Source organism: Mauremys mutica, chromosome 5 (assembly GCF_020497125.1).
Source record: "Mauremys mutica isolate MM-2020 ecotype Southern chromosome 5, ASM2049712v1, whole genome shotgun sequence".
NCBI lineage: Eukaryota > Metazoa > Chordata > Testudines > Geoemydidae > Mauremys > Mauremys mutica.
The window spans coordinates 97,109,532-97,181,620 of NC_059076.1; the positions used below are offsets into that span (position 1 = coordinate 97,109,532).

At 41.4% G+C, this 72,089-nt stretch overlaps 1 long non-coding RNA gene and 1 pseudogene across 1 annotated transcript; one reads left to right on the top strand and one right to left on the bottom strand.

Annotated features, from left to right (window-relative positions):
* Window positions 1-37,208: 37,208 nt before the first annotated feature.
* Window positions 37,209-41,882, bottom strand: LOC123371645. The gene is made up of 3 exons (XR_006579887.1): window positions 41,867-41,882; window positions 39,963-40,005; window positions 37,209-37,311 (listed from the first exon to the last, which is right to left on the bottom strand). It is a non-coding gene; the product is annotated as an uncharacterized LOC123371645 (long non-coding RNA).
* A 3,600-nt stretch (window positions 41,883-45,482) lies between these two features.
* LOC123371783 lies at window positions 45,483-53,132 on the top strand (annotated as a pseudogene).
* The last annotated feature ends 18,957 nt before the right edge of the window (window positions 53,133-72,089 follow it).

Below are 72,089 nucleotides of genomic sequence, written 5' to 3' on the forward strand. Positions count from 1 at the left end.
ACCTTAAAGTCTATGAGTCTATGATGCAAAGAGTTGTGTATAGAAATCCCTGCAGATTGCCTCCATCTCTATTTGATCGGTTACTGATTCTCCATCCTTGTTCTTCAAAGCCAATAATGATGACCTACACAACGCTAGTTCCCATTTGCATTTTTTGAGACTTTTATGATCTTCAGCAGCCTTTAGGAGCTTTTCGGTTCAAAATTTCTTGAAGTCTTCCTTCAGCTTCATTCGTATGAGCTTGCAGAGAAGGGAGTACTCAAGCTACTAAAAAAAACGTAATACATATATCATCTCTGTATATAAATTGAAAGAGCAAATAATCAAGCTATGATCATAATGTCCTTGGACTCTCATTTTGTTTTATCCAAATAAACCAACTGAAAGGTAACTTAGGTTGATGAGTTATTTAAACAATTCTAAAGTGGTCAGTTTTGACAGAGCCAAAACTATGTTAGGACCTGGTTAATCTGTGATCTTTTTTAAACTGAATTTAAATATGGTTCCCACACTCTGTTTGAAAGATGGTGTAGATGACTCAATAATCTATATGATCCTACTACTAAAGGCCATGAATACACTATGTTTCCCCCTAAAATTTCCCACCATTGCTAACACTGATGGAGCTGCACCAGTAATAGAAAGTGTGGAATTTAGGGTAAAAGTGTACACACAGCTTAAGCTTTATAAATTGTAGTTTACCTCTTTGTATTCTGTCCTAGCTAACTCAGAGGTACAAAATTTCACCCAAACATCCCTTAAAAGCAGGTCATAACAAAGCAAACATTTAGTTACATAAACATTTCAAATAAAACTATTAAAAAGCTGCTTAGTATTTGCCAATGTTGATAGTTTCTCTTGACAGATGATACATCAATATAGGATTCTGGCAATTATTACTTCAGCTACAAATGATTTGAAAATAAGGAAAAAACAAACTTTGGAGAGCTTGTTTGCCCCAAAGACAGAAGTGAACATGAAGTTCTTAAGCACTTGGACTCTCCTGGACGTAGCTGATACCAGAGTAACAAGAGGTGGAGTTTGCGGTGGAATTGGGACACTGTGGGCTCATCTCCTCCTTTATAGCATTCAACCTGTTGAGAATGCCTCTCGTAGAATGGCTGGGTTCCTTGATTTATGTGGGAGGGGTTATGACGATACCATGCTGAGGTGGTGGTCTAGAGCAGTGGTTCTCAAAGTTGGTCCGCCGCTTGTTCAGGGAAAGTCACTGGTGGTCCGGGATGGTTTGTTTACCTGCCATGTCCGCAGGTTTGGCCGATCGTGGCTCCCACTGGCCGCGGTTCGCCGCTCCAGGCCAATGAGGGCTGCAGGAAGTGGCGCGGGCTGAGGGATGTGCTGGCCACCCTTCCCGCAGCCCCCATTGGCATGGAGCAGCGAACCGTGGCCAGTGGGAGCCATGATCGGCCGAACCTGCGGACATGGCAGGTAAACAAACTGGCCCGGCCCGCCAGGGGCTTTCCCTAAACAAGCGGTGGACCGGCTTTGAGAACTACTGGTCTAGAGTAAGTGGGTCCAGAGAGGACTCCCAGGTTCCAATCACAGTCCTGGTCTGGTTGGACCAGGTTCAGGTGCTCTGCCTGTAAAGTTGTGTCTTCCCAGGCTACCTTATTAGTTACATTCTTTGGTGCCTTTTGCGTCAGCAAGTGATAGATCAGATAGGACTCTTGAGCTACAGATTCAGTGGGGCTGCGAATCCTTGATCCTCATGTTCATGTATTCAGACTGACCAGATCAGAAGGGGCTCACAAATAGTGCTAAGGGAAAGAAGTAACACTTCCCTACTCATTTTCTCCACACCATTCAAGATTGTATAGACCTCTGTCATATTTCCCTGTTAGTTGTCTGTTTTCTAAATTGAACGATCCCAGTCTTTTTAATCTCTCCTCATACGGAAGCTGTTCCATACCCCTAATCATTTTTGTTACCCTTCTCTGCACCTTTTCCAATTCTAATATGCTATTTTTGAGATGAGGTGACCAAAACTGCACACAGTATACAAGGTGTGAACGTGCCATGGATTTATATAGTGGAATTATGATATTTTCTGTTCTATTATCTCTTTCATAATGGTTCCCAACAGCATTTTTAACTACGACTGCACATTGAGGAGATATTTTCAGGGAACTATTCATGATGATTCTTGAGTGGTAACAACTAATTTAGATGTCATCATTTGGTATGTATAGTGGGACTAAATTTTTCAATGTGCATTACTTTGTGCTTATTAACATTGAATTTCATCTGCCATTTTGTCACCCATTCATCCAGTTTTGTGAGATCCTGTTGTCATTCTTAGCAGTCAACTTTGGACTTAACTATCTTGAGTAATTTCATATTGTTTGCAAATTTTGCCACCTGACTGTTCACTCCTTTTTCAAGATCATTTATGAATACTTTGAACAGCACAGGTCTCGGTAAAGATCCTTTGGGGATCCCACTGTTTACATCTACACTATGAAAACTGACCATTTATTCCTACCCAATGTTTCCTATCTTTTATCTAGTTATTGATCCATGAGAGGACTTTCCTTCTTATCCCATGACTGCTTTTTTAGCTTAAGAGCCTTTAATGTGGGACCTCATCAAAGGCTTTCTAAAAGTCCAAGTCCACTATATGTACTGGATTACCCTTGTTGACTCCATCAAATAATTCTAATAGATTAAATGAACAAATGATGTCTACTATAGTCTTTTGTTGATGCTAAGAATAATAATCATCACTAAACGTAATGGCCAACAACAGGAAATACTTCTTTATATGATATAATCAAACCTGTGAAATTCACTGGCATACGAGGCTACCAAGGCAATACTGTGGCTGGATTTTAAAAGGAACTCGATTTTAAGACTATTCAGTGTAACTGAAGATATCAAAATAAAATAAAAAATATCTTGGTCATCAACTGTTATCCTCCAGGATATAAACTTGATTTGTCAGCAAGGATTCCTCGCATACTTTCTTCCAACATATAGCACTGCCCAATTTACTAGTGGGTACATCCAGTCTCTTTCATTGCTTCCTAAAATTGGACCTGTCCAAACACCAATATGGAAATGGATGCAAAAGGTTAAATAAATATGTGCAATTGTTTTCAACTTAGCCAGTCCCAATATGTTGTAACATTCTGACCTTAGCGTCTAGCTGATGTGTGAGACATTCAGCATGTAAACAACATGACATCACTATGCTCCACCAATGAAATAAGAACAGCTGCAGACACAAAAAAGTACGAACCGAAAATAAGATCATAATTAAAGAAAAACTGTAAATCACAACGTTAATAGAAACTGCAGCACAGAGGCTCCTAGAACAAGATGCCCTTTCTGGACTGCAGTAGAAATACATCATTTACTATACTACAGAAATGAAGTGCTCATTTACCAAATTTTAATGTTCAGCTCCACCGTAACAAATCACCATGCATGAAGAGATAGGGTATATAATTTCAAATCGGAGGGTATGGAGCATATTAGCACATCAGTCCAAATTTAATTTAATGAGGAGCGTGACCACAAGCAGAGACATTTAAAATATTGCCATCTTGTCCCTGATTTTACAAAAAGATATAATTTACCATTAATAAGCCAAAATACAGGTATGGAGCTTTATTGGTCAGAAAAGTTGGTTCAATTAATGTAAAAATAATAATACTAAATAATAATTAGAATAATTTCTTAACAAAAGCATTATTTTAACAAATGCACTCTCATTATTAGCAATAACTCCTTAGTAATAACTGTGTTCCATATTTATATAATATAAATATGTTGTAAGTAATTTATGAATAAATATGATAAAATGTTAGATTCTTCTTGGTAACAAAATACAAAGGAGGCAATGTGTAAATGTATTACTAATCATGAAAACAGGTGATTATTTTGCAGGTGAACGCACTCCATCACCCAGATTGCATAAAAAAATCAGAGAGCGAGAGCAGTCACATACACATGATGGATCAGATAGGATTATTATAAGTAAAGAGTAAACATATTGTAATAATGAATACAACATATGTAACAGTCATGATTCATTAAGAAGGGCTATTTATATTTAGTGATGTATAACTAATGAAATATAAGATATCAATTTTTAAGTTAATGACAAATACAGAGGATATTTAAGCATAACTGAAGACAAAATTAGGCCTAGAAATGATAGTTTGTACGTCCAAACTATCACCCACCTTGGTTCTCTAAATTATTTTTGGCATGTACAAAAACTGAAATTAAGAGTCCACATAACACAAGCTGTAATCATAATTATCACATAGTATCTATTTTTTAAACCAGAAACTTCAGTTAAGGGGACATCAGAATGTTGTGAACAGAGCTCCATAGGGGAAATATTACAGCTGAGGAAGCTCCAAAAGCAAGAGTTCACACTACAAGAGAAGAACGTGCAGATGTGGAGCAGACTTGTCGGAGAATAATTTCAGAGAGAGAGGAAATGTTAAGTTTAATAAAACAGAAATGGAATCCTCTATTTCTCAATTGCTGGGATAATTCCATGACTTGGAAGATACATTTGGATCATTTAGACAAAGATGTTTATTGATTTTTCTGAAATTCTGAAAGAAACCCTAGAAATTTTGCATAAAAATGTAACTATTGAAAGTTTAAGAGCGGACGTATGGTAGAGAAAAATATTGGATATTAAAATTTTTCCCACTTCTCTCTATTTTTACATTTTTCATATTTATATGCATTATGTAATATGTTTGTATATTTGTAATTTCAGATATAAAAAAGAATACATCAGTTAAAGAAAAAAAGTTCTGTTATTTTAAGAAGTTGTTCTGGGTGCAGAACTACACTTCACTCTAAGCCATCCAGATTGCAAAACAACGTACAATATTTATATTATCTATTATGGTTCTCCGACTTACACAATTTGTCAGGCACTATTGAACACTCTGTAAAACTTACATCCCACACGCAAAACATAACTGCTGAACAACTCACAGAAAAACTGAAAGACAACCATAACATTTTAGAAACTACATAAGGAGTTATACTAGGCAGTATGAGGGGAAGCAAAGAACAGTGGTACAGATGGAACTGTGAATTACAATGTAGGCTCCATAATTATGGCCCACCAACTTGGTTCATCTCATTCTGTTGTGCAGAATGCCCATCCCCATTTCAGCAGGTACAGTCAGATATCTCTACTAGGATTTCCTGGGTAGCAGGGGTGGAGTTTGCCAGCATCCCTCTGCATAAGAAGAGGCCAGCAACATGCCTTCATGGGATAGCTGTGGATGTGCATTCTCCTGCTCACTGATAGGGTGGCAGATGGAAAGAACTGGATAAATCATTGGCAAAAGGCTCGGATCCTGCTCAGCAGAGAGTGGGCACAATGGGTGTAGAAACAGGTCACAGACTGACCCCAAAAGCCTTTGAGCAGGGCAGTTGGGCAGCTGAAAAAGAGGTGCAAAGGGAAGGAGACTCCTCTAATTGCAAGGGGCAACATACCTAAGCCACAGACATTTCTGCAGAAAAGAGGGGATGGTGACTCTGCCTCAAAGAGGAATCTGGCATCTCACTTTGCTCCCTCCCCCACACTGAGAAACCCACAGGGGGCACTTGTGCTTTGGCAAATCAGAATCATATGCAGGAAGAGACAGACACCTTGGTCCCCGTTTGTCAGAGGCTGCTAAAGAAAAAGGTTGAAAGATGAGTATGTGGCTGAGTTTACCCTTCTGTTTCATGAAAATAGGATGGAGGATGTGGGTGAAAAGGAAAGATGGAAGGGGACAAAATCAGCAAGGCCAAGGTAACTAGGACATTAGGAAACTGGACTGCCACCTTCATATATATACAATTGTATATGTGAAAGGGAACAGAGGCAAAGTGTCACCCTTTTCACATATTTGGGTATTCCAACTGTATTCTTCAAATCCTCTTCGATATACCATCATTTTTACAACCCTTCCTAGACACCCACTTCACTCAGCTTTTCATAGACTTCACAACATAATACAGTCAGATCCAATGACTGTAGACACTACAAGTGATATAAGATATATAGCAAATACCTGTTCTGATTTCCCTGTATAAAAATCAATGGTATGAATCCACGGTATGCCCATACCTTGAATACTGCATGCAGTTCTCATCACCCCATCTCAAAAAAGATATATTAGAATTGTAAAAGGTATAGAGAAGGGCTACAAAATGATTAAGGGTGCAGAACAGGAGACGCCTAAAGGAGGATATGATGGAGGTTAGGCCGATTCGCCCAATTCCCCGGAATCGGGCCCCACGCCAGCGCCTTTTTAAATTTTACTCACCCAGCAGCACTCCGGGTCTTCAGCGGCATTTTGGTGGCGGGTGACCCGGAGACCCAGAGCAAGTCAAGGACCCTCCGAAAACGCAGAGCGCCAGCGGGTGAGTACGAATCGGGCCCCGCACTTGCTAAAGCCGGCCCTGGATGGAGGTCTATAAAATCATGAATGGTGTGGAGAAAATGAATAAGGAAGTGTTATTTACCCTTTCACATAACACAAGAACCAGGGGTTACTCAATGAAATTAATAGGCAGCAGGTTAAAAAACTAAAGGAAGTACTTCTTCACACAAAACACAGGCAACCTGTGGAACTCATTGCTAGAAGATGTTGTGAAGGCCAATACTCTGACAGTGTTCAAAAAACAATTAGCTAAGTTCATGGAGCATGAACAATTAGTTAAGTTCATGGTGCTCCAGGGATTGAGCACCCACAAAAAAATTAGTGGGTGCTTAGCACCCACTGGCAGCCAGCTTACTCCTTTCCCCCCAGTGCCCCCCATCTGCTGGTGGCCCCGCTGATCAACTCCTCCCCCTCCCTCGCAGCGCTTCCCACCTGATTCGCTGTTTCGTGGTATGCAGGAGGCACTGGGGGGAGGGAGAGGAGCGGGGATGGGGCGCTCTCAAAGGAGGGGGCAGAACTGGGCAGGAAGAGGTGAGGAAGAGCAGGGCGGGGGTGGGGGCGGTGCCTGGTGTGGAACAGGGGCAGGAAGAGGCAGATTGGATTGTGGGCTTGGGGAAAGAGGATGGGTGGGGGCAGGAGCAGAGTGGGGGTTTGACCACCCCTGGGGCCCAGAGGAAGCCAGTGTCGGTGGACAGGTGCAGCAATGGCTATTAGCAATCAGGGTGGTATCAGAGATAGTTTTTGGAGATGGATGATGATGTTGGAGAGTCTAGGTGGCTGTGGCAGAGTCTAGGTTTCATAGGTTAGGTAAAGGCCTAGAGGAAACAGAAAGCTTCCTGATCCTCAGCCTCCTCAGTTAGTTCCACTATTGGTGAGCAGTACTACCATCATTTATGTTCCACACAAAGAAGTCTCTTACAAGTGGTGATTTTAGTGCTTTGGAGATCAGCTTCATCTTTGAGATTGTCAATCTGTAGTCAACATGCACAGCAATTACGGAAGGAAAACTTAGTGTCATTTGCAGTATAGGTTCTAGAGATGAGGGAGCAGGAAAACCACCTCCTTCAGTGGCCCAGAGCTGAGCACTTCCATTGTAGTCAGCATTTTCCTTGAACAGGTTTGAGGAACCAGCCATGTTTCCCTGATGGAGAGCATCAGTTACCAGACAGAATTTCAGATGATCATATAAAAGTGAATTAATCTGCACAGACCACAGGAACCTAACAAAGACATCTCTATTGCTGTTGCACAACAGAAATTGACCCTTGTTACTTTAGCACATTTCTGAGAATACATTTTCTAACTTGGATATCAAAGAAAAAATTGCAGCCATCTTTCAAGAAATGTAAGAAGTGGTTCTTACATATAATCTTCCATATAATTTCAATAAATCATACAATACTCTAATAGCAAAAAATAGCAGAACCATGTAATTTTCATCCTACACATAAGTCTTAAACTGAAAAAAAAATCTTCATAAAAGAACAGATTGGAAAACATGTAATAGAACAAATATTTCCCATGCTAAGAAATAATCAGTTTAACTTTTAACAATGGTAGCCTTAATACTTAAGAAAATTAGTCTCTGAACTGAGAATATAGGCTCCAAAACAGAAAGCAGCATAGCCTAATTATTTTCTTATTCATCTAGTGCCATAGCAACAGTGAGAGGAATACTACTTTTAACCTGAATTGGTGTATTTTATGTATTAGCATTTGCATTTTTGTAAGGAATGTCTGTTTTTTAGCCAAACCCACTCTTCTCTATTGTAATACATCCCTAACTGATGTGTAAGAAAGAGGTTAAGCCAAGTGTAAGTTGTGATGTTTTTTCAAATAAGAACCAGAAGTAAACAGTTTACACTCTGCATAAAAATCTGCTCAAACAGCACCCTGGAGTGCATGCCATGACCAATGGGGGAAGAGAGTCCAGTAGTTGAGGATCCCTCTTGGGGAACACCCTGAGAGACATTCTCTTTTACACCAAAGAGAACCTCCTTGAGCTCTTCTGAAAAACACAGCTGCTGCAGTATAAAATGGGGAGGGGGTATTTCTCAGATCAAGGCCCCAAATCATTTAGGGCTGCATCACACTATGTTTTTGGTCTAGGCTTGTAAAGGTTATTTTTTTTTATTTTATAATATTATTGTGAAAATGTCTCAAACCCCAAAATTGCTAGTTGAGCATAATTTTTCATAGTCTGTTTTTGCAATACTGTTTTATATAGAGAGTCTTCTCTATATATAATACATTGGATAATCAGCTGAGATTCATAGGATATTCATATTTAGGGCTCCTAAGATTCAGGGTCCTAAATGATCTCAAAGTAGACATGTCCTTGTTTTGATTGACTTTAATATTCTCTTTTGTTGGCCAAAAGGGTTTAGTAGAAACACCTCCCAAATGAAATACAACTTTTCTACACTCATTTCATATTTCAAGGATAACTGGCTAACTATTCATCTATAATGAGGTATTTTTGATTCCATAGTAAGCTTGCTGTACTTGATCTATTCCCTTGATCTATGTAAGAAAGCCTGCCAATCTCTAAAACTACTAATATACTACTTAAGTAGTATGAAATGTATGTAGGCCATTGGCTAAATGATTAAGTCTTTCAGAAAGATTATAAGGAGAGATGCAGCAGGTTTATAATTGTGTATTTATGTTCCTTCTGTAAATTAAAAGATTAGAACCTTGGGGCTCAGGGTGGGTTATTTTCTGGTTTCCTTTACTTTACTTCTAAACAACCTGTGCTGAGTTTGGAACAGTGATACAAACCATATACTTTTCAAGTCTTTCAGTACAGGTAGACATTCTGGGTGTGACACCCTGGCACCCCAGTATTCACCACTGTCATATAATTAGGATATGTTTTGTACAAAGTATGCCTTGTGAGGTATCATTCTAAAAGTCTTGATCTGCTAGACATTAATATCTCATTGGATTGTAGGTGCTATTGTTGTATGTGAAGTTATGAAGTTTGGCTATGCATGTGCTACTGAAACATATTGTGAGGCTGAAAACACTCACAAGCAGCCTTTCAGGTACAACAGTAAAAAGGCTAAACAATGTTAAGGGGCTACTGAGGAAATGTACCCAAGCACAAGGATTACCCCAGGAACTGTGTACAATAGAAACCTCTCAGAGATAGCACTACACAATGGGAACTGTTTGACCCAGCTCACAGCAAAAGAACTTTCCAGCAAGTGGGAAGACGATATAAAAGGGGGGAAATGACATCATGAGAGCACCTCACTCTCCCTACAACAACACACCTGGGACTACCTAAGGAATAAAGACTGAACAGGGGGGAAGTGATGATCCCAGGCTAAAGGGATTTCTATCCTGTATATGAAAACCTGGGAAACCCAAGTTGCAAAGCCAAGGCAGCTTGTGCCTTAAGAATCTGCCAGCCTGTTTATCACTCAGGATGAGAATTTGCTAATTCATATCCTACCTATCTAGTATGTTAAAACTCAGTTTGCAGTTTTATTTATTTACTAGGTAATCTGCTTTCATCTGGTTGCTATCACTTATAATCACTTAAAATCTATCTTTTGTAGTTAATAAACTCTTTTTATGTTTTAATCCAAACCAGTGTGTGTTTGACTAAGGTGTCTGGGGAAAATCTCAGCTTGATTACCACAAGCATGCATGGTCCTCTTCACATTGAGGGAGAGATGGACCAGATGTTAAACCCATATATTGGTGAGATTTGACCCTGGCAGGATGGTACTGCTCTGGGGTCCTAGGCTGAGAGACTGGTGGTTAGAGTGCCTGCATGTACCTGCAGCTGGGTGTGTCCCTACCTGTGTGAATTCTGGTAACAGTGCAAGCCTGGGGGGCTTTGCAATTTGTCACAGCAGCACAGTGTGTGAGGGATCCCAGACTGGTGGGTCAGAGGGCTCAGTGTTACCCCAGTTCCAGGTGGCACCCCGCTGGGGGACCCATCACACTGAGGTAATGGTTTTCATGTGTCGGGGCCAACGAGCGAATCAAATAAATGTATTTCCTGCTACCAGAACATTGTCAACCTCATCTGGAGAAAACCTATTTTAGGAACCTAAAAATTTTAACTAGTTCAAGTATTAATAAAGGAAGATATAATTGATGATGCATTTGTTTGTCAGACATTAGAAGGGCAAGAAATATGATGGAGAATTAGGAGATTCAGACCCCCTAGTGCTGAGCTATGGGGATGAATCAGTTTAAGGTAAAAACAACCCTTATTTTATCGGAGACAGTTCCATTTTACGTCAGGAGCACAATTCTCACAAGCTGCTGTGTGGCCTGGATGGTAAGGAAGTATTTTAGGTATCCTCGGCCCAAGCTATTTAATCCTTTCAAAATAAGGACAGAGACCTTAAACTTTGACAGATATTGTAGAGTTTAAGGCCAGAAAGACCCATTAGGTCATCTAGTCTGACCTCCTGCATCACACAGGCCATCATCTTTCACCCAGATTATGCTATATTAAGCCCAGGGACTTTAGTTAGACTAAAACTTTCAGTCCTCAGGAGACTGTGTGCCAGAGGGAGAGGGCCAAGGAACTACCAGGGAACTAATTAGGTGAGATATACCTAGGTGATCCCAGCAAGTGAACCATGCCCCATGCTGAGGCAGGTGAACAAATAAAAAACAAGTCCCTACCAATCTGACCTGGGGAAAAATTCCTTCCCCACCCCAAATCTCCCCCCGCTCCCCAAAAAGACACCCAAACATAGCCAATTAGCCAATTGTGCATCCAGGAAAAATAAACCTCCTTTCTGACAGCCCCCCATCTCCTGCCCAGGCAACCAGCTGAAGCCCTGAAGCATATAAAAATACAGTTGTCTATGGGGAGCCACTGTTCTGATCCTTCCTCTGGTAAATCTTACAACGGGCTGCTAGTGGCTCCTAGCTACCCACACTGCAAGTGAGTTCATTAACTATGCAGAGCCCCAGGCAGTGGCATGGTGTGAGGTACTAAGCTGCTTTCCTCTTCTATCAGTAATGCTCCATCCACCCACAGCTTTCTTAAAATATGTTCCTTTCATGCCAGAAAGGGATGGTTTAAAAATAATTGCTTAGATACAAAGTAAACGGAATGAAGGATCCTGGTGACAAAAAAAAATTCCTTCTATGTCTTTCAAGTATAAATAAATACAAAAAGATCGAGAACTGAAACTGTAGTGGGAGGGTGGGAAAGGAACTATTAATATAAGGTGAAGGTTAAGCAAGGAGAAAGAGTAATTTTTCATGGTAACTTAATTAAAAAGGAAAGAAAATGTTGTGTAAAAAGCCTGAAAGGCAATTGTTACACAATAGATTCCAGAGATATATGGAGCATACTTAATCTAATAGTTCATAATTCTCAGTTAGAAAACAATCAGCATTCCAGGCTGCAGCACTGTGTCAGTGCATTAATTAGCAAGGAGGAAAATATGTGCCTCAAGCTATTTGTGAAGTTTCTTTATTTTCATTAGCCAATAAAATGGGGGAGGATTACAGTTAAAAGGTTACAAGACTGGCTCTGCTTGGTTAATCATTCAGAGAGAGATGCTTTTATTTCCATTATATGTTTGTTTTAATACATTTCAAGATACCTTTCAAAAGGTTGGAAGGTCTAATCTAAGAGGGAAGTGATGTACTTTTAAAAGAATGTTCTCTCTGACTCTGCTGGCTGGTAATGAGTTCATTTGCTCTGAAGCTTTAGCTCATCTCATCAACATTTTGATATTCACTAGAGTGGATACCTGCAACCCATCTTTCTTGTAACCTATGTGCAAGTCAGTGGCATTCACACATATGGGATTTGGTCCTAACAATGGGACCAATCCTTCTGTGGCCTGTCCCAGAGATGTATCTCAGGGACACACATAACTGGGAGGAAGTTGTATTTTTATTACATTTTTCATTCATAGAACAAAAGAGTTTGGCAGACAATATACAGAATTAACAAAATAAAAATACAGAGAAGGTCAAGTATCTTGGATCCTTATGAATAAGCATGAAATCTCCTGCCACAAATCTATGGGGAGCCAACAGAAACATTTGTATAGGTAAACATTTACTACCAATTACTTCTGTCCACTCTAGGGTTCTCTTATTAAGTGATACCTAGGCCCTCTTCACAATGAGCAACTAGGTGGAGATGGGAGAGTGTAAGAATGGTCCTACTGGCAATAACAGTAATCCTCCTTTATGATGCTCTTAGCAAGACTCATTCTTAGCCCAGTACTCTCAGCAATCTCAGCAAGAGTTGTCACATTCTCCGTTCTCCATAAGTAAACCAAGAAGGACCAGATTTTATGGTGTGGAATATGCTAGATTACTTTGTGACACTAAAAATTCTTCCCAGGATAGAACTGATAGCAAATCTATTCAAGCTATCAGTGTTCCACCAGACCTGCACAACTGAAACTAGCTTCAGATTTGATTTTCTGTACATGTTCTGTACAGCTGCAGTGCTTCAGAGCTCCTTTCTATTCAGCAGTGGGACACTGCATGTTAGGAAACAGCTAATTGCAAAGACTGACAAGTTACTGGTGATTCTGTGCAGGGCCAGCTCCAGCGTTTTTGCCGCCCCAAGCGGAGAGGGAAAAAAAATGCGCGATCGGCGGCACTTCGGCAGCAGCTGTACCCCACCACTTCATTCTTCAGTGGCAATTCAGTGACAGGTCCTTCCCTCCAAGAGGGACTGAGGGACCCGCCGAAGAGCTGGACGTGCTGCCCCTTTCCGTTGGTTGCCCCAAGCACCTGCTTGCTGCACTGGTGCCTGGAGCTGGCCCTGATTCTGTGTCACTCAGTTGTTCAGGTTATAGCTTTCTTATTTGCAAATATCCATCTATATTTACTTTTCTTACATAACTAAACTTTCAAATTGCAAAGAACTTTTGGCTAAATAGCAGAAAGTGCAGATATCAACTTAGTAAATGAAAATCTATAAAGAAACATATACATTAAAAGGCCACACTTTATAAGTACAAAGGATCTGATGAGGTTCAACAAGGACAAGTGCAGAGTCCTGCACTTAGGACAGAAGAATCCATGCACTGCTACAGACTGGGGACCAACTGGCTAAGCAGCAGTTCTGCAGAAAAGGACCTAGGGGTTACAGTGAACAAGAAACTGAATATGAGTCAGCAGTATACCCTTGTTGCCAAGAAGGCTAATGGCATTTTGGGTTGTATAAGTAGGGGCATTTCCAGCAGATCAAGGGAAGTGATTATTCCCCTCTATTCAGCACTGGTGAGTCCACATCTAGAGTATTGTGTCCACTTTTGCTTCCCCCCCCCCACTACAAAAAGAATGTGGACAAATTGGAGAAAGTCCGGCAGAGGACAGCAAAAATGATTAGGGGGCTGAGGCACATGACTTATGAGGAGAGACTGAGGGAATTGGGCTTATTTAGTCTGCAGAAGAGAAGAGTGAGGGGGCAGTTGATAGCAGCCTTCAACTATCTGAAGGGGGATTCCAAAGAGAATGGAGCTAGACTGTTCTCAGTGGTGACAGATGACAGAACAAGAAGCAATGGTCTCAAGTTGCAGTGGGGGAAGTCTAGATTGGATATTAGGAAACGCTATTTCACTAGGAGGGTGGTGAAGCACTGGAATGGGTTACCTAGGGAGGTGGTAGAATCTCCATGCTTAGAGGTTTTTAAGGCCTGGCTTGAAAAAGCCCTGCCTGGGATGATTTAGTTGGTGTTGGTCCTGATTTGAGCAGGGGATTGGACTAGATGACCTCCTGAGGTCTCTTCCAACCCTAATATTCTATGATTCCATGATTCTATAAATTTGTACTTAGTCTGTTACTTTTTTTGTTTTTAATTACAAAAAAAAGTGAAGTAAGAGCAGAATAAACAGTGAAACCATTAGTGTGTGTGTGTATTACAACAAGCTGAGAAAGTGCAAATATGGTATAATAAAGAGGAAATTATCTACAACATTATCGTTTAGTTAGACATCAATACTTGTAAGAACAACAGAACAAATTATAAAAATTAATCTAGAAGCACAAGGCAGACAACTGCTTAATAAGCAGCAACCAGCATGGATCTTAGAAGAACAGATTGTACCTTATAAACTCAAATGATTTCTTTGTTCACACCCTGGAAGAGGGACCAAGCAGAGAGATGATAAAATTATTTAGATTAGTCAAGTCTGTAGCATATTGTATGGAACTCAACAAGGACTTGACAAAGCAATACAACCTGATAACATGGTATCAGATGAAATTCAGTGTAGAAATATGCTGATGGATGTTGTAGGGGACAATCTGTATTGCACATCGACTGAAGAGTTCCATGTGGACTAACCTCTCTCTCTCAAAAAAAGACCTGGGTGTCATTGTGGAAAGCTCAATAAAAAACATTTGATCATAAAGCAAACAAGATAGAATACTGGAAATATTGTGCTGTTATATAAATTGATCTTGCAATGCCCACTCTATTCTAGTTCACCAATCTACCACCCTCTCCTCTTTCAAACTCCTTCTTTAGCAATGCCTATAAGTGACTCAACAATAATAAAGGTATCTTGGATTAATATATCCTAAAATATTGGTCTAATGTCTTCGAAAATGAAGGAAATTGCACCTTGCATTTCAGAATTTGCCACAAGAGGGCCATCAGAACCTTCCTTTCCCACCACAACCAGCCATTTGAATTCATATGGCCTCCCCACAACCCCTGCTTCTATTCATTTAGTTATGGGCCTCATTCTATAGGATAGTGAATAGTGCAGAGGTCATTTGGGCAATTTCTATTTACTATTTAAAATAACACAAGAAAAAATAAATACCTAGGGTGAAATCCTTGCCCCATAGAAGTTGATGGCTAAACTCCCATTGATTTCAGTCATTAAAAGGCAACAGTAATTAAAACTGATAAAAGGACACATTTTTTTACACAGTGTCAGTTAACAAGTGGAGCGCACTGCCACATTATTGAGGCAAAGAACTGAGTATAAGTCAAAAAAGAACTGGTTTATATGGATAATAAGAATGTCACCCATAAGTATAGTAGGTAGGATAAACCGTTTTAGGAAATATCAGGATTTAAGCCAACCACCTGATGTTAGGAAGAAACTTCTCCCCAGCATGTTGTAGCTTAATTATTTTTTAACAGCAGCTTCTTTCCTGAACAAAGGGAATTCACTGAACATAATGGGCCTGATTTTCAAAAATCAGAATCATGTAATTATGCATGCAAAAATGCATATATAATTGTGAGCCTAATTTCCATATGGACTTAATATGATTGCTCGTGCAAATAGCCACTTACACATCTAATTGGTCATGTCATTTATGCATGCAATTTACCTTGAAGTGGGAAGCAGTCCTGAGTGGAGTATCACAAAGACCAGAATTTGAGTCCAATGCTGTCAATTCTGTTAATCTTTGAGATAGGAGAAAGAAGTAAATTCTACACTATTAAAATTCAGATGGTACTAAATTAGAAGGATTGTAAACCCAGAAAAGGACGAAGACATCTTCAGAGTTTAGTAACCTGGATAAATCTTAATAGGATTAGATTTTGTGCAAATAAATCTCCGCTCAACCATCTCTTTTTTGTGTGTGTAGAAAAGCTAAATGATTTGCTGTGGCAAGTTTTGTTAAAGTCTGCAGCAATTTAGTGGCAGAGATAACCTCCAATCCCCCTGGTTGTATGCAGACCATGACCTTACAATCCACCATCTGTCACACAATTTGTAAATGGAGCCAAGTGACTCCTTTTGTCTAGCCAGCTTTTCACAATGGGTGTCACAACCATCTTTTCCAAGCACCTTGTCTGAGCCAGAATTAGCTTTGCTAAGCTGCCACTACCAGGTGAATCATGCCCTGCCACATCATACATTCAGGCCAGAGTCATAAAAACAGATATTTCATAGTACTGTCCTGCTAAATCAAATCTGCTAAGTTGGAAATCCCATAAGTGATTCTGTGACTTTGAAATCTAATGGCCTCAAAATGAAATACTTCATTTTTCTAAGCCTCGAATAGGCTCATAGTCACTTACTTGTTATTTCACAGGCTTTAGAAGATCTATCAACTAAATTAAAAGAACAGCAGCCCTGAGCATTGGCTTATAATAAAACTGTCAGTACTGACACACTGAGGACAGAGGCCTTGTCTTATTCCGGAAGGAATCTTAAATTCATATATTCATACTGAAGTGAGTGATTAGACACCCTAGATTATCCATATACTACCAATATAGAGTACATATAGTCTAAGGCAGAGAAACCTGTTTTGAACAGTATGCTACTAACTGTAGATTCAACAGCATATTCCTTCCAAGGGGTTGAGGCTGGTTGGTTGTTGTTGTTTTTAACTCTGTGGCTCTTGCACAGTTTTCCTCGCACACTGTATCAAACTGCAGGTCAGATTGCATTTCCTTTCTCTGAGTTGTGCTTATTTTTGTGATTTCCCTTGTAGAGGAGGAAGTGAGGCAATCTTTCATTTTCAGCCTGAAAATGACATACTTCAGGGTGAAACATCTCAGCTGAGATGAAGTTCACACTTCTCTGTCCCATTACAAATGAAAAAGCCAGTAAAGGAAAGACATTTGCAAAAGTACTTCCCTGTAGATAATAACATGAAAGCATCAACAAGCTGTGACAGTCAGGGCTGCTGCCTATCAGGGAAACGCCTATACGAGTCAGCTGAGTGTGAGATTGATTTACTGAACAGGAAACAAGCTGCATCCAGACCTTTCCAGAAAAACACAAATACAACTGAACTTTACTTAGCCAAAATTCCCAGAACAAGTTATCTGTTGTTGCTTGCTTCAGACAATGCTCAAAATGAACAAGACACGGTGAAGTTCAGTTCCTGAGAGTCTGAGAGGCAGAATAAATGAACAAATGCTGGTTCCTTTGCATCTTCTGCTCTCTTCCTACAGAATTTTACTATGTGATTCTCACGGTCAGATTCTCAGTCCACAATCCCCAAATGCACGGCCCCTCCCCCTGGTAATGTGGGGATCTAATTAATTCCTTACAACTAGTTCAGCGCTTATAACAAATCCCTGCACTCAGGACAGGCACTTGTGATCTTCATGAGTCAAAAGAGGGATGGATGACCTCCTTCTCTGCCAACTTTTCAGTACAGTGCCAAAAGATGTTTGCTGCAGTTTAACAACTTTTATTACACAGTTGTTTAACACTGGCACAATCAGTTAGGATTTAAATGACATAATAATAGCAGTGTTACTACATGTAAAGCAATACAATAAATCACAACTACATATGCTATTCATTATATTAGATTGTACACAGGTGATCATTTCAAAAACAATTTCTGATTCAAGATTATATGTAAACATAGTTGTCAGCTGCAAATGTTTGTATATATTGATATTTACCTAATACACACATTACATTGTTTTATGATAATTAAAACATCAAACTCTTTCTTGGTACATTTGCTTGGCATTTTTAGAGTTAAAAATGTTCAGACACTAGAGAAGCCAACTATCTTGTTTCATGCCATTTAGTGGAGGTTATATAAATGTAAGATGACCAGATGTCCCCATTTTATAGGGACAGTCCTGATTTTGGGGTCTTTTTCTTATATAGGCTCCTATTACCCTGTTCTGATTTTTCACATTTGCTCTCTGGTCACCCTATATTATGTGGCCTGATCTGTGTTGGATGTGCCTGCTCTAATGGACAGCACAGCGCTGTTATTGGAGTCATTCAAGCACATAATGGGTACAGTGAAAATTATTTGGAATCACCTGCTTCAGGTGACATAAAAGCAATTTATTTTCCTACTGCAGTTTGGTCAGGACTCAGAAGATTTCTATTTTCTGACAGAGCATTTGAAGTGACTATAGATTTCAGTTGCCACACCTAGGATATCTTTAATGGGGTGATTAAAAGGAAAATTTAAATGAACAGGCTCAAGCCAGCATGGGAAGAAGACAGGCTCTATTAACCATGTTTTACTGCACATAATAAGGGAATTCTTGAGCAGTATCATAAAGCTACAGCAGCACTGTGCATAGGAAAAGTCTCAGTTGTCATGTCCTACTTGCTACAGAATGATGGACTAGAAATATGGGGTTGTTAAAATACCAGTGATTAACAAGGACTGTATAGTTTTTATTCCTAATTCCCCCAAATCAGGGTAACTGCTGACTTTGTAGAGCTGAAAGACTGGATCTGTGTGTGAAAATTTGTCCCTTTCCACTGATGCAAGTACATATAGAACAGAATGCTGGGAGCACAACAGAATAGGTTAGAGTAAGAGAAAGCTGATTAGGGGAAAGAGGTCCTCAAAAAAAATCTTGTCCTGAAAAGCAGTGAACCACGGCCACTGGGAGCTGCAGGGAGGCCATGTCTGCGGACAGTCAACATCAGCTAAACGTCTCTTGGCCCGCAATCAGATTACCCTGATGGGCCGCATGCAGCCCGCAGGCTGTCCACCACTGATATGCCACAACAGGGGCAATGGTGCAAGTTTGGAATAATTTGGTTCAGGCATTCTCAGATACTGTCCCGCACAATAAGAAGAAAATTTTAATATTCCAGTTGCTCTGAAACTGACATGCATAGTGAGATTACCTTGAACAATGGCATTCCACAACTGAAACTGAGGTAGAGGGGAACTCCCATTGAGATGAATGGGTCATTTCGCACCACCCAGAGCTATTGTGTTAGACTATTCTTCTCTTTGGAGCATCCTAATTCATCTGAGCACCCCACTGGGGTGAATGGGCCATTCCACACATCAGCAGTACTCCTGTACTGCAGAGGAGTGTGCAGAGCCCCTTCCTTTACACTAGCTCCCTGAATTAGATATAAAGTCTGGGGCTCCCTGCTATTCCTCTTGCTGCCTCCAGCTGGTAGATGTGCTCCTCACAGCCCATCAGTTACCATCCTCCTTTCTTCCCATGGCCCTTCCAGCCCTACTGGGAGCATGGTGGGGCCAGGAGGAGGGCAGAGCTGGTAGCTAAAGTGGCAGATCATTCCCCTCCCACAGGTGCCCTCCAATCCTGCCCCCTCACTGACCACTCTTCCTCAAGAAACAAGGGAAATTAACTGCCCAAAACCATGGTTAATGCAAGTCTTGCTTACACTACAGTGCCTTTGCCAGTATAGCTATGCCAGCTAGACTCACCCCTGCTTAGTACCCTCTTCAACTCAAGAAGTGTGTTTCAGATTCCTGCTGGCACTGCCAGTCTGACATGCCTTCTCTGCCTTGCAGATTGGGTTTATATCTGCTGGTGAACCACAGCACCATTCATTAGACTACTTTCCAGGCTGGTGAACCACCTGTGGTTCATTAATTTTATACCAGTGTAACTGATTTCATTGGGGTTGCTCTTGATTTACACTGCTACAAGTGAAGAGAGAATCAGGCATAGGCACCGACTCCATGGGTGCTCCACCGCTCAAGCACCCATGGGAAAAAAAGTGGGGGTGGTCAATACCTACTAGCCACAGCTGTTCATCTGGGCCACTGTTCGGCAGCTGACATAGGAGAGGGCGGAGCAGGGGCAGGAAAAGGTGGACTGAGGGTGAGGCCTTAAGGGAGGGGGTGGAGTGGGCAGGACTTTGGGATGGAGTGGGAGTGGAGCACCCACTGGGAAAAATAAGTCAGCACCTATGAAGGACCTGACTGATTTTGAGCTGTGGGACTCTGGATGAGGATGGGATTTTGATTGTAAGAAGCAGATATTGCAGGCTGGGCTGTGTGGACTAGAACTGTTGCTCTACTCCCCAGCAAGTCTTACAAGTTGTGTGAAAATTAGTAGCATGGCCTCTAATGCCCTCTGTTATTGATAATACTTCTATAGCTAGTACTCCCATGCTGCAACAATGTAACTGAAGATAAGCGACATTCAAATAAAGCTGTTTTATATATAGTATCAGGGTGAAAGTAGCTTTATGAAAATAGCCTTAGGGCAATTGTAGCTCAGCCTTTCTTGTAAACCAACACAAAACATCTGAGACATTTAGCTCCAGAGGACAATCCCCAGATGATGCATATTCCTTCAGTGTGTTCCAGGGCTGCATGTCTCAGAACAGCAAATAAATGAGAATTACTTTCCACATCATATGGATATCAAATGGTTAGATACTCAAACAAAAGGGGCTCAACCATAAACAGACAGCATGAAGTACAGGAGTCATGCTCAGATAATGGAATTACATTGTGGCATGAATACTGAGCATGGTAGGGGATTATTTTCATATTATTTCTTGGGGCTGTAGCCACTCCACTCCTTTCACTTTAACTATTAGTCATGGAACTAAAAGTGTGTAGAATGCTTGGAAAATGTGACCTATGTATGTCTAAACACACAGACATGTATGTCAAGTAACTGAAGTTAAGAGCTGAATTCAAATGTGTGGATATGCGTATACATACACACTTCAGCCAATGGAAGAAAAGATTCAATCAGAGAGGTTATGGAAACATAAGATATTATGAAGAAGATAATATAGATTTAAGTAAAAGGGATAAATGTGGGGAAAACAAACAAACTAAAAACATAGCTGTGGAAGACTAGTCTTTTATTATATCCTCAGACATGGACACATCCATTCATTTTCAACTGTGCTTTGGTGATGTGTGTCTGAAAATCTTATTGGAAAGCGCAAACAGGGGTGTCATGAGTATGTAAAACAAAGTGGCAACCACTTCTTGATTAGGGCTGCAGCAAAGAATTAAAAGGCCCGGAGATGTGCAAATCACTCAAAAGCCCCCCTCCCCACCCCATTGCTGCTTTGTCGCCCTACCCTTGCTCAATGGTGTTAGTAGCATGTGGTATGCAGGAGGCCAGCCTAGATGATCTGGTGGTCATCTCTGACCTTAAACTCTATGACTGAAGCTCTCTAACTGATCCTTCTCCCATTCTGACATTTTTCCAAACTTTCCAATCTATCCATGATGGTTTTCTGTTCTGTATTATCTTCCCCCATTGTTCCACTTAAGCTGTAGGCCCACCTGTTTTGGGAAATGAATGTTTATATTTGTTCAGTGAGATGCTATGTACATCTATATTGCTAGAAATACTACTACTAAGTAAGAATACTATTTGTAGGGGAAAGTCCTGCATTCTCTAGGAAGGCATGGAGTAGATGACTGTTACATGAGAGTGTCTGTTACAGCTGTCTCCCTGCTGCTTTCCTTTTTTGTTTTCCTCTCTGTGTGTCCGCCCCTCCTGGCCATGGGCTAACAAAAGTCATAGCCTGGCCCTGCTCATTGGAATGGCCTTTGCAGACTAACCGGAGCCATTGCTCTGCCTAGGGGGGGTGGGCTTTTGGCTCCTTTGTTTAAACCTGGGCTCGGTGTAGAGGTGCTCTGCCCAGATGTGCAAGACCTTATATGGCCACATTGCTGAGTGTATGAGTAATGCCTGTGGCTTAGAACTAGCCCAGACATGTCTGTGCTCACCTGAAGTCTCCTCTCCTCCCCTCTAACAAGGGGAACCAATCAAAGTTACTGGCGGGAAGCTGCCTACGTTTGCCTTTATAACCAGACATTTTCTAATCAGACCTCGGAGAAGGTCCTTGCTTTGCCACCTGGTCTGATCAGCTAGGGGTCTTTGGGAGGCCCTCTCCCCGCTCTCATTTGTTTTTGAGCGTACCCCCGTTTTTAAACTCCCCTCCCACGAACAACGAATTTTGCCTGGAGATCTCCTGATTATTGTGAACGAATTGAGTCCTCTCTGCGTCCTCTGATACTGCTGCTGCTGTGCCTGCTTCTGCCTTTGCTGCTGTCCTGGGGATTGGTAAGAACTCCCTCTTGCAAACCCCCCCTGTCCTAGCTGCTGGCTTTCTTTCCCCGGCAGACAGACCCAAGTTAACTCCTTGGTCTGTATCTGTAATCTGCTTCTAGCTTGCAGCCACCCCACTGCTGCAGCCACCACTGGGCACACACCACTCTGCCCTCTGAAACTACCCTTAGCATAAGGTGCACCCACCATTAGGTTAGGTTTAGCCTTTAGTGTAAATAAATTGTAATTTCATTTTGCATAGCTGTGGTTAAGTTAGGTTTAGCATTGTACTCTGTAAATTAGGCTTAGAGAATTGTTGCATTGTGTTTTGTTACTTGCTAATTTGTGTAGTCTTGGTTAAGTTAGGTCATAGATAAGATTTTGCTGTGTTCTGTATAATTGTGATTAAGTCTGTCTTCCCACTGTTAGCACTCTCCCCCCCAGGCTGTCCCAGCCACTTACACTCTGTTTGTTCTTTGTGTCTCCCTGAGTTTAAATCTCCCTCTGCAGCGCCTCTGTCTTTGCTCTCTGCTCCACCATGCTTCTCTTCCCCCATCCCAATCTAGCATAAAACCCCATTGGTTACTTTTTCCTCTCTGATACACCTCACATTCTACATTTACAACACTGTGACACATTTTTACCTAAAATTGTTTGTTATTTAATATATTTTTCCATAACTGTTAGTTGGTTGTATGCTGCTGTGACACACCCTTTACATAGAAATTGTTAACTACCTGGTATATCATATATTTCTGTGTTAATTGGTTACCCACTGTATTGTATCCTAATGTATTGTACCCCACCATTGAAACCCCCTTACTGTTCACCAAAAGAAACCCCTCCCCAATTGTCTACCTTAACAAACCCCATACCCCCCACTATTGAATTTTCTCTGTTTTTGCATTTGCTTAATACAGTTTATTTTGCACCCCACCAATTTGCACCCAATTGTCCCCCAAGATCCCCTACCTGCTGGCAGGGACAGAGAGCAGGTTCTAGAACCCCACATAGGGATTCTGGACTACTTAGTAGAATTACTTTCATGTCATGTCAGGTGCATCCTATTAGCTCCACCTCAGGATAGACTGTAAAGCAATAGTTTAGTCAAGGGTAAATGCATGTAAACAGAGTTTACCCACTTTTCATTTGGCATTTACCCTGGTCTCATTTAAGGAATAAAGCATTTACTCATTCCTACTCTCCTGTGATAAAAAAAAAAGTGCTCTCCCAAGGGTTAAAACCAAGGCATTTACAAAGGATAACAAACGACAGAGTGTGTATAGTGTTGCAATAACATGGCTGTAGTTGGGCTGGAATTACAAAGCGAAGCTGAGTCCCTTCAACCAACAAAGTTGTATGTTGTTATTGTTACATGATGCACAAGCCCTGGAGTGTGTTCTCCTGTTTATAAAATGGATATAATAAAAACAAACACGTTTTGTATTTTTCAGTAAAACAAACAATTTTATGTCCTTCCACTTTGGAGAAAACGTAGTCATTCAACAAGGTTCTATTTGTTGTAAACATTAAAATGGAGGTTTTCAACATTTCCATTTATTGTAAAGAATTCCATTGACAATGAAAAAAGTGATGAATTAATGAAAGACATGAGAGGTTTTTAAAAACGAGTAACATTCCTCTCATGACATTTTATTTTTGTTTGAGGCCTCAACTCTTCTAACAGACCTTTTACATTTTCAAGAGAAACTATTTCTAAGTCAATAAACGTTTTTTTTTCATGAAATCAGTAAAAACTGCCCATGCGATTTTTGTGTGTGTTTGTTTCATTTTATTTTCTTCTGTTTCTTTGAATTGTTCATTTGTTAGATCTCCATGTCTCTTGCCTTTTTTATTTTTAAAAAAGGGCAGTTTTTTCCTTGTACTTCCTTGTCCACAGTCATGCCTCCAGAAAAATCAAATGTTACAAGAGGAACTTTTTAAAACTCTTTTTAAAAAACGTCTAAAACCTCTCACAACAATGCATATGTTTCTTGAAAATTTAATGTCATGTATTTAGTGCTGCCTTTCAAAGATTTAATGTCATGAGTCATTGAAAATGCATCCAGGAGGTACTTGAGGGCACTTGATGTCCAATTTCCAGTACTCAGTGTGTGTGGCATTAAGTTTTTGAAAACCCTGTAACATTTAACCCACAATTCTGCATGACCACCATAACTGACGTGCACGTTATATACTGGAAGGCTCAGCAACAGATCAGTCATAGAAATTGTGGCCTGCAAAATCTGCAATTAACCATCCAGTGCTACTGCACACGTAGATTGACTAAATACATTTGCCAACCATTAAAAGTATCCAACATTTATCTTTTACAACTTTATGTAATTTCTTGTACAAAATGCAGTCTCAGTAATCAAACCTTCTTTTGTTTTTTTTGGGGGGGAGAAACTAAATTTTTCCTCAACAAGTTTGAGTTTGGTTTCTAAAGCTGAACACTTCCCAGCTGCAGAAAATTCTGAAAGCAGTTGTGACTCGATTAATGCCACTGAAAATGACCAGGAATTTCAAACACCCAGGATATCGACTTCTGAGCTGAACTTTTGGCCTGAGGTTTGAAACCAAAAACAGTGGGAGAAAGTGCCACTGGTTGGACTGCAAGAGCAGAAAGTGTGGTAAATATGCATTAATGATGTGAATTCACAGGACAAAATTGAATAAATGAATTAGACCTAATATAGTCTTCATGTATTTTTACAGTAAATTATATATGTATACTTCTAAATAATGAGCATTGCATACACATTGTAGCTTGTCTTGAATTAGAAATGGCTGATACTATTGATGAGGCCACCCCTGTGAACCATTTCAAAACCTTTATGGAAAAACTCCACAGTATTTACATCCAGTCACACAAAAATGAATGGGAGCTCAAGGAAGCATCAGCAGATGTAGGGTCCAATTTTACGTATTGGACAAATCCTGGCTGTACGTTGGGTGGTTAGTTATTTTAGGACTGTAAGAACTGAATGAGTGTCATTTTGGGCCCTTTATAAGCAATTTGAAAATGCTGCTTCTGATGCACTAAGAAATGACAAGAAAAGGCAGACATATAGTGGCTTAACAGCCCATTTAGCAAGTCCCAAATTCCTCTGTGCTGGTGCATGATGTGCTCTATGAGTTGGCTTATTTGCCTCAAGAGCTTCCGGATTGTTCTATGATCATTCTCTTTTTCCATCTCTAATTTCTAAGAATTCATAAAGGACAGAAAGAAAGCACCTCAGCATTGATTAGTCTCAGGAAAACAAATGGGACAGCAATGGCAGAATGGGAGGGCTGAGGTATGGAGAGAGAGCAAAAGAAACAACCCTGTATTTGGAAATGACAGCAGTGTGACAAATGGGTTCCTCTCTGATTTACTAAAGAGAGAGGCTCATCAGAGCATCTGAGAGCCCATTATGGAACATCTCTGAGAGTCCATTATTGCATCTGATCCCTGGCAAGGCTAGGAGAAAATTGCAGGAAAAAATTGTAAAAAATTGTGAGGCGTTCTGCTATTTTCTGGGAACACTGCCAATCTTTGCAGAAGGCAGTGGTGCCTCAGATACAGTGTAACTGATTTGCCAACTGATTTTGATTCTAAATTACTGTCTGACTGCATGGCCAATATGAATCTGCAAAATGTATTTCCATATGCCGTTGAGATTTTTCTCCCAAATCTGTGTTTAAATTCTACATTCCCTCAGTCAAGGCATAAAATGCAGGACTCTGCCAAATCATGTAATGAAAAGGAAGAGAAAGCAGTCAGATACCATGCTGATGTATGCTGTAGATAAACACAGATAGACAGACAGTCTACTCTGAAGAAGTTAAAAGAAAGTTTTATCTACCACCTGGATGGAGGTAAAACAACATATTGTAATTGCTGCTGGGGATGGGAAACTGAGAAATCAAAGCATAAAATAAGGAAGACCAGGAAAAAAATGCCATCTTCTCTTTAAAGTCAGGTCGGTGTGGCAAAATCAATTCAGCATAAGGCATGGATAAGAGGAAATCCTGTTAAGAGCAAACAAAGTTAATCTACTTTATACTGCTAGGTCTGTCTTGCTCCAACAGCTACAGAGATAATAGTTTCTAAATCTACCCTATTCACCAGGCTGGTTGGCCAGAATCTGGTCATACAGCCCCTAGTCCCTGCTCCCAGTGGCCCGGAGGACTAGCTTTAAATACCATATGATTGTCTAATTCACACCTCTGAGCAACATAACTTATATTGATTTAAGCTGTAGTATGGCCATAACCTAAGTTGATCTATTTCAGGGCTTTCTATAATGCTCATCAGTGTACTATCCAAGTACCCCCCACGTAAACGAAATATACACCGTAAGATCCCTTTGTAAAGCCTCTGCTTATCTTCCTGCCCTAGTTATGGGAGTTCTGCTCTATGGTGGATGGAATGAGAGTATATTTATTATGGGACAGCAATGGAGGAATGGGAGGGCTGAGACACCTGGAAAGTTGGCAAAAGGGAGAGAGAGGGTTTTTTTTAATGAAATCATGTAACTAACAAAACAAAATTTAAATCACTCCAGAGTTTTGCATTATATTGTATCTCTTGCCACATATCCTTTGCATGTCTTGATTTTTAATGGGTACTTTAGCACTAACCCACTCAGCACCATATGGCCAAATTCCCTAAAACTGGGCAGCCAGGAAAAAATGAATTCTTGGAACTGGGGGAGGTGGCAAATAGCTGCCTATCTAACATTTCACTGCATGGGACCAGGGAAATCCCTATATATGGAAGGTTCAGAAACCTGGGATGAGCACTGTGTCAGCTACATAGACATTAAACCCAAGCAAGGCAGTCTTGAAGAGATGAGAGATTGGGCAGCCCCTACACACTGGAGTCTGATTGAAATAATTGGTCTACAGTCCATTGCCATCTTCAGGTTTTGCAGCCCTTATATTTTCAAGGCCATTTGTGCTATCAGGCCCCTGGGCCATTGGCTAGGAGCTCCCAGACAACTAAGAAACACAATGGACAGGGAGAATGGTGTGACTGAAAGCACCCCCATATTCATACCCTCCATATTACTGTAATAATGTTTGTGCATAATATGCCATGTGAGGTATCATTTAAAAACTAACATGCTGATCGCCAATATTCTTACGTAATGTATGTATAACCTCTGTATTAAGAGTTATGCATGTAAGCTGAAATTATGACTACAATGTGTTTACCAGATAAGTCTGGGGAGTGGGTAAACCAGTTTCTCAAAGACAAAGGACAAGCTGGTGCCTCTAGCTAAATGTCATCAAAGTTGAATGGCAATCATCAGTCAAGTGGCCATTCTTTGGCAGCGAAGCTGAGCAGAAACAGATCCATTTGCATTTTAACAAACAATAACATGACACCTCTTTCACTGCCAGATTCCATGTTTCATTTCCTCACAGCTGGAATGAACTTTATCTAGGGGTCACCCTCAGGAAAATGCATTTCAAATGGTGACTGGACTATAAAAGTGAAGGGCAAAAACACCCCAAGTATTCTCTCTCTCAGCCCATTGATTTTGGGATAGGGAGAGAGAGATTCTGACCTGAGAATTTGGTCAGCCATGTTGCTAGAAACCTGTGGTAAGGTTTTTACCTTGAACCAAGTCTAGCTTGTTAAATTTTAGCTACTAGAAAGCATATTATCTTTATTTTTCTTGTAACCATTTCTGACTTTAATACTTTATACATGTATTCACTTAAAACCTCTCTCTTTGCAGTTAAATAAACTTGTTTTATTTTTAATATAAATCAATCAAGTGTTGTGTTTAAAGTAAACTCCAGTTAAATTACCAAACTGTTGAATATTGACCCTTTACAGGAGAGAGCAGTGCACCACAGGTAGCTATCATACTGTGCAACACACCACCGTCTGCTGCCAGGTGTCATAGAATCATAGGTGCTCTGGGAAGGGATTGCAGTGCATCATGGGGGTGGGCTTAGCATTCCATAATGCATTTTTTTCTTCATCCTATCATTCCATTGGCTTCCTACTATATTTTGTTCCACTTTTTAACAGCCCCTGTAATCTGTGCACCCACCATCTCTGTCTCAAAGCATCAATTTTCACTTCTCTCCAGTCTTGTGATGAGCACTGTGAACACAACACAGCTGATCCTGCAAATGATGAGCTGCAAGTCTGATAATGACAGATAATGGTGCCTGCCCTGCTGTGTGCCATGGAAAGAAACAATTCAAGATTGCTGTTGGCATTCACAGAGCAGCTGCACATGGTGGAACATCGGTACTGGGCTCAGGAAACAAGCACTGAGTGGCAAGATCAAATCGTGATACAGGTATAGGATGAGGAGCAATGGCTGCAGAACTTTGACTCCTAACAATGTGTGGGAAATAATAGATGGCTTTGTGGAATGGGATTCCCTAACTGTGGTGGGATGACAGATGGCACACATATCCCCATTTTGGCCCCAAACCACCTTACAATGGAGTACATCAACTGAAATGACTACTTTTCCATGGTGTTGGAAGCACTGGTAGACCACCAGACTCATTTCACTGACATCAACACACAGTGGTCAGGGAAGGTGCATGGTGCATGCATCTTTAGGAGCAATGGTCTATATAGAAAACTGCAATCAAGGACTTTCTTTCCAAACCAGAAGATTGTAATTGAGGATGTGGAAATGCCAGTTGTGATCCTGGGAGACCCAGCCTACCCCTTGCTTCCATGGCTCATGTATAAGGCTACTATTTTGTCACAGAGGTCACGGAAGTCATGGAATCCACCTGGGAGCTGCAGGGTCCCCCCACCTACAAGGGACATGACAAGGAAGAGCACTTTTTACAATGAGGCTCTCACAGCTGGGTGTATGTCCAGCTGTCACTGTGAAACATGTCCCTAGGGGTGGAGGAGTTCCTGGGATACTGTGATGGCCTGAGAACATGCAAGGAATGTGGTGCTGGGAGTGGGGGAGTTTGTGGAGGGCATGGAAGGCAGTTCTGCATGGGTTGAAGGGGAAGGCGAGCACGGATGTGTTCCACCTGCACACAATCAGGGACCTCAGCATGTCCATTTGGTCCTCGAGCAGCAGTATCATCTTTTCCTGCCCATCTTTCTTCTCCTGGCTATCTACTCTCAGTTTTTCATTGATAGCCTCTCTTCATGCTCTCTGCTTGCTATCAGCAGCATCAAACAATTGTAGCACCTCCCTGAACATGTCTTTCTTACTCCTCCTGGTTTGTTTCATCACACCGAGCCACTCAGCCAGTGTGCAGGAGGAGACCATCGAGGCCACATCTGCAGCAGCTAAAGAAACAATAGACAGAGGCACTATTGCGAGTGCACTCACAGACTTGATTCATACAAGTTACACACACCACTTTCCCTTGGCAGGCATCAGCCCGGCGAGAGTCCTAACCATGGTGAGTTTGGCACCATGGAAAAGGGAGAAAGATGGGACAAATGGTGTGTTGGGGTGGGGGGAATTCAGAGTGGGATCACTGCAAGCACTTAGGGACTCTATTCTGAACACTGGCACCATTTTCCACAGGTGGGGGTGATGGAAGCTGATATCTCGCTCTTGAGGGTAACTGAGGATGCAAGCGTGCAGCTTCTGCATGCGTGTGGCTGCAGATCGGGTCTGTATGCTGCTCGCCTATGTGCTGCTTTGGTGCCTACAGAAGTAATTGCTGATTGGTGCAGCAGTTTCCTACCATGGGCGAAGAAACAAGGCAGCCCTCCCAAAGAACCTTCGGCAGAGGATTGCAGAGTACCTCCACAAAAGTTTCCTAGAGATCAGTATGGAGGATTCCTGGGACATCCTACTGTGCATCAACAAACTTTTCTGCAGGGACCCCTCTCTCTAGTTGCACAGGGGAATGAGAAGCAGATGAAAACAGTGCTAGTGTTGGTTATTTCTATCCCTTTTGTACCCTTGAAAAAAATAGTTCTACTTCATTTCTCCCTGCAGTATCAAAGCACAATGGGTACTTACCTCTCCTGCATCAGGTGCACCAGAACTGGAGTTTGGGGACTGACTAGACCACTTCGGAGTTAAAAAGAAGCCTGGCTCACCATGCCACTAGAGAGTCCTCTAACCTGTCCCCCATCCTCCTCCAACTCTACTTTCTTGTCCACCACTTCTTTCTTGGGGTTCATTCTGCTGGCTGCTGCCTCCAGCCCTCCTGAAGTATCAAGGGGGCTCTGGGCAGTGGAGGTGGAGTCGCTGCTGAGGATGGCCTGCAGCTCCTTGTAGAAGTGGCATGTCTTTGATGATGCATCACACTGATGATTGGCCTCCCTTGCTTTCTGGTATGCCTGGCTCAGCTCCTTGATCTTTGCACAGCACTGCTGCATGTCCTTCCTGTACCTCTTCTGCTCCATGCCACGAGAAATCTCCCTGTAGGTATCAAAGTTCCTACAACTGGATTGGAGCTACAACTGCACAGCCTCCTCTCCCCACAGACCCAGCAAATCCAACAACTCTGGTGTACTTTAGGTCGGAGTGCATTAGCTACGGGTAGCCACCAAGATCAGCTGGGAAGTTGTTATGTGAGTAATTCACACTGAGCAAACAGGAAGAGGAATTTCAAAAATTCTTAGGGCTTAGAAGCGGGAAGGGTACATGCCTGTGCGCTTGGCTGCAGGACAGCGGAGTTCAAACTGGTGATCAGAGTGGTCAAGATGGGCATCGTGGAACACCTCCTGGAGGCCACTTAGGGTGACATAAGCAACACAGTGTCTACACTGACTCTGCATCACTCTACCTTTGTCACAAAAAAGCTCTATGCCTCTTGTCCAGGTGGTTTTATTATGTCAATGTAGCAGGAGAGTTAAACTGGTGGGAGGAGCATTGCAGTTGTACACCTCTACTGTGTTGTTGATGAAAGCTGGCTTTTTGTGGGCAAAACTGGGTAATGTAGACATTAGAAGTGAGGCTTTATTAGAACTAAAACAGAGTTACATAAGACAAATGAGAGCCACATGCTCCTACCTGTGTATCTGGTGAATCTGCCACCACACTGCTTCCAACCAGTTCTTTCTAGCACATGCTTTGCTTTTGGAGGCTCAGTACATACCCTCCCCTTTTTTGGGAAAGCACTTTAACATATATACCAGACAATTTCACATATATACCAACTCTTTCTCTACAAACATCATTACATACTCAACTTTGTTAGCCGCGCTGAAAGAGTCTTTCAGATTTGCTGTGCAGTCTATTAGGTCCACAGGGCACCACTTCAGCCCTTGCACTAGCTGAATCAGCAGACTGCTCTTCTTGCTGATCTGAAGGATCCTCAGTGGTTTTCTCAGTGCCTTGTCCTGTAGCTGTCAATGCAGTATCTACCTCCTTATCCCTCTCTTTTTCAGGAAGATGTTGCAGATGTCTCCTGTTACTCCAAAAAGTACATCCTGCAGGAATCTGTACTTCATAAGACCGTAGGGCAATCTCATGAGTCACTCCTGCCCTCTGTGCCCAGCAAGTGGCATCAAGTAGCATTATGAATCCACACAGCATCCATTAGCTTCAAAGGCTCTAAAAGACTGTCATAACACATCCTTTTTTTGCACTTATGTAGCTTGTACATATCTAACTCACTATGGCCATTAGTGATTACTACTAAATTAGGGAGCCTTGTTCTCAACTTCCTGCCAAACAGTATTTCTGCAGAAGACAGTCCAAGGTTCATTGGTGCTGCTCTATAATTCAGTATAGCTAAATATGGATCTGTACCTGAGTCAGTGGCCTTTTTCAAAAGTTGATTAACAGTTTTCACACCATTCTCTAGAAGCTCATTGGATTGAGGATAACTGGGACTTGAAGTTACATGCTTAAACCCATACTCTCTAGCAATTTTTTAAATTCATACCAAACAAACTGCAAACCATTATCAGACTTGATAACTTATGGGTTTCCATGCCTGGAAAAAATATGGATTTCATGTACGTTATAACATGTTTTGATGTGGTATTTTCTAATAAAACCACCTCTGGATAATGAGGTTAATACCTCAAAATCAAAACACAGTCTTTACGAGCATATGTAAATAAATCCACACCAAATTCAGACCATGGTCTTAACGATTCATTATTTATCAACATAGGCTCTTTTTTTTCCATTTAGGTTGGTATTTTTGACATGTTTCTTGCATTTTAACAGTTTTCTCTATCTCATTGTTCATTTGTGGCCAATGCAGTATCTCTCTGGCTCTGTGTTTACATTTCTCCATGCCCAAGAATCCTTCATGTATTCTTGTGAGCAGGTCAGCTTGTAACATCTGAGGCACTTCTATTCTCTTTCCTCTCAACAATATGCCATTTATAACAGATGGTTCTGCTTTGAACTGGAAATATGGATGTGGTATGTAATATCCTGGCCACCCTATGGTAACAGCCTTTATTACCCTCTCTAAAGTCTCATTGTCATTGCCTCAGCAAATTCATTCCACTTCCTTTCTGAGACAGGACAATTCTTTTCTATCAGATTGACACATAGTGTTCCCGACTCCACCTCAGTTTCTGCTACAGTTTTATCAAATGCTGTGGACAATGAGTCCACTACCACTTACTCTTTTCCTAGTTTATAAACTATTATTAAATCATACAACTGGAGTTGAAAAAACTGTCGTGTTCTGAGTAGAGTGTCAGCTAGCTCCTTTTCCACAATTGTGTCAGAGGCTTATGGTCTATTTCTGCAACAACTGGTCTTCCATAAATGAACACGTAGATTTTTTTACCACCATGCACTAGAGCTAAAGCTTCCTTTTCAATTTGGGATAGTGGCATTCTGTTTTTGTAAGAACCTTGGATGCATATACCACTGGTCTCCGATGGTCATATTTTTTGTAGCAATGTTGTACCTTTGCCTTCTTTAGAGGCAGCAGTGGACAATTTGGCTGTCTCCTGCTGTCTAAATACCTTAGGACAGGAGCTAATTCTTTGTCCAGGTTAGCATCCCATATTCATTGACTATTCTTTTGCATGAGTACATGAGGTTGTTGGATTGTCCAGCTAAATTCAGTATAAATACCCCCCAAAAATTAACCATTCCTATGAAACTTGGTACCCCTCCTTAACTTCTGGGTGTGGCATATTTGTTATAGCTTGTGTTCTGCTAGGATCAATACATACCCCTTGTGCAGTTAACCTTTCTCCTAAATTGGTAATTTCTCTTAGCATGAATTGACATTTTTGTTTAATTAGCTTCAGGCCTACTGCTCTAGCCCTGTCCAGTGTTGACTTTTACCTGTAATTACGTTCCTCTATTGTGGTGCCCCAGATAAGAATATCTATATACACATTTGTGTCCTCAATTCCCTCAATTATTTACTGCATGTTCTCTTCTGGAGTGGATTTTAGATCAAATGGTAATATGAGAAAGCAGTATCTTCCACACGGTATAATAAGAGTATATAATTTGGAGCTCCTTTCATTTAGGGGAATCTGCCAGAATACAGATGATGCATCTCATGTAGTAAAATACTTTGGACCCCAAAAATGTCTTCCCTGAAAGATAATTGAAAGAGTTTCCTTTTGATATATTTGTTAAGCTCTTTAGGATCTAGGCATAATCTCAGTGTTCCTTCGTTTTTCCTACTATTATTAATGAGGGCACTCATTCTGTAGGCTCTTCTACTTTTCTAATAATGTCTTTTGTTACAAAATGATCCAGTTCTTCTTTGAGGTTTTTCTCTTATTTATACAGAAATATTTATAGGTACATGTATGGTAGGCTAATTTGGCTGTTAGTTCACTTTTATGTTCAGTTGCTAGTTTTTCTATACCCTCAAAAGCATCCTGATACTGTTCCTCTATGCCTATGTCCCTTATCTCCTCTACCATGTGCCTTCTTTGGATCAGTCCAACGGGTTGGCATGTTTTTAAACCTAATATAGATGCTTTATTCCCTTTAATGATCACAAAGTTTATCAATTCTATTTGACCTTTTACCTTCACTTCTAGTAAACACGTACCTCAGGTAGGAATGAGTTCTCCATTATAAGCTTTCAGTTTAACCTGCTTGCTCACCATGTTCCCTTTTTTTTTTTGCTTCAACTTATTAACACTAACATCTGAAACAACATTTACCTGTCCCATTAATCTCTAAGGAAATTGTCCATTCATTTGTTCCTTCCTGTTCAGATACAGCTCCTAGACAGAATGCTTCTTCTGTGTTGCTGTCTGTGCTCTCTTCCTGGATTACTGTACAGGTCTGTCACATCTTACGCGCATTTAACATGCGTGATTTCAGCTTTACGCAGTCAGCAAAAACAAAACAAAAAAAAAGAGAAAAATAACAATTTTAATACTGTACCTGTAATGTGGGCAATTCTGCCCGCCATTGAACTCAATGTACTTTTGACTATACACGGTTTTCGCTTTATGCGCTAACCACGGAACGGAACCCCCGCATAAGATGAGACAGACCTGTATTAGCATGCATGCTTTGCTTCCTCTTCTGTAGTTGTTAATCCTAGTTGCAGACTTTGTCAAAATGATTGCATTTCTTACAAATATTGCAGCACTTACCTAAGCTGGACATCGCTGAGGTCTGTGTTTGTGTCCATATCTTGTGCAACCTTGAAGTTGTCCCTTGCGCTTTGCTTTTTCCATTCTTCTATCTGTTTTTTGTTCTGTACTGATAATGCTTGCCAGTTTTCTTTTCTCTCATCACTCTGTCCAGACCAGCAGTGTCCTGTTTTTCTTCCATTACTTTCTGTTCAGAGTGATTTCTGCTGCCTGAAACAGTCTTACTGCTTTATCTAAAGTGAGATCCATATCTTCCAATAGTCTTGTTTGTAGCTTTGGGTCTCTGATTCCAATTACAATTTGATCCCATATAATGGAGTCTGTTAACTGTTCACAGTTGACTGGTTCATTAGCTTCAGCTCTGTTAGGTATTTTTAAAGGACTCTCAGTCCTTTTGTTCTCTAAGGTGAAACTTATACCTTTCAAAAGTTTCACTCTTTTCAGATAGGCAATACTCTTCAAATTTCTGCAAAACTGTGTCATGCCTTGCTCTCTCTGCCTGACTTAGCTGTATGCTATTAGAGACATCCACTGTCTCAAGTCCTGAAATGTTTAATAAGATTGCTATTTTCTGATGGTCTTCTTTCTCACGACAGCTGGCTGCTTGCATCTATAACACTCTTTTTGAATCTTTTCCAGGAGTCTGCTGCATTACTTGAGAGTTTCAACTTCTGGGGGCCTTTTAGTTGCTCCATTTCCAAGATGACTCATTTACTCCTCACAGAGTCTTCTTTTTTCTGTCCTAACTTCTACCATACTCCAGCACCATGAGTTGTCTTATGGATTCATAAGAAGGAGGCACAGTCTGAACTCTTGGAAGCTAGGCTTTATTAGAACCAAAACAGAGTTAGGTAAGACAAAGCAGAGTATCCTTCACCAGATACACAGCTAGGAGAAACAGCTGTGTATCTGGTGAAGCTGCCTCTAGACTGCTCCCAACAGTTCTTAAAGCTCCACTCTTAAAGGCACAGTACATACTCCTAACTTCAAGTCAGTCAAACAAATACCAGCAGAGACTTGAGAACTGCAACGGGAAGAAAGAGGAGTCCTTCATCAGCAGCCATTTGCCATGCTCCATGTACACTCTGGGGTTTTATTAGTTAGTTGGAGAGATGTTTTGTTTCTTTTCTGATAAAGTAATTGTATTACCAGGCTTCACAAATTGCCATGTAATTGCTATGTGGAGAAGAAATGCTTTGAAGGCTGACCAGGATCATAGTTTAAGTTTTTAGAAGATGTAAGTACAAATACTTTTCTACCTAAGATCACAAGCTAACCATTTATTTTGGGAGGGGCCCCTAGCTCTAACTTAAGCAACTGTTGTTGACCAGACTGCTTTTACCTTCAATTTTTCCATGTTGTGGTGGGTTGGGTTGAACTATAACTGCTGCCTTTCATTTAGAATAAATGTAAAGAAGCCATTATAACCAGGTAACTGAAACAATAGCAATAGCACCCAAAACACAAGCCCTTGGAAAACCTCAAGTAGAAGCTGAACCATATGGCCCAAGGGGCTAGGGCTTTCGCTAGTGGAATTGTTTTTGTGGCAAGAAAGAAGGGGCAGAGAGACAAAGAAGCAGCCAGGCCCAGAAAGCCAAGGTGACAGCAACACAAGCATTGATAATATGGTCCTGAGAGAGAAAACTTTTTGGGCACAAAGTGCTGGTTGGAAAGGAAGGTTTAGAACTGTGAGCAAAGGAACTGTCTCCTGCTGTTTTATTTTTATTGTATTCAGAGGAGCAGGGACTTTATTATAATCTTTGTATATAGCTAAGATTGTGTGAGGTCCCTGGAACAGATGTTTTAGAAATAGATTCATATTGTTTGTTGTTGGGATCAAGGAGACGCGGAGTCAAGAGGTTTGTTAAGCAGGCGTCCCGAGCTCTCTTGAGCTGGGTTTTTATTAATAATTAGAACAAAGAGCATGAGATCATAGTTACTTGTAACATATTGATTGGTTCACCCATAGCCATCTCCCCTTGTGCAATATATCATAATTGGTGAAGGGACTACGTGAGCTATACCTAGTCTGTGCTTAATCAATAACCTGAGCATTGCTTTACCTTAAGCCAGGAGTAAATGTAATAAACACGTGTGTGGTTTGCCAGCACAGCATGTTTCACTACATCTCCCCCTTTTTGTTTTTAAGCAATTTGCAGACATAATGAATGCTCTGTTTGTATTAAGTCGTTGCCAAGGGCAGCCTTGGACAAATAGGCTAATAAGTGAAGGAATACACTGTAATATGCAGCAACAAACTATTAATCCTGCAGCTATAATAATAACATATGCAAACATTTGCTTTAGCCAGGATAGGTCTGGCAGCCATCCAGTAAGCCAGTCCCAGAATCCTGAAAAACCAACATCCATAGTAACTTCTTTTGTTAAATTATGTAGTTTTACAATTTGGTTGTCCACTGCTTTTTCATCATATAAGTGTATGTTGAAGTCAGGGATGGGGTTGCTCAGTCCCTGATGCCACGCTATCCTTGTATGGTCGAATGTATCGTGCAGGTACCCAGAGTGGGCCGCTCGGTGTTGATACAGCTGCGTAACCGCACCCCCAGGTGATTAGTGGCACAGGTCCGCTCCACTCCGGGCCAGGTAGCTGACGATAGGTTACCTTTGGAGCAGGAAGAACTTCGGTCGTCTGATAATGCCGTTGTGCCCTGGTAAAAAATTGAGAATTGAAAGGTAATAGATTTAAATGATTGAGTGTAAACAGTACTTGAGCCAGCCATTCTTCCTTTTCTGTCAGGCTGCCGGGGACAATTCCCCCTTTTTGTTTTTGCCGCAGGAGGGCAGTTTTTAATGTGCGATTAGCTCGTTCTACAATGGCTTGTCCTTGGGAATTGTATGGGATGCCAAAGGTATGCGTGATTCCCCATCGCGTGCAGAACGCTGCCATCGCTGAAGAGCAATAGGCTGGGCCGTTGTCAGTTTTTAAAGCTGACGGCTTTCCCATGACTGCAAAGGAACGAATGAGGTGATTACAGACGTGTTTCGCCTTTTCCCCTTTTTGTGGCGTTGCCCATATATATCCAGAATAAGTGTCTATGACTACATGCAAATAGGACCAGGGAGCTAATGGTGGGAACCGAGTGACGTCCATTTGCCACAATTGGTTTGCACCTAGCCCCCAAGGATTTACCCCGATAGCGGGTCCTGCGAGGTTTCCAGTACACTCAGGGCACTGCTGAATAATCGCTTGTGCATCAGATAGTGGTATGGAAAATTGCTTGGCCAATGCCCTGGCATTTTGGTGATGTAAGGAGTGACTTTCCATAGGAGAGCAGGGGAAAGCCTTTAAGGCGTTATCAGCATAGGCATTGCCTTGCGAGATTTCTCCGGGGAAAGGCTGATGACTTCTAACATGTGCGATAAAAAATAGATGTCGTCGGTGACGTAATATCAGTTGTAGGGAAAGAAATAAACCAAGCAAATTATTATCCAAAGATGCAGTAACACAACTAGAAGCAATATTACTAACAACATTGGCAGCATACAAACTGTCTGTTATGAGGTTAACTGGTTGATCAGAAAATGTGTTAAAGGCAAGAATTAACGCAGCCAGCTCCGCACGCTGAGGAGAGCGTTGCGGTAAGGTAAACTGGGATTTCCACTGGTCATTTTTCTTCCAAGCAACCACCCCTCTGGAGGGGCCACCATCGGTGAAAATGGTAAGAGCTTCTGTTATGGGAACGGGAGATACCAAGTAGAATACTTTCAGTGGAATATGCTGAGCAACTTGGAGACGAGGATCCTTGGGAGTATGGTAAGTTACGGACCCAACATAATTGGCTAGGGCTATTTGCACCTCCTCCGAGTGCATACATGCAACTTCCCAGGTGGCGATGGGGATGGGGATAACAATGTTTACTAAATCCATGGCAAACAAGTTTAGTGCTCGATTGCGTCCTTTAGTGATTAATTGAGCAAACATTCCAGACAATGGGACGAGTGTGTTTTTGTGTGTGTGTGGTAAATACATCCACTCGAGGATAAATTCTCTCTCACTTGTATGTTGAAGTAATGCCCCCATGAATTGCTTAGTGTCCCCAAGAATGATTAAGGATGGGGGCACGTCAGGTACTGCTCTATCTACCCACCTTTCTGCCATGGCTTCGTTGACCTTATGCACTACCTCCCGTTGTTCGTTTGTTAGTGATATTATGTCTCCCGGTTGCTTTCCTAATTTTAGGGCATTAAACAGTGGAGTTAGCATAGAAGTGGGAATCTTGTAATACGGTCTTATCCAATTTATGGATCCCAGAATTTGCTGTAGTACTACATATGTTAATTTGTTTGGCAAGGTAAGTTTTGGAAGTATGGGCATGGAGTATGCTGCAAGCATTTTATGACCTAAATATTGAAAAGGTTCGGCTTCCTGTATTTTTTCCGGGGCTACTACCAGACCCGATTGACTTAAGATATCAGTTAACTCACTTTTCCATGTGGTGGGTAGGGGCCTACCGGCTATTAAGATATCGTCCATATAATGGTATACAAGTAGCTGTTTGAACTTATTTCTGAAAGGTTGAAGAGCAGTGTTTACAAAATACTGACACATGGTAGGGCTATTTAACATGCCCTGGGGTAACACTTTCCAATGATAACGTGTTGTGGGTTGGGCGTTGTTCAGGACTGGCACTGTGAATGCAAAATACTTTCTATCCTTTTCCTGTAACGGTATTGTAAAGAAACAATCCTTTAAATCAATTATCGCTACCTGGTAGTCATAAGGGATTAAATTTGGATTGGGGAGGCCACACTGCAGGGGGCCCATTGGTTCTAGTATTTTATTAATTTCCCTCAAATCGTGAAGGAGCCTCCATTTTCCTGATTTTTTCTTAATTACAAAAACAGGAGTATTGTACGGGCTTGTAGTATGCTCAATGTGTCCATCTTTTAATTGTTGCTCAACTAATTGCTGCAAAGCTTCTAATTTTCCTTTAGGTAATGGCCATTGTTCTACCCAGACTGGTTTATCAGTTTTCCACTGTAACGGAAGAGCCTGAGGCTTACTCATCTTCCAAAATCAGTTTCGCCCCTATCTGTTCTAACAAATCTCTTCCCCAAATGTTAAACTGTAAAGGCAATATGCAGGGTTGAATATATGCTATTATGGGACCTTGTTCCTGGGATTTTACCGGTAACCATTGAGAGCTCTTTTTAGATGCTTGGCTTCCTCCTACCCCGAATACCGCAGGGGCTATCTCAGAGGGCCATTTAGGTTCCCAATCCTTTTCAGCTATGACAGAAACATCCGCCCCTGTGTCCAACAAACCGGTCAGCCACTTACCTTGGAGGTTATACTTACGTTGAGGTTTGTGCAGGGATATTCGGTGTACCAACGCCGCCACCTGTGGGTGAAAGGAAGAGTCGCTGTCGCCTTCAGTACGGGTGGATCCAAAACCTCCTGTACATGTTACCTGTGATTTTTCTCCAGGGAGCTCATATGGCAACAGTATCATTTGTGCCCAGGAGTCCCCTCGTCTTAAAGTAAAAGGCAGGTGACTCCAATACTGAACATATATTTTCCCTGATAATCAGCATCAATCACTCCTGGAACTACCATAATTCCTTGTTTACTTGCTGATGACCGAGGGAGTATAATGCCCACCGTCCCTTCAGGAAGGGGCCCTTTTAATTGAGTAGGCATTAAAAGAACTTCCCCCGGTAAGAATGAGGATTTTTCTTCTTGATTATACAAGTCTATTCCAGCACTGCCGGTCGTTGCCGGTTGTGCTCTAGTCAATTCTTCCGCCCCCATTGTTTTTCCGGGGCCCGGGGAGGGCCCGATTACTGGTTTCCCTGCCCCAGTCCTGATCGACATTGATTTGCCCAATGATACCCCTTGTTGCATTTAGGACATTTTTTGGAGGGCCTACCCCCTTCCTGGGGTCTTCCTTTATGTGCTCCCCCTCCAGGTGCCCTACACTGGCTTTTAAAGTGTCCCGGTTTTTTGCAATTAAAACAATTTCCTGTGGGTTTATTACCTTGTCTTATAGCCCCTGCCAAAAGAGCCATAGCATGGGTTTGACTACCGACATCCGCGCAAGCCTGAATCATGTCCGCTAAAGTGTACGAGGGGCGATGTATTATAGATTGCAGTACCTTCTTGCAATCAGCATTAGCTTGCTCATAGGCCAGTCGCCGTAAAAGCTCTGTCTGTGCCTCCTCGTTATCGACCTGCCGCTGTACTGCTTCCTTGAGCCTATCTATGAACTGCGGATACGGCTCTGTAGGCTGCTGCCGGGTGGCTGTGAAAGACCTAGTCGGTTTCCCACTTACGGGAACCCTTCTGAAAGCTCTCATAACACTAAGTTTAGTACGAATATATGTGTCTGGGTCTAACTCCAACTGTCCCTCTATAGTGCTAAATTGGCCTGCTCCATAAATCTGGTCAGGCGTGGCAGCTGGGGTTGAGTATCCTACAGCAGCCAACCTGAACTCACTGTCCCACACCATATACTGGGCGGGGGTCAGCACCATACGAAATAAGTCTTTCCAATCTTGTGGAGCCATCGTGTAGCCATTACCAATCCCTTCTAAGATGCCTGCCACGAAATTAGACCTGATGCCTGTCTCCGTGATAGCTTTTCTCACTTCCCTCAGTACTGTATACGGTAGCGCTGTCCACTCTCTGGCGGCATTGCCCTGTGCATCGACTCCTGCCGCTATAGGCATTAGCATGGGCAACTCTCCCTCCCACTGATGTTCTTCCTCCAAACTCAATTCCCCCGTCTCACGCGCCAACGCAACCGCCGCCCGGACGCAGCCCCCACGATTCCCCCGGAAACAAGGCTGATCAGTTCCTTTATTAACGGAGGGATCCGAGGGCCGCTGCCCCGTATCCGACACCGCAGGCGCTGGTGGTAGCACCCGCGGGTACGGAGGCGGTGTCGTCAGCGCGAGAAGCGGGGCGGCAGTGAGAGACGCCTGTGGCCCCAGTTTTCCCACTGCCTCAGTACAGCGCTGCCACATGAGCAGGTGCTGTACTGCTGCTCTCGGTGTCTCAAAGAGCTGTGTTCCTATCTTTTGCCAATCTGCTTGCTGCAGGGACCCCTCTTCGGGATACCAGGGGCATTGACATTCTATTTCCTTAACAAAATCCTCTACATGCCGCAGCGTAACCGCTGGGCAACCGCTCCCCTCAATGAGCTTAAATAATTCCTTAGCATGAGCCTTTTGTGGCACTGATAAATCGCTCCCCATACTCACGAGTGGCTGTTTCCAGCGGGTGCACCTAGACTATTCCAGTCGGATGAGCAGGGGTCCTCGGGATCCGGTGAATCACGTCGGGGTCACCAGATGTTGGGATCAAGGAGACGCGGAGTCAAGAGGTTTGTTAAGCAGGCGTCCCGAGCTCTCTTGAGCTGGGTTTTTATTAATAATTAGAACAAAGAGCATGAGATCATAGTTACTTGTAACATATTGATTGGTTCACCCATAGCCATCTCCCCTTGTGCAATATATCATAATTGGTGAAGGGACTACGTGAGCTATACCTAGTCTGTGCTTAATCAATAACCTGAGCATTGCTTTACCTTAAGCCAGGAGTAAATGTAATAAACACGTGTGTGGTTTGCCAGCACAGCATGTTTCACTACAGTTTGTATTTAGTAATAATTTGAATATTTGTTTATTATTGTATATATCTTTTTACTGGGGATATAAATTATATAACGAGAGAAATGGGAGCTGCTCTTTACAGCTAGTTTGAGGGCACAGTGAGTGAGTTAGTGCTCTAGCTAGATTGTGCAGAGTGTGTGCTGCTACTGCAAGAGGAGCTGGCCTGTGGTTGTGCACTGAAGAGGTCTCTGTCTGCGAGAAGCTCCTAAAGCAAAAAGTTAGAATGCCCAGATTAAACAATATTCTCTTTGAAAAACTGAATCTTGTAATTAAAAGTGTAACAATTGCATCAAACTAAATATCTGGTTCTATCATCAATTTCTCCTCTTAGTGGAGGCAAATTTAGCTATCTGGTTGGGTCAAAAAAAGGTACCCCAATATAAACAAAAACTTAATTCTGACCTCACACTTCCTCCACAAAAACCTAAATACTGTACACTTACCTGTGTACATGTGTCAACATTGAATATTGCGTGTGCTGCTAAGTTTGTAATATAGGTTTTGTGTTATACTATGCAGAAGATTAATGTGTCATGCATAAAGAGACTTCCTAATCTGTTGGAGGCAAAAGGATAAATGTGCTGTGAAGGCATTAGGGTACAATTAAGAGGTGTTCATAAGTTGGAATTTCTTTGTTTTTAAGGGTTTGAGTTGAGGTCTGAACGTCACATTTAACTAATACATGTTTTGTTTCTGAAATTATGAGATTAAAAACTAAGTAGACTATCTAACTGACAAGTGTACATAAGTATTAAGGTCAGTCACTGATAGAAGTGAGTATAGAACTCTGAAGTTTCTGGCTTCCAGTTTTGTGTTCTCACTTTAGTAAGGAGCCCATTCATCCTCCGCAGGGGATGGATATATACACTTTTCCAATGTAAACAGGCTTTTACTTCAAATAGATGTGCGAGTGTGGGAAGTTTTTAGCACAATTAGCTTTTTGATGATTCAAGATTTTTCCCCAATTTTTTGAGCAGCACCAGCTATTTCTGTCTGTGAAATCAGAACACTTCCAAAATAATTAGCAAGTAATCTATCAAGTGTTCATATAGTGTTTACCAAACAAAGTCTAGAATGTAAAAGGTATTTTCCAATATGTTTTCTGGACATCATGAATAAAGGTGTCCTTTTTAGGTGGTGGGGCTGCATATTTCTCCCCTCCAAGGCAAGTCTGCATGAAGCTTTCATACCCCATGTGGTAAATTAGCTTTACATTGTGTAGTCCTTCCTAGTGGTACTTCAGTGAAGTAGCATACTTACAGCCCAGTGAAATTAATTGAGACTGCATGAATGTTATTCTGTAGGCTACAGTAATGGAGAACAGATAATTCTATAGTATGTGTAGAAAAGGAGGGAGAGATTTCAGCATAGTTGGTTCTTTGCTGAGTTTGGGTTAGTCAGGAAAGCATTCATGCAGTATAAGAGTAGCTCAATTTCAATTTCCAAAACCAAAGTAGAATGCCAACAGATGCCATATTTAAGTGCAAATATGAACACCAATTAGCACAAAGAAAATGCAAGAATTAAAGGCAGATGCACCCGTTTTTCTCAGAAATCACTGTCAGATAATACATAATTAAATACTCATAAAATGTTATTTTTTCTGATTGTTAAATCAGTGTTCAAGCAGAGGAGAAAATGGTTTACTATTTCTTATTACAGTCTTCCTTGCTACTAGGGTGTCACTAATGACATCACTTTATACCACCAGGACTTCCAGCAAGCAGGAGGCTCACGAATTAATCAAGGGATTTAATTTGCATTAGAACTGCCAGTGAATACATAATGAAAGCTTCCCAACATGTGAACATTCAGAACATGGTACTAAACAAATTTGCCATGCTTTTTTTAATGATTCACGGTGTTAATAAACAAATAACCTGCTCCTCATATCATAGGACCAAAGAGCTAGGTGTCATCAGACGCTACCGGTGTGGTGCTCTGCTCTATTCAATGCTGACATCAGTCCCATGCATGCGTGTGTTCCCTCTGTGTGCTGCCCCGGCTCTGAGCAGATAGCTGACACAGCACACCCGAGAGAACCCCCAGTGACCACAGATTCTGATAAGGTATGAAGGCACCCCGCCAGGTTTATTGTCGAAGAGAAACACAGTTTCTAGCTCCCCAGATTAGATATCTACGGTTCTGCTAGTACATATGTGCTCCCTGGCAATGGACCGGCTCAGTCAGTGGAGGGGCTTTCCACTGCCCCCTAGGCCAGACAAAGATGTCCATTCAGGGATGCATTCTTATACACAGATACAAACAGGTTACGCAACATTGAATGTACTGAGGTACAGCCCCTCTATGCATTAGGGTGTTGCTTTTCTCATGGTACAGGAAAAATAAGTATCCATCAAACTATCTATTCATCGTATTGTCCTTTCATATTGTCTATTCATCATATTGTCTGTCTATCCACTGTATGGTTCTTTTACATTGTCTCTCCAATCCATCATATTGCCCTTTTATACTGTCTTTAGGCTGGGTCTGCCTGTTCCTTGTTATCTGTGTGGGATGTGTTTGTATCAGGCTGTTCTGGTGCTGTTCTGGCATACGTTCATTTTACTAGTGCTTTCATGTGTATACGTGCTTTTAGCAGCCTTCCTCTTGCCAACTTCTTTGAGCAGGGCCTGCCTCTGGCTCACAGCCTAACTTTGCTTTATGTTAGCAATGTCTTGACCATTACTTCAGTTCAGGCCTCAGGCTTCATACCAGGCCTCTGATACCAAGGGTTTATGTCTCAGGGCTTCATCTAACTACACTAGGGAAAACAGTTGTCTAGAGCTGGTGCCTAGCTGGGTTTTGTGTGACTTTTTCATTTTGTTGCTGTGCTTTTCTCTTCTCTTTTACAAAAAAGATAGTTTGAAACTAAGTAACTACATTATTCTCCCATTTTGTTAACCAAAACAAAAGCTTACTACCAATGAAAGGAACATGTGTATCTACAAAACAAGAATGTGCAAAAGCACCCATCTTGAAGTCACCACCATCTGTGGAAGAAATCAGAATTGTTTAGGGATTTGTCGCTAGACCCTATACTACTAACAGCTGATAGGGATTCCACTCTCATGTAGGCTCAGATGGAAAGTGTCATGCTTTTGCACCAGATATGGACTGGGTACAGAACTTGCTTATACACACCAGATGTGTTCATCATAAGATCCTTTAATGCTCAACTAGCTGAGGTTTGTTTAAATAAGATATGTTACACATAGTGCCACCAGTGACTGAACAGTATAATACCACTTGGCATTTCTTTACAGAAGGAACTTGTGCCTTTGGAGCAGGAAAATTTGAGGATTTTCCCACTGTTGCTATGGAGTTCCAGGTCACCATGGAGTTCCAGGTAGCCATGCTGTGTAGAACAATGACAACTTTGAAGTTGTTTCTATTGTCCATTTAGTTATGTTCTTAATGGCGCACAGTGAAATATTACAGTGTATTTGTGTACTCAAACTGAGACAGCAAGACATGATCTTGCACCATGTAACTCAGTATACATTTAACAAAATAACACTTTTAAACAATTCATTTTATATAGGATCGGTGAGGGGACAGTTTTTTATGGAGTCAAGTTTTTAGTCTTCTGTTACTATATATATATATATATATATATATATATATATATATATATATATGTGTGTGTGTGAACATATCCCTTTAAAACCATAAGCCTTTTGTTTTAAAATGTAATTAATTTTAAGCATTCGAAATCTAGACATACAAAATTAAAAATTAATATTCAATATTGGAAATTGACATGTGAATACAAAAATGACATTTATTCCAGGCAGTGCTACCTTGAGCATTTGCTTTCCCTACCCTGCAGATTGTACCCAGAAATGAACACCCACATATACATTATTATTTCACAAAATGTAAAAAAGAGCCATATTTCTAGCTGCCCACATGTACTGTGCCCCTTGCTCCCACAGTTTGTCAATCAACAGAAAGACTGGAACAAATGCATTTCTTTAAATCATAAAAATTGACAAAGCTAATAACAAGATAACCACTGTACCAGGTGAATGTATATCCACCTTCAGAACTGATCAGGTGATTAAAGTGAAGGAAGGAAGGAAGGAAGACCTTTAAAATAAAATTTTAAAAAACAAACTGCTTTACCATATCATCAGTGTGCTCCTCTTTCATCTTGTTTTCAGACAAACTTCTTATTCAATAGGAACCATGTATTGTATTTTAAAGATGATCCTTGTTTCTATATAATGCCTGGTTGATCCGTGTGCCTACATCTGCAATTGCACTATATATGTCTGTGTACTTCCTGATTGATCCACTCATCCATCCACATCTACAACTGCTCTCAAATACACAGTTGTTGCAATACATGTATGTTGGCTTTGCACTCACCCGCTTACCCAGACTCACTTATTATTTTGAACAGGTGAGTAACACGGCACTACTTTTACCCCATCAACATCAAACAGTAGTAATATCTGTGTTGGTAAATTTTCTGGACAATTTGCATGTCTGATTTATTTCATCTATATCTGGGTCTGCTTCCCATATTGTAGCAGTTGTATTCAAGAATAATATAGGGCCAAAATCCAATTTTCTATTCTTATGTCTTGCTGTGATAAAACCCATATTTTAGTGATGATTTTGCCAGAGTAATGGCTTAGTAAGGGCTGCAGTAATTGCCTCAATTTCATTATACCTATTTGGAAAGAACTGAAGTAGAGAGAAAGAGAAGTGGAATCTACCACACAGGATTGTCCATACTAGTAGTGATACAATTTTCCTCAGACTTGTAGGATTAAGAAAATCATCATAAAAATGAACCATAGATTTATTTTCTTATGCATTAGCAGCAAGTAAAATACTGTTTTCCTTGCATGTAGAAAAGCTCTGTTAATATGAACATTGGCTTATTTCTTGAGTCTGCATAATTTTCATTAAATTACAATTAAAGTATACATTAGCAGCAGGGGCATGGGTGCGTCCCAGGGTGCCCTTGGGTCCTTTAAGACTTGGAGCTATAGTTGTAAGTCATATACCTGTACTTACTCATGTAGAGTCATCAAAGGGGAGAAGAACAGTGCACAGGGTTGCTCACCCTGGTGTCCCCCACTGTGTGCTCCAGGGGGTAAAAACTGCCATTTCCCCTTTCTCTCTTGATTTTCTCAAGCAGGCCCTGCAGAATGGTGGTCTCCACCTGCTTGTATCTCCTGGTCCTCCAGAGCTTAATGTTAAGCCCCTACCCTATAAGCCATCCCTGCTGCCTCAGGCACACACCATCTGAACCAGCTTAATGACATTCAGCTGGTCTGCCTACAAACTGCTCCTCAGGAACAGCTGTACATGCCTGTGCTCCATACTGCCCATTTTCTTGCCCTCATATCCCACACTCATACCAAGTGGGGGGACCAGTTGCAAATTCCTAAGACAAAGCTCCCCTGTGGGCCAGCCTGCCTTTGACCTTGGTTTCACAGCCTGACGGGTATGGATTGATAACTCCTTCATGGAGCAGTGAACACCGGTGTGCTTTTAGTACAGTTCACTGCATCCTCCGACACCTGCCCTTTTTGTGTGAGAAGAAGACCGCAGTACACCAGCTTTGCAGTTCTTTTTCTGCCTCCTCTACAGTCTTTTATTAATGTTTTTGCTGCACTTTACCCCTCACCTTTTTATTTATGCACATCCTGTTCCAGCCCCACATAGTACAGAGATCTCCTCCTGCACATGAGTAGGAACAGGTATATAACTAGCCAAAACTGCCATTTCTCAGTCTAGAAAGATATACTTGGAGGTGGCGGGGGGGGAGAGCAGGGGAAGGAGGCAAGTTTTATGTGATTTTGAGGCCTATTCCTTGCCATTTTTAGAGCACACATCCAGGCAGAGTTCTTCTAGACAGTGCCTGATGACACTCAATGTTTTTTCTGAGCAATGGGTACTGTCTGGGATTCTCTGCTCAATGTCCCTTTCCAGATCCATTATTTTAAAACTTTGACCTCATTCCCATTCCTGTTTGTTTTTTGCTGTTTCAAGACATCCAGTTGACCTCCATATTTTTTTAAATCCTCTCCTCGGTTGGGGGGAGATCTTAGTTGTTTTCATGGGCAGAACCCCTGAGGAGAATCAACTACACCCAGTGCAAGTTTTACAGTCCTTGGGTCCTTTTAAACTTGGAGCTGTAGTTGCAGGTCACACCTCTGTTCCTATTTACATGGGGTCGGGGGGCATCCTTGGAGCAGAAGGAAACAGAGCAACACGCCCTAAAGGGAGGAGATAGCCCCTGAGGTGCTGTCTCCATCCTGGTTAGTCCTTATCCTGTCATTCCTGCCAGTGGATTTCATCGCTCCCACTGCTATCGTGACTTAGGAGACAGCCAGAAGCACAAAGATTGCACCAAAGTAAGGTGGTAATGGAGCTGGAAAGGTAATTGGCCACTGACCATGAGAATCCACCCCTATGCAAAGAGCTGCTGGAGAGACAAGACGAGCTCTGGGTCTTTGACGACACTGGACCCAGGGTGTACTTGTTTGCTCATATGTTCAGGACCTTCAGAAGACAGACTCTGCTCCCACTTCTGTGCCCTGGAGAAGAGGACAAGTGCCAAAAAAAAAACCCTTAAAACACAGCACTTGCCTCTTGGCACAAGATGTCACCGCTTTATAGATCCAGAGATGATCGGAACAAGGGTGAGGGGTTTTTTCACCAACCTTTTATCTTTGACTCTGACTGATGTCAATGCTCACAGAGTCCTGTGTACATGAAAATAGTTAGAGCCGTAAGGCAGCTATGGTGTTTTTATAAGATAACTACACTGCAGTTGATGTATCTGTATTATGAAGTATATCTAAATTCTCTCACACACTGTTCCTAACAAATGGTTGTTACTAACAGAGTCCTGAGTGGGATTTTCCACCACCTACAAACCAATGAATAACCCTTTTATGATGTGATTGATTTGTCTCCTCTTAGTACAATGCTAAATTTTCACTGCCCTGTATAGATTGTTTACAACATATTCCCATGTAATGAGTAGTTGTTGTCTTGCTCATTTGATATCAACATTATTGTCTCCACAACATGCCAGAAATCCATAGACTGGGAAATAAAAGATACAAGAGTGGTCCAAAAATTCTTTCAAGTGACAGCTCTCCCACTAAGCATCCAGCCAACCACAAAACATCCTTTTATGTCTCAGCACCTCTATATGCTGTAAACCACCATTTCTCAAATGTGGCCACGTGGCCGCATGTGACCACCAGGAGTTCCCCTGCAGCCATGGCAGCCTCCTGGGTAGTGGTGGTGGGGTAATCATCAGCCACTTCCCACCTTCCCTGTTGCTCCTGGATGCGCCGCACCACTTCTCTGGAGAGACAGGTGGGACACACAACACTGAAGGACCAAGGTGAGTTTTCTACTAGGGGTGGAGGGACTTTGGGACGTGGGGTTCAGCCCTGAGGTGGTTGAGCAGCAGGGACTTAGGGAGCCTGGCTGTGGACAGGGCTCCAGCCCTGAGGCTTTGGGTGCCAACACAGAGCTCTGGCCAAGGGATTTCCAGCGCTGACCTCAACCTCTGGCCATGCAGCCTCAGCCTTTGGCCACTGGGCTTCAGGCTCCAGCCCCTGATCATGTGATGGTGGCAGTGGGGGGTCTCCAATCCCTGGCTGTGGCCATGCAGTGCACCAATACCTGGCCATGCACTTGGACCCCTAGCCCCGGCCGAGCAGCAGCAGGTGCAAATCCCCAACCCCAGTGGCACACTGACTCACCACACTGGCTGCTGGCCCTGGGTGCCAACTCTGGGCTCTGGCAGGCACCAACTCTGGGCTCTGGTGGGTGACAACTCTGGCTAGGTGCAGATCTTTGGTGCCAGCTGCGGGCTCCAGTCCAGGGGGTACTGGCCCTGTGTGCCGACCCTTAGCCCTGGTCGCGGGACAGCAGGCTCTGGTGGGTCTGGCCCTAGACATCAACCTCTGGCCCTGGTTGTGCAACAGCAGGCGCAGACGCCAAGCGCCGGCCGCAGCTGCTGACCCCCAGCCACATGGCAGCGGGCACCAATCCTCAGCCCTATCCATGCAGCAGTGGGCACCGACCTTGGGCACTGATCCCTGGCCACCAGCCCCGGGTGCAAATCTCCAGTGCTGGCTGCGTGCTCTAGCAGGTGCAGACTCTGGGCACCAACCTTTGGCTCCAGTCGTGTGACAGCAAGCGCAGACCCCAAGCGCTGGCACCGGGTGCTGACCCCCAGCTGCATGACAGTGGGCACTGACCTTGGAATCCTGCAGGTGCTGGCCCAGGGAGCTGACCATCAGCCCCAACCACGTGGCGGTGACACCCCCCATCCATCATCCCTGGTGTCTCACCCCCCACCCCTCCATCCAGGTCTAATTTGCCATGACTTGCTGTGAAAAGTAATATTTAAAAAGATACAAATACCACTCTCCAGGCTCCCCACCCACCGCCCCATCACTCATGGGCCCTGCTGCTTCCCCCACATTGTCCCAAGCTCCCTTCCATGGTCTCACACCCCAGGCCTGCCCCACTCCTTGCCTCTTGTCCATGGCACTCCCTCCACCACAGCACTGTGGGCGGTTGTCCATATCACCCACCCATAAGGCCCTGTTCGGTCCTGGTTCAATCCACATCGTCCTGCTCCCTCAAATATAGAAGTCAAAATACTCCTATGCACCAGAGCACCCCAACAATCGCTGAGATGTAAAGTTTTAAAGTAAACGCCATAAATCACAATGCAGACTTGTTCTCTTCTAAATCTTACTAAAGTACAGGCAGAGCTGTATTACGTAGATATGGATTCCTTTCAAATCACAAAACATATACACACTATGTTTACATCTCCCACTACTGTAGCTCTGTAAGCAGCTATTGGTCAACCTCATTGGTAGGCTGAGATTGTTTGTGGCAGAAGGCAAAAGAATTAAAGACACGAATGGATATCAGAAAGTATTTCAAAAAAACAGTGCCAGATAGTGCCCCTGTATGTGATACAGAGATGGTCCCACAGGAGCCACGTCCGACTAAGAAAAGCAGAACATGGAAGGAAGAAAAATGAACATTTCAAGACCAGTGGGAAATGCAGTTTCTTGTGTTTCTGAAGCCATCTGATTCCATTTCCGAGCAAGTTGCAGTGTGTGCTGTTTGTAAGAGAGAAATTCATCAAATCAGAATGTATGCAATACCATGTCACTATAGCACTCATGCTGGGGTACTTGAAGAGAATTACCACAATGAGTTTCAGAGGTGCAAGCTGTTACATGATGCAAAAACCTAGTTTGAAAGACAACAGCAGCGGCTCAAAGATTTTTTTTTTAATAAAGCGAATCAGATTTGAGTGGCTACTTTTAAAGTTGCACTATTTTGGGGGCAAGCAAGGAAACTATTCAGCGATGGAGAACTCCTGAGGAAAATTGTTCTGGCTGTAGAACCAGAAGGTAAGCTTTTCAGAGAGCTACCACTGAGCAATGACACATTACAGAGGACCACAAGAGATCTGGAAATTTTTTTACAGAATGAAATAACTGGAAAAGTCACAGCAAGCCCTTTCTACAGTCTGTGCTTGGATGAGAACCTTGATGTCACGAGGAATCCCAAGGGAATCATATGTGTTCACTTTTTGGACTGTGATTGCCATTGTTTTTCTGGAGGTGTTTTATGTCAGGTGAGCCTCAGAGATAGGCCTATTGGCAAATACATTTTTGAATGTGTTCAGGCGAGAATGCAGGAGTGCCCTGTTAGCTTTGACAGTCTCTGTGGTTTGACAGCTGATGGGGCAGCAGCTATGCACAAGTAGGAGTGCTGAACTGCTTCCAAGGTGCACTCAGAAACTTTTCTTGTTTCACTGTTTTGCCCACCAGCAAAGCTTCAATGAAAAGTATGGATGAGGTTGAATCCATAGTGAAAAAATGCATCAATGCTGTCAACATCAGGAGTGTCAATAAAGGGAGATTTGCAATTCTGTGTGAAATGGGCTATGAGACACACAAGGTGCTGCTGCATTAAAGCCCAGTCTGCTGGCTTAGTTTTAATGACAGTCTACAGAGGCTGTTTGAGCTCTGAGAAGAGCTCATTGAGGTTTTGAGTAAAGTTTCACCGGAACTGTCCCAAAAGCTACAAAATCCAGAAGTACATGGTTGCCTGTTCTTTTTGAAAGAGTTTTTACCACAGCTTGCTTCCTTGAACCTGGAGCTTCAGAAACCTTAGCTAACAATATTTGATAGCGTTGAAATAATTAATACATTTAGAATGACAATCACTGACATCATCCATCACCTACAGGAGGAATGGGACTTTTCAGTTTTTTACCAGTTTCTCAGCTGTCAGGATGAGAATGAGCAGCAAAAAGTTGGCTTAGCTGTAACTGAATACCTGAGTATCCTCTCGGAGGATCTTGAAAATCGTTTCAGTGAGGGAAATTTTTTCCATCAGTACATCTTTGCGACTGATCCATTCAACAATTCTGGTTAGGCTTTTTTGGCTGCAAACTACCACCTTGCAAGGCAGATTAGCTTCCTTTGACTCTTTGGATTTAAGGAATCTCAAGTTCCTCATGCTGAAAATGTGCAATGATTCAAGAATGAAAACATACTTCAGTCAACCCAGTGTTACAATACAGGAGTTCTGGAGTAACGGGTACCTGTCTGAGGACACTTAGAAACCCCTAGCTAAAGTTGCTTTGCTTTTCTTGTCCCTGTTTTCTACTACTGTGCTGTGTGAGAGGGCATTCAGTGTACTTCATTTTATGAAAAACAAGTACCAAAACCACTTCACTGATGCTGGCCTCGAAGATTCTCTTCTAATTTCATAGGAGAGTTGATATCCTGCCAACTTTCCTTTCAAAGAGCTGCTGCATTTTTGCAAGTAATCTGATCCATACAATGGATGTGTATAACCCAGACCTTTTATTATCACACTGTATTTCTAACATACAATATAATAGGATTGTGTTTATTATTATCATCATTATTACTAAACTGGATTGATTTTTGTCTGCTTCTGAAATAAAATATGTGGAACTATTTTCAGATATGTTTTTTTTCATTATTATTTGGACTTCTATTATGTCAAAGCACTTTTAAATTTACTTCAATATTGTTGTACAGACAACCACTTTTACCAAAAAAGCCAAAGAAAGAATAAAAATGAAGACAAGAACATGCAAAGCACTTTATGTTTCTAATCTGTTAGGTCCAGTAAAGCATAGAGATACCTGTGTACTATTTTTATTATTGAGTCTGCAAAAAAAAAACCAACAACCAAACTTTACATAAATAAATTACAATGATTTGGATGTATATATGTATATATTACTTTATTAACTTTAAGAAAAATAAATAATTTTAGAAAAAAGTGTCAATGCGGCCACCAGCAAAACATTTGTTGTGAGAACCCCTGCTGTAGACAGAAGATCTGCTAGGGACAAAGTATCACTGATAGAGCTGAATGTGATTTATATTCATAGATTTTTGTATTGCGTCTTTGTGGAGCTATGTCAATCACTCATGATCACTGCAAATTACACTTCTAAGAGGAGTTGAGCATGCTAATAAAATTTCAAAGGAGAAATGGTGATGTGGCTTATATATGGCAATAGGTGAATCCATTCTTACCTTCAAGAAGAAATCATTACTTTTCCCACTGAAGTCTAACCACTACTGTTTCTAGATACAATGCAGAAAATGACTGTGATTGAAATCTGAAAATGAGCAGATTCAACAATGAGTAATTACGAATATTAAACAATTCAAAACTTCAAATAATCATAGCAAAATAAATTGAATTCGCTATTTTGGAATTTTAATTTACATATGTATGCAGCAGAATGATGAAGGCTTTGCTCAAGAGCTTCTGAATACTTTCTATATATTGTACTCTGTTTACTACTCATTTTAGTTATCCCATTTACAATCTTGTTAAAAATAGAAAAATGTGCTTTGTCTTGCTTGACTGAATTACATGGTTCAGTGTTAACCACACACACATTTGTGTAAAGCTGTTTGTCTATATATGCACAGAACACACAACTCCTGCAATCTTCATTTGGGGGAACAAAGCACTAGGAAAAAAATATTCTAAAACAATAAGTGGCCTACATACATAGTTAATTTCATCTAATCTTACACTTCACTACAAGCTAAGTTAGATGGGTTTTCCTCTTCAGCTACAGGAATGGTGCTGAACCAGCTCACATTCTTTTAGCCAAGATCCTCCTATGACCTGCCCTGGTAACAGCTGATGGCACACTTCACCTAACCTGCCTTCTCCTGAGTGAAAGCCTGTCTCTCTTAAGTATTACAGGTCATGCTGCTCCAGAGGGAATCCATTACCAGATTGCTCAATTGCCATATGCTCATCATCTCACTGGGTGGAAAACCTACACTCACAATGTGGTGGGCAGCCCCAGTAGGAGAGAGGAGCACCCATTGGGGAACACAGTGGTGGGCTTCTCCCACTCCATGGGTCTCTGCCTCCCATTGGCCAGCCAGATGGAGAGTGGTAGGACCTGCTAGGCCCCTTTCTCCTCTCCTTATTAATTTAAGCCTTTGCTTGGATCTTTTGGACCCTCTTACCCCCCCTTTAGCTGCACAAGATTGTTTCAGTACCAAGCTCCGCCTAAGAGCTACCACTCTAGCTCTGGGCAGTGAGAAAGAACATTCACAGATAAACATGATTTGTGGGGAAGAGTCGAGATAGCTTTGATAAAGGGAAATCATGCCTCACCAATCTATTAGAACTCTCTGAGGGAGTCTACAAGTCCATGGATAAGGGTGGTCCAGGTGATATAGTATACTTGGATTTTCAGAAAGCCTTTGACAAGGTCCCTCACCAAAGGCTGTTAAGGAAACTGAGAAGCCATGTGATAAGAGAGAACTGGCTGAAAAATAGGAAACAAAGGGTAGGAATAAATGGACACCTTTCACAGTGGGGAGAGATGAACGTGGGGACCCCAGGGATCTGAACTGAGACATGTGCTATTCAACGTATTAATTAATGGTCTAGAAAAAGGAGGTGAACAGTGAAATGGCAAAGTCTGCAGATGATACAAAATTATTCAAGATTATTAAATCCAAAACAGACTGCAAGGAGTAACAGAGGGATCTCACAAAACTGGGCAACAAAATGGCAGATTCAACTCAACGTTGATAAGTGCAAAGTAATGCACTGGAAAAAATAATCCCAACTATACATATACCAGGGGTAGGCACTTATGGCACGTGTGCCGAAGGCGGCACACAAACTGATTTTCAGTGGCACTCATACTGCCCGGGTCCTGGCCACCGGTCCAGGAGGCTCTGCATTTTAATTTAAGCTTCTTAAACATTTTAAAAACCTTATTTATTTTACATACAACAATAGTTTAGTTATATATTATAGCCTTATAGAAAGAGACCTTCTAAAAATGTTAAAATGTATCACTGGCACACAAAACCTTAAATTAGAGTGAATAAATGAAGACTCAGCACACCACTTCTGAAAGGCTGCCGACCCCTGACATATACAATGGTGGGTTCTAAATTAACTGTTGTCACCCAAGAAGGAGATCTTGGAGTCACTGTGGATAGTTCTCTGGAAACTTCTTCTCAATGAGCAGCAGCGTTCAAAAAGACTAACAGAATGTTAGGATCTGTTAGGAAAGGAATAGAAAATCTGACAGAAAATATCATAATGCCACTATATGAACCTATAAAAAGGTTCATAGAAGGACAACAATGAGGATCAAAGGTATGGAGTGGCTTCCATATGAGGAAAGACTAAAAATATTGAGGTTGTTCATCTTAGAAAAGAGATGACCCTAAAGGGGGGATATGATAGAGGTCGATAAAATCATAAATGATATAGAGAAAGTGAATAGAAAAGTGTTATTTACTCTTTCACACAATACAAAAACCAGGGATTACTCAGTGAAATTAATAGGCAGCAGGTTTAATACAAACAAAAGGAAATACTTTTTCACACAATGTATACCTAACCTGTGGAATTAATTTCCAGGAGATGGTGTGAAGACCAAGCGTATAACTGAATTCAAGAAAGAACTGGATAAGTTTATGAAGGATATATCCATCAATGGCAATTAGCCAAGATGGTCAAGGATGCAACCCCATGCTCAGTGTGACCCTAAACCTCTGACTATCAGAAGCCAGGAGTGGAAGACGGGATGTATCACTTTATAATTGCATTGTTCTGTACACTCCCTCTGAAATTCCGGTATGGCCCACTGTCAGAGACAGGATACAGGGTAAGATGGACCATGGTCTGACGCAGTATGGCAGCCCTTACATTCTTATCTAAAGCAGCTGGACCAGAGCTTAGTTTCAAAATACTTTGTATTAAATGTAAATATTTGTATACTAATAACTCTATGATACATCTCACAGTTACTAGTAGGTAACTAGTAGGTATTACGACCTTAATTCAGGATTTAAATGCAATGGTCCTGGGTTTTGTTCTGTATAATGCTTCCTGAAAAGAAATCTGGCCCATGCTCCAGCAAAATGGACAGCCGAAGTGCAGGAAGCATGATGTGACAGTAGCTACACATAATTTCTCCTGATATCATTTACACTTGCACACAGGATGCCTAAGTAGAGTAATCAAGGGACATCAGCTCTATCTCTTGCCTGGACCACTGCAGCCTCTTCCTGGTGGGGACCCTTGGCTCTTTCACCTTGCTGCCCCTTCAATCCACTCCAAGTGCTGCTGCTAAATACAATGTACATTGAGCTCAGCTTCTGTTTCTCCACTTTCAGTCTGTATAACTCTGCTTCGTACATGTCCAGTTCAGTTACTTCCTACTCTCCGCTTAAACTCGCTTTGTGCTTTTCAAACTCTCTCCCTAACTGCCACCTTTGTATCCTTCTCCAACTTCTGTTCTATGCCTTCTTTCAAGCTGCCCTTTATATTTATCAGTCCTTCCCTCCTCCTATATTGAACATCTTCCCTATGCAAATTCCTCCTTAATACTTTTTCATCTGTAGCACCCTTGTAATATGTTCATCATTCCTGTACATTTCCAATAATTTCATTAGCTCAATTGTAAAGTATATCTATATTGAGCTAGGGACCAATCCAATGTGGTCTCCAGTGCCTTTTATACCATCAACTCCCATTGTAACATTGCCATCAACTGGTGTCTGTTCCATTAGACGGTCAGAATAAAAAAGTTCTCTACCTCTATGAGATGCTGTCATTGTCTGGCTCTTTCCTGTACTGTGAGTGATCTTATTCAAGCCCTTGACACATTTAGTATGTTAGGTGTTTAAATGATTTTTATTAAAATATTTAAAAGAAAAAGCCATACATACTCTAGAAAAGATGCCTGACTAACAGCCCTTAAGTCTGAAGCCATCCACAGAACTAGCACAAGATTCCCCAAAAGTGCAGCTAATGAGCATCAACCAGCTTTAGGGACAGAATAATTTAAGCATCCTGCATATGAGATTATCTGCCTAGGTTAGCAACCAGTTTAAATTGGGATGGTAGATTTGTGCTTTTCACATGGCCAAACAGCGAACACGTTATACGGACTTCTGATAACTATCAAAGACATACAGATGCAATTTTAGCTCAGTCCCCTAGTCCCCTCCATGCACTTTCAGCTTTCAGTTTTTATGATGAGCTATTTCTATTGTCTTATCAGAAATAGGTCTTATTTCTAAATAGATCTTATTCCTGTTACATTAGATTTTCTGCTAAAACAAGATTCAGCTAATTTGCAAAGGTGTCCATCAAAAACCTCAGCTGTCTACCCTTCATCTTGATGTACTTGATAGAAACATGCTCTTTCATGTATCCCTGTAGGAAATAAAATATTCATCCCATCTTTTCAGCACTTAATCATGATCACCTTCACCCACTTGTCTACTGGTGAAGTGGAAAGACCTGAAAATGGATTCTGCTTCCTTTCTGACTGCGGAGATGAGCTCTTATCTTATATGAAAAAAGAATGAGGAGTACATGTGGCACCTTAGAGACTAACAAATTTATTTGGGCATAAGCTTTCATGGGCTAAAACCAACTTCATCGGATGCATGCAGTAGAGAATACAGTAGGAAGATATATATACACAGAGAACATGGAAAATGGGTGTTACCATACCAACTCTAATGAGACTAATCAATTAAGGTGGGCTATTATCAGCAGGAGAAGTTTGTAGTGATAACCAGGATGGCCAATTTCAAACTGTTGACAAGAAGAGAGGGAAATTAGCATGGGGAAATAGTGTTTACTCTGTGTAATGACCCATCCACTCCCATTCTTTATTCAAGCCTAATTTAATGGTGTCCAGTTTGCAAATTAATTCCAGTTCTGCAGTTTCTTGTTGGAGTCTGTTTTTGAAGGGTTTTTTTGGTTGAAGGATTGTGACTTTGAGGTCTGTAACTGAGTGACCAGGGAGGCTGAAGTGTTCTCCGACTAGTTTTTGAATGTTATAATTCTTCAAGAACACTTCAGCCTGAGGCAAGAGCTGCTCAGCAGTGCCAGATGCAGCCAGCAGCAGGAAAGATCTGGCTGTACTCCCAGGAAGGAGGAGAAAGAATTCTGGCACTAGATTGGCTGCCCTGAGCTGGGCTGGGTGGGCCAAAAGGCAATTGGGCCATGGCTCACGTACCCTGCCCCCCACCCCACCCAAGCCAATGATTTAGGCACCTAAAGAAGCACATAGGTGCCCAATGAGATTTTCAAAAGTGCCTAGACACTGAACTCCTATTAGACTGAAGGGAACTAATAGATGTGTGGAAGGGAAGATTATGGTATAGGTAAGGGGAAATAGGCATGTGGGCCTTTTGTTGTTTTAATCCTTTTTTCTGTGTGCTGTGCAATTCTGGGTGGAGGAATAAATAATGCTTTACTTTGTAGAAACTATTGTTTGAAACATTTATCAGTCACTGTCACAGGCTCCCAGAGTACTGGAATTACAGGTACCAAACCCAGTTGGGCCTGTCGTGTTAACACGGTAGGGGAAAAGGGAAGCTGTGGGCCAGATATCCAGACCGAGAAATGCACGGTTGAGAGAGGTGAAGGAGCAGTACACTCAAGGGGGACAAAAAGGGATCTAAAGTGCAGCTCACTCTATAAACAAAACACACTGCAATCAATGGACCCCTGGCCATGGTACCAGAATGATGTGGCAACTGTCTGTTGCTATGTTCCTATTTGTATTTACATGAATCACACTATTTACAGAGGGAGGTGAGAAACTTCTGGTTTATCCTCCTGGTTTTCTGGAATGAAAATAAAGCCTGTAATGCCATTTCCTGATGTGCATCAGCAGCCAAATAGGATATGTTTAACTGCTTAATGGAAACACTTCAGAAGTTTAATATACCTATTACAAACCTTGTTGCTTTCACATCAGATGCTGGTCCCTTACTGATTGGGAAACAACCTCTGTCCTGACAGAGATAAAAGAAGCAAATCTAAATATTATAAATATGAACCAGTTATGTCTCCTGGCACATATCTCCAGCAAAATCTGGTGTAATATCTTTGTCATTGGCTGTTGAAAAATGAAGCTCAGAGATAGCCCTTTTCCCCATGTTCCCAGTCAGAAAGAATTTTCTCTCTTTACTAATGTGAACCCACACTCATCATCATAAAACAATTTTCCTACCAGATGGCTAGGACTTCATGAAATAATCAGCCAAACATAGGATATATGGTCTGCTCTCCTTTCTTATTTCCTATCCTCAGATCAAAGAGCACCAAAAGTGAGGTTACTTTTGTTGTAATTGCAAGACCATGAACTGAAAATAATCTTCACACCTCAAGCACATACTGAATCTTCTGCAGTTTAGTAACATGCTTCAGAGTGTAGAATGCAATGTCCCATCTCCTACGCAGGGGCAGCACAATGTCACCGGTTCTCCATGTCAGATTCCAGACTGAAGTTTTGGGACCTTCCTATTAGAGACAACCTCTCTCTTGTGCCATCCTGCCACAGTTGTGATTTGCAGAGGTACTTGAGCTGGAAGCTCCTTAATTTAAGGGAGAGTGGCTGGTTGTCGAGCATTCTTTGTGTGAGAAGCCCTCAGCTGCTGTGATCTAAAATAGCCCAGATCAGTTGACCTCCAGGGTGAGACAGCAAAGGGGGGCTAACACCCCCACAATGGAAGTATAGCTGGGACTAATCTATGTTGCCACCCCCACATCTGTGTTCCCACCCACACTTGGCTCTGCTTCCCCTCAGACTCCAACCCGTCTCCAGATACTGTCTCCCCATTGGTGGAGGTGTGATCCTCCCCTTCTGCTGCTGGGGCCAGGATGCGCTGTCCAGAACCTGATTGTTTGGGAGCTGAGAGTCCAAGCAGACAGGGCAGGACAAACCTCTGCCAATGGGAAGGCAGTAACTGTATGCACACCAAGGGGACAGAGGCGAGATTGGGACCCAGAGGGGCTAGAGCAGCTGCTGCCACAGCCCCTGGGATCAGGCAAGGGAGATTGTTCCCCCGCCTATCTCTCCACCTCCTCCCCTTCCTACACTGTAAGGTGCCTTTATTTGTTCAGGCTGCTGAGGAGGTGAGCTTTCAAGGGCAAATGAGACTTATGAGGGGCAAGGGTATTCAGTGTTCTATGGGCTATTTAATTTCATTTGTTTATGTAATTTATGGAAAAGCAGCTGAAGAGTAGGTGTAACCTTTCATTATTTAGGAGTAGAGTATGTTCCTAGATCAGGAGAGAATGCATTAGTTAAGTAAGGGTGGTCCTCTGCGTGTCAAAGTGTGAATTTGGGCCCATTACCAGCACATCTCTATTACCTGCAGGTGATCATCAGCGAAGGACTGACTCACTTCTTTTCTTTGCGGTTTCTATGGTGACTCATTTGTGGATTCATGTCTTGCCTAAATTGAAGCCAGCAGGAATATCTACTCCTATACACAGTGCCTCTGCTTCAGTTGCCAGCAGCAATTATCGAAACACACTGGGAACATTGGCTGCAAATTTACTGCAACAGATGTCTGCTGCAGTAAGATTGACTACAGAGTGCAAGCAGTCACAGGTGGCATGTATAGGCACAAATGGCTGCAGTTACAGACTAGATCAGCAGTCGATGACCATATTTCCAGTCATCACTTCAGTCCAGAGAACTCCTTAGTTTAATGTGCCACATACGCATCTCAGCAGGAAAATCTTTCCCTTAGCTGGAAATCTTACCAAAGGTAGTACAACAAAAGGAGTTGTGTAAAAGTAGAGACATGACTTAGGATAGAAATGCCTTAGACAACGGCAGCTGCAATAACAGCCATTGTAAGATGTGGTTGCTCTCACTAGGAGACACAGTAATTGCAGCAATGAGGCTAATAAAGCCCTGAGATGTATTAAATTGTCAGTTTTTCTTTTTAATCTGCACATTACTCTGAGTTTGGACAGCAAACCAAGGCATATCTAGGGGCAAGGTGACAATACATCACATTTTGGCCAGGAGAGTTCCTTTTTTAAGCCCTGTCCTGCCTGTCCCCATGTTTTTTCCAAAAGGAGACATTTGTCTCATTTGCTTTTGCTGCCTTGATCAGTTGGCAAGAGCAAATAGGACAAATGCCCACTTCTATCAAAAAAGTGGGGTACGGTGTGGAAGGGACCAGCGGAGATGCTAGCCTCCTGCAGCGGGGAGACAAGACAGGGGAGAGCAGCATTCCAGCATTCAGAGCCCTCTGCAGGGTTCCAGAGACCAGGTAACAGCCTGACTGCAGGAGTGAGGGGGTCTGCAGGGTTCCAGCGACCAGGCAACAGCCTGACGCAGTGGGGGGTAGGGTTCCAGCAACCAGGCAACAGCAAAGCGGGGCCCTCAGGTGAGCGGCCGGGGGTGTTCCATTTTCTCATTGGGAAATATGGTCACCCTATCTAGGGGTGTTGGGTTACTGTCTCTCATTGACACAAACGTACATACTTTCCAACATGTCCTGCAGCTTTAGGCAAGTTCTGGGCAAGTAGAAACAGGAAAATGTGCTGACTAGGCCTGTCTGAATACATGTCCTTGATTTTCATGGACTTTTTTTGAAGAAGTTAGTTTTCTAAATCCATAACTTCCAAGTTGAACCATAGACTTATCTGGCTCAAATGAACAATGGGCAACATGACAAAACATGAGATAAGTGTTGACAATGGGAGGTAATGTGTACTGGGAGAAATTATCTGAATTACTTATACATATTACGTACTTCTAAATCTGCTATAACTACTCAGGAGAAAGACTACAGAGGGCATCATTTTGGACAGTTTATTTTGGACAGTTCATACCATCTAGGTATAGTAAGCCTACAGGCAAAAAAAGACACGTGTAGACTATTTTAAAATCCTCTCTCTAAATGCTTGGTTCCTCTCATAAAAGCAGGAGTAAGAAAAGCAAACGAAATCTTAAGCCACAAAAGGAATGGATTTGAAAACAAATGCTGAGAATTTCATATTATCTGAGATACTATTTTCAGTAAGAACCCATGTGTAAAAAAGATATAGAAGATCTAGAAAGGGTCCAGAAATGGGCAACAAACAGCAATTAAAGGAATAAAAAGAGAATGTTGCTCTTAAAAAAAGAAAAAAAAGAAAAAAACGCAACACATAACAAAGCTGTGAAACTCAATGAGCCACCAGATATCACTGAAGCTTGAGTAGGATTCAATGTATGATTAACATTTACATGGATAATGAAAACATCCACAGTTATGTTAGGTAAGAAAAACATGTAAGGAATATAAACCCTCATTCTTCAGGGTTAAGTTAACCACAAACTGACAAATAGGAGAAAATTTTTCATTATAGTCATGGGTTACTCTTGTACCTTGTACCTTCTTCTGAAGCATCTTCTGGCCTCTGCAGATAGACCACTGAACTGATGGAATATGGCAATTCTTACATTTTAGGTCTCTCAAATCACAGAAGCGTTTGAAGAGCAAGCATCTAAAAATGACACAATGCTGCCATCTCCTGACTCCATTGTGTAATTACACCATGAAAGTTACTGCTGACCTAAAATTTACGATATGGTGCATAAGGATGCAACAGTTCCTCTCTGAAAAGTTTGTGTCTTTGTTTGTTTGTTTGTTAGTTAGTTAAATAGATTCACATAATTAGATAAGTTTAATATCATATGATACCAAAACTCACAATAAGAACAAATACCCTCAGTACAATATTGCTATAAATAATCACTCTGGGAGAGCATGAAGAATTTTGTATTTTTGATGTTATAATGCTATCTGAACATGTTCTTGCTCTCTCTCATTTTTTTCTTAAATATTTCTAATCTCTTAAATTGTTCTTTATAAGCAAAATTAAATATTTAATCACAAAGGGACAGATTTTAGAGGGACTTAGGTACTGTCCCATTCATCACCACATGGCCAAAATCTCTAAGTGGGCCTGCTACCTAGCAAAATAGTCAGAACTGGGGAAGGTGTTATGTAGCTGCCTAGCTCATCATTCAGTCTCATGGGGGTGGAAGTTTCAGAATGCTGGGATGGGCTTTGTCCCAGCTAACTGGATATTTTACATTTGCTTCCTAGAAAGCCTCCTGCAGCAACCTGTCCCATACTCTGTGTCCCCTGCACAGTTCAGGGACAGGGAGTGGGGTTCCCATGACCATCTTCTCATGGCGGACCCTTGGGCAGAGCATGGTCATCCCTATCCTCTTCCTACTGCAACATGTCTGTTCATGAGAAATACATGTTGGCTATTACTTATCACCCTATTATGTAACAATGGTCCCCTGTCATATTGAGAGGGTGTATCTAGTGGGAACCCACAGGAGTATGTCCTGGATCCAGTACTATTAAATATTCACATTAATGAGTTGGATAATGGACTGAGGAGGATCCTTATAAAATCTGTGAATGACACCATGGTGGGATGGGTTGCAAGCCCTTTGGAGGACAGCTCTACAATTCAGAAGATCCTCAATAAATTGGAAAATTGGTCTGAAGTCAATACAGTGAAATACAATGATAACAAATGCAGAGAACTATACTTAGGAAGGAAAAATCAAATGTACAAATACAAAATGGAGAATAACTGGGTAGATAGTAGAACTGTAGAAAAGGACCTGAGGGTTATCATGAATCACATGTTGAATATGAGTCAATAATGTAATGCAGGTGCAAAAAAAGCTAACATCATTCCGGGGTTTGTTACTAGGAATGTCAAATGTAAGGCATGGGAGGCAATTGTCCCACTCTACTTGGCACTGGTGAAGCCTCAGCTGGAGAACCGTGGGCAGTTCTGGGTACCATATTTTATGAACGATCTGGAGAAATTGGAGAGAGTTGAGGACAGCAACAACAATGATAAATGTTTTAGAAAACCTGATCTATGAGGAAAGGTTAAAAAAGCTATTTAGTCTTGAGAAAAGAAGAACAGGGGGAACCTGATGACAATCTTCAAAAATGCAAGGGCTGTTATAAAGAGGGCTGTGATCAATTGTTTTCCATGTCCACTGAGGGCAGGACAAGAATTAATCTGCTTAATGTGCAAGAAAGGAAATTTAGGTTGGATAGTAGGAAAATCTTTCTAAATTTAAGGATATTTAAATAGAACAATATATTACCAAGGGATGTTGTGGAATCCACCCCATTCTTGGAGGTTTTTAAAAATAGATTAGGCAAATGCCTGCCAGAAATGGTCTAGGTATACAGTAAACCCTTATATAATGCGTGTTTATATGGCATTTTTTTACATAACACTGTTTTCATTTAATGACCCATTTTTATGTTGCATGTACTATATTTATACAGTGAGCATTCATGTGACATGGACCTGTCCACTCAGGTTGGGTGAGACAACCATTGACTCAGCTCCCTCCTCTGTCCAGCTATACCCATGGCCTTTGTGTTGTTGACACTGCATTGTACCAAGTTTTTGGACATTATATCACAACCACCCTCATCATTTGCATTCATCATGCCACCTAAGAGGAGTAGCAGTCCTAAAGAAAATGAGAAGAAGAGAATGAGAAGTGAAAAGAAATGGGAAACAATGATTTTAGCTAAGAAAATTGAGATATTGGACAAGCTCCGTGTTGGTGCCCAAGTCAACGCAGTTGCTTGGGAGTATGGTGTGAATGAATCTCTGATTCGCACCTTTAGGAAAGGCAAATCTAGTATTGGAGCACGTTAGGGCTGCAGGTAATGTTAGTCTTACCATCAACAGGATGATGAGGTGGGATGTTCAGCTAAATAAAACAGAGACTTTGTTGAACACGTGGATTGAAGATCAGACTCAAACGGGCACCACTCTGTGGCAGTCATTCATGAGAAGGCACAGAAATTGTATGCAGCTGTGTGTGAGAAGAAAGGTGAACCATCCAAAGGAATGTCATTTAGTAGTGGCTGGTTTGATAATTTTAGGAAGCATTTTAACCTCCATAATGTGAAGTTTACAGGGGAATGTGCATCAGCTGACCACCAAGAAGCAGAACTCATCTCTGCTGAGCTGGCAAAAAACTATGAGGACTATGATTACAAGCCCCAGCAGGTTTTTAATGCTGATGAAACAGGTTTGTTCTGGAAATGAACACCATCCAGAACCTACATTGCCCAACAGGAGTATTCAGCACCAGGATTTAAAGCTGCAAAAGATCGACTTATGTTGTTGCTCTGCGCCAACACATCAGGGGACTGTAAGTGTAAACCAGTGCTTGTTTACCATGCCAAGGCAAGCAGAAGTCTCTCTTGCCAGTTTACTGGAGATCTAACAAAAAAGCCTGGGAAAGATCTAAACTGTTTACAGAATGGTTTACTTTATGTTTTGTGCCTCAGGTAGAACTTTCTTTAAAGTCACAAAACATATCTTTCAAGGTTTTGTTATTATTGGACAATGCCCCAGGTCACTCTGCTGAAGCTCTACAGGGTGCAAAGAAAAATGTCAAGGTTGTCTTCCTTCCTCCTAACACTACCTCATTGTTGCAACCCTTAGATCAAGGTGTGATCAAGACATTTAAATGTTATTATACAAGGGGCACTGTCAAGAAGACACTAGAGGCATTGGAGGAAAATTCAGAAACTGGTGTACCAGACTTCTGGCATTCATATAATATCACTCATGCAATTGAAGGGTTCAAGGAGTCCTGGGATGAGGTCACTGTTCCTACATCAATGCCTGTTGGAACAAGTTATGTCCGTCAGTGATGAATAATTTCACTGGCTAAACCACAGTACATAAGGAGGTTATGGAGATAATGCAGATGGCCAGGAATATTGGGGGTGAGGGATTCTCAGATCTGGAGGAAACTGAAGTGGAAGAATTGATAAACTCACACCAGGAGGAGCTGACTGAGGAGGAGTTCATGGAGATGCATGAGGCCACCAACAATGAAAGTGAAGACGAAGACGAGCAAGAGGAACAGAAACTTACAGCAGCACATTTAAGGCAAAATTTACATATAATAGAAAAAGTCATAAGGAATTTGATGGAGAAAGATCCAAATACGAACAGGAGTCTAACATGCAAACGAGGTATTAAGGAATCAATACTGCCCTATCGTGAGCTGTACAAGTCATTGCTGAGTCAGGCAAAGCAGGGTCTCATCACTGACATCAGGCCCTCTACACACCAGTCAACAGACGCATAAACTTCAGCATTCCAGTCATCAGCCGAGCAGGAACTAGAAAATACCACGATTACTACATCCTCATGACAGTAACTACATTCCCCAGCCATAACCTAGATTATTGTCTTCAGCAAGTCACCAATTCATAGTTTTCAAGGTAATAAAAAATTCATGATAATGTACAATATCTGGGAACATAACCCTATTTTTTCCCATTTATTCTTCAGCTTATATAACACATTTATATATAATATGTGGTTTTCTAGGAATGTAACTACTGCGTTATATAAAGGTTTACTGTACTTGATCCTGCTTCAGCACAGAGAGATTGACTAGATGACCTCTCACATCCCTTTCAAGCCTACATTTCTATAATGATTGAAATTTTACTGTTGTGTAGGAATCAGAATGCAGAAAAAAATTGGTGGTGCTCTAGTTCCACACATAAGTCCAAAACGTCTGGAGGTTTTAGCTAAAATTATTACCAGTTAAATTATGTTAGCATTCCATTGAGATGAATGAGGCATTTAATATGTATTGAAAGTTGTTTGTCTCTATCCACAGACTCAAGATTTTTCTGGTGAAAAAATTCAAACTTGCTAGTACTGCCACAGATCCAGCAGTAGTAGAAATGATCCGGATAAAAACAAACAAGTTTTAGGGGCTGAAATCCAACTATCAATAAAATATAGTTTTTATTTCAGTAATAACTCTCAGAGCTTATAGCAACTGAAATCCTAAAATACAATGCATTTACCGTTGGATCAAACCAAAACATTAAAACATTTGTTTTCTCTCCAAGTCCCAGAGCTCTGGCACTGGGAAGACAATGGAGGCTTTTTCAGTTTTCTTCACTTCTTAGATAAGATGACATGGAAGCAATGTGGATGGCTGCAGGAAAAATAAACCAACCAACAGTGGAACACCCATAGCCATTTTCTTCTCTTCAGTCAATCCCATCAATCTCAAAATAGTACACAAGTACTGTGCGCAAGGGAATATGGACCTGAGAGTAGAGAGTAATTATAAGCACTTGTAACTGATTCTGCCAACATGAGCTGCCTGCTGCTTTGTTTTGGGTGATCTTTTGTCCATCCTAAATGTGTCTTTTCTTAAAGCTTTTAAAACAGAATTAAATATTTAAGCCTGATGTAACTATTGGCTTCAGTGGAGCTACACCAGCAATGAATCTGACCCGTTAGATTTAACAACCTTTTGGGGCGAGAGGGAGAACAATAGTAGTTAGTGTCTTTTTGGATAATCTGTCAGATATATATTGTTTTCTGAGATGTGACACCTTATTACATGGAGCACCGTTTTTCTTCTGAGCCACAGAGACATGTCAATACATTTCATCTGACAAAGAAAACACAAAGATAACTCTAAATACCATTTCTTCCCCTTTCCATGTCTGTCTTTCTGCTCACCAGGACCTGCTTTTCATCTCCTGCCTCCTTCCAGGGAGCTATATACTTCCAATTCCTTCATCCTTCCCCAACCCTGCTCTCCTGTATGCCTCCAAATCTGCCCCAGCCTCCTGCTTGCCCTTCCATGCCTCTAATGTAAAGGAGATGGCTAAATCTATGTTTATGTTCCAAACACAACAGTGTAACTTAGCAGAGAAAGATAAAACAAATTTTAACTGTAATGCTTCTCTCTTAAACTTACTACATGTGTAGAGATTATGAAAATTCACCGTGAATAATTTACTTGATAAATTTAGCCTCTTTCTACTGGTTAATGTTAGAAAGCAGATCTTCACTTCTTCAGATTTACTCATTCAAGTTTACTTTACACATTTTTTGGCAGATTTATTTTTTAAAAATGGTTGGTTGATCTCAGAGAATTCATTGCATCTATTCAATACTTAACTTATTAGGAATCGGAGCTGTGTTGATTAGGTAGGTCACCTACATGATGTTGTTCTGTTCTCTGACTGGATGAAAAACTTATAATCAGGTGGATGGCTTCATGGCACTCATGATGCTTTGAATCTTTCAGAGAAGGGCAGCAGACCAATAGGATTATACAATTTTAGCACACTTTAAAGCATTCCTTTCTGATTCACTCTGGCCTTGCCTGAGGCATCATCCCTAGACATAATTATGATATTGTAAGAGCTATTGGCCGAGTGCAGAGTTTAAATTTAATTTTCTCTCATCACACCCAAAGTGCCTGCATGTGTGTCTAGTTGTGAGTTGCCAGATTCTTATCTGGGTTACTGAATAGCATGTATACCAGGACTCTAGCACAGCATTTTCAGAATAATAGTGCCACCTACTGCATTAAGCAATATCTCTTCTCATATCTAACATAATTAAATTGCACTATTAGTAAGCACTGAAGTGTGCAAATATTGTTCTCAGGAGAACCAAGCAAAAAGGAGAAGAAGCAAGCTGCCTTGCAAGGACTCCAGCTTGTAGCTGCATCTCTAGATGCAGAAATAGATAAAGCATTGAAAGAAATACAAGAACTAAGAACAGAAAAAACCTCAAGGATAAAGAATTAGCTAATCTAAAAGCAGGAGCTTACACATTGAGAGCCACTCAAACAGTACAGATTGTTGAGTCACAGAAAGAACTAAATGAAATAAAAGAACAGAAGAAGTTAATGAAAGAAGTTGAAGAATGGAAACAGAAGGCAATAGATAGGCAAGCTGCAATGAAAGTGGTACTCTCAGATACGGGAGAGAAGAAAGAAAGAAATCATGCAGTCTACAGAAGACAAATTTGTGCATTAAGTAAGAATTAAAAGCCAGCAAAGGAGTAATAGCAGCAACAAAGTCTGGAAGTGGTGAAGAGGTAAAATTTGATGAAGAGGATCTAGGCTCTCCTTGCTATAATGATTTTTCCAAGGAGTCTGCCCCAGAACTTTATAATTTACCAAGAGAAGAGCTAGAAGAGTTTCAAAGACCACCTCCCTTATCTCCAATTATTACCACCACAGTGACTAAAACCACTGCACAAGGGAATTGAGAAGGACTAGAGGAAAGAATAGAGGAAAGACAATATACCCCTGAACAAATTAGAGACTTAGGAAAATCCATGGGTCCTTTGAAAAAGAATACAGTGGTCGGATGGTTAGCTAACACAACAGGGATACCTGGATTAACAGAGAATGATCTCTCAGCTTTAATAGAAGAATGCTTGAGTTCAGATGAATTTGCAGAACTTCCTTCTGATATCCAAAGAGAAGGAAAAAGTGATACAGATATAATAGAAAGAGAAATTCTGAAGTTTTTCTTCCCTGGTGAAGACCCAGTTGTATGGTTGCACAAGGAGAAACAACGAGTAAAGGAAAGGGCGGAGCCATACAGAGCTAGAAGAAGATTATTGTACAGACATTCAGGAATCATCCAATTAGGATATCAAATAATATATGATGCTCCACCATTTAAAAGAGCATTAATGTAGGGCTTTGATCCAACGATCAGAATGGCGATATCTCCGATGATCCTGCGCAACCTCCGTTACACCATACAGAAGATAAAGCAAAAAGACTGTATGAAATACAAAGGGAAACAATGCCGCCTCTACAAGGAAAACCTGAAAGAGTGTCAGTAATAACCTTCTCCAACAATGGATCAAAGGGACAAGGAAATGAACAAAATTACCAAAATATAGGAGGAATAAATAGAGGAGAAAATAAAAATAGAAGAATGGTTCCATATGAACAAAGAAGAGTTGATTCAGTAAGAACTTGGCTATGGAGAAAATTGCTACAGTACGAGCCTAGATAACAAATTAAAGGACTGTTTACTGAAGAACTGCTTCAAAGATTGGTGAGTCATGAAAGAATCATACTTATGGCTCTACCTAGTAAAAATCAAGCTTGGGGAGGCGGAGCGCCCCTTATCTCCCCAATATCAGCAGAAGATCATGCTGATTTAGTGGCACATTTACAAACAGATGCCTGAGGGAGACCCACTGTGTATGTGGAGTTTAATAGGGGAGTGTTCGGGCAGAACATGTTAATAGATATAAGTGCCACTTTTTTTTTTGTACGTACAAATAATAAGAATTTATTTGGACCTGCTGTAATAGTCAGGAAGCTACAAGGATTTAATGACGCAACAAGTAAAGTACTGTTTAGTGCTCCAGTTCATTTTTAACTAGGGAGAAAAAAAGGAAGGGAACAGTTTGGTTTGATGACTTTAGATGATGATGGAATAATTGGTGTTGATATATTAAAGAAACTTAAAGTAACAGTAGATTTAGTAAATAAAGTATTATGGGAAATGCCTTTGGATCAACCAATTGTTATTGAGGCAGGATATAGGTTAGCAGCTATCGAGGCTATTGCGGAAATAAAATGGCCTGAATGGCCAACAGAAATAATGGAAATAGAGAAGAAGTATAAGGAAGTCTGGACTACTAATAAATCCAAATGTGGAAAAATAGAAGCAGAAGTATTGATTGCTGTACCAGATCCCTCACCTCAAAGACAGTCTAAATATCCTAAGGAAGCAGAACCCAATTTAATTAAGACTATTCAAGGGCTTTTAGCTCAGGGAGTTATAGTAGAACGACGAAGCACAAATAACGCTGCTATTTGGCCAGTTTTAAAGGCAGATGGTAAAACCTGGAGGTTAACTATCAATCTTAGGCCTCTTAATAAAGTAAGTCCAATGACTGCTCCAGTAGTAGCAAAATATCCGGAAGTAATTGCTTCCATTATGGGAGGAGCACAGTAATTCACCATCCTGGATTTAGCCAATGCATTCTTTGCAATTCCTCTGCTTCCAGACTCCTGGTACAAGTTTGCCTTTACACTCCAGGGAAGACAGTTCTGTTTCACTAGAACTCCCCAAGGATTTCATAGTAGCCCTGCTATTTGCCATATGCATGTGAACAAGATGTGGGATAACATGCCTAATAAGGACAACATCATATCTTATGTAGATGATATCCTTATCACCACAAAAACTGGAAGAGAGTTTAGAAATATTAGACAAAGTATTACAAAAAATAAAAGAAACAGGGTTTAAAGTCAGTCCAGAAAAAGCTCAGATATGTCAGCAGCAAGTAAACTACCTGAGAGTGACACCAGGATAGGAAGGACGATCACCAAACAAAGGGTAGAATTATTACAGAAGTTACCGGCTCCAACAGATGTATCTACTTTAAGTTAATTTTTAGAGATGGCTAATTTTTCAAGAGAATTTATAGAGAATTATGCAGACAAAGCTAGCCCATTATATCAGTTGTTAAGGAAAAGTAACAAATGGGAAACAAAGGCAAGTATTGGATGTTATCAGTTCTGTCACTGATTTGCACTAATGGAAAGGGG